Here is a 72,089-nt window from a genome sequence, read left to right as displayed (position 1 = left end):
ATCCGAATGGGGGACTATTTTACCTCCGGAATATTTTAACCAGCACAGCAAGGCTGTTTTGGTTAGTGTTACAAGGCCAGATCAGTCAATCATCCAGACTGTTGCCCCTGCAACTACTGAAAAGGCTGCTGCCCCTCTTCAGGAACCACACGTTTGTCTGGCCTCTCAACAGATACCCCTCCGTTGTGGTTGCACCTACGGTATGGCTATCCATATCGCTGAGGCACACAAGCCTCCCCACCAACGGCAAGGTCCATGGTTCTTGGGGGAGAACTAAGTACTTAGGGATTACAATTACAAATAACCTAAATTGGAACGATCACATAGATAATGTTGTGGGTTGAGCCAACCAACATCGCTGTTTGATTCCAGCAAGGTTAGTTGATAATTGACAGATTTCTTTCCTCCATTTCAATGTTTCTCAAAATCTCAATCAACTTTTCGTGTTTTACACTGTCAGAAGCCTTCTGATAATCTGTTAGGCAAGCAAATATATTTCTACACTCATGCTCATAAATTAAGGATAATTGCAGAATGTGGTACCACACAACTTAGCACTACACAAAAGTGGTGCTAATAGCAAAGGCACATAGGGAACACACACGACACAGATCTGCAAGTCCACGGTATTGGTGATAAGTTGAGAAAACCGTCCCGAAACACATGTGCTACAAAACGCCACTGTTTCCTGCGCACGTACCTCGATATCAATATGGGATATGATCACCATGCACACATACACAGGTCTCTCAACGGGTTGGCATACGCTAGATCAGGTGGTCTAGTAGCTGCTGGGATATAGCCTCCCATTTTTGCACCAGTGCCTGTCGGAGCTTCTTAAGTGTCGTAAGGGTTTGAAGACGTGCAGCGATACGTCGACCGAGAGCATCCCATACGTGCTCGATGGGGTTTAGGTCTGGAGAACAGGCGGGCCACTCCATTCGCCTGATATCTTCTGTTTTAAGATACTCCTCCACTACGGCACCTCGGTGGGTCCGTGCATTATCATCCATCAGGTGTAAGGAGGGACCTACCGCACCCCTGAAAAGGCGGACATACTGGTGCAAAATGACGTCCCAATACACCTGACCAGTTACAGTTCCTCTGTCAAAGACATGCAGTAGTGTACGTGCACCAATCATAATCCCACCCCACAGCATCAAACCATGACCTCCATACATGTCCCTTTCAAGGACATTAAGGGGTTCGTATCTGGTTCCTGGTACACGACAGATGAAAACCCGGAAAGAATCACTGTTCAGAATATACCTGGACTCGGCCGTGATCATAACCTGGGACCACTGTTCCAATGGCCATGTACTGTGTTCTTGGCACCACGCTTTACGGGATCTCCTGTGACCAGGGTCAGTGGAATGAACATTGCAAGTCTCCGGGCGAATAAACCATGTCTGTTCAGTCGTATGTAGACTGTGTGTCTGGAGACAACTGTTCCAGTGGCTGCGCTAAGGTCCCAAGAAAGACTACCTGCAGTACTCCGTGGCCGTCTGCGGGCACTGGTGGCGAGATATCGGTCTTCTTGTGGTGTTGTACATTGTGGACGTCCCGTACTTTAGCACCTGGACACGTTTCCTGTCTGCTGGAATCGTTGCCACAATCTTGAGATAATACTTTGTGATACACGGAGGGCCCGTAATACAACCTGATGTGTTCGACCAGCCTCCAGTCGCCCTAGTATTCTACCATTTATAACGCCATCAACATGTGTTCTTTGAGCCATTTTCAACACACAGTCACCATTAGCACTTCTGAAAACGTTTGCACACTTACTCGCTGCACCGTACTCTGACATGCACCAACACACCTCTGCGTATGTGGACCGCAGCCAGCGCCACCGCGCGGCGACCGCAGGTCAGATGCACCGGATGGTCATACCCCGAGGTGATTTAAACCCGTAAACCGCCCACCAGAGTATTGTTTTACTATGTATCAGTATTATCCTTAATTTGCGTCTCTACTTCTCTGAAACAATATTTGTACACTGATTGAATCTTCTCTCGTACCCCCGGTATTAACAAACCCAAAATTATTAGGGGGTATCTGTTCCTCACATAGAATATATATTGTTCTGTGTATCACCCCCAAAAACAGATTTAAGATATGGCTCATTAAGCTTATCATACTATAATCTCCGGATTGTTTTACCTTTGACCTTTTGGGCAGAGTAATTAACTCTGATTTCAGCCACTCCAGTAGATATTTTCCAGATACATAAATTTTACTGGACATTTGGGTTAACCATGTTACATGATTTTCAACCGTCAGTTTTCAGAAATCTGCTTCTACTTTGTTTGGTCCCACAGCCTTTCAGTCCTTCATCTGACTGATGGCTGTTTGAACCTCTACTCATAGTATATCTGCGCCACGTACTTCATTTGTACTTGAATTAAAAGCATATCTTATGTCATGGAATAAATTTTCTGTATATTTTTTCACTGTATTTTCCTTGTCTTCTAATTCCAACACCAGATTACCTGCTGCATCCACTAGTTTTCCAGTGATTTTCTTCCTGTATTTCCCTGTTATTTCTTTAACTTTCTTGTGTGCATTGAAGCTATCATATTTACTTTGACAAAACTCGATTTCCTCACATTGCTCCATTTCTTTCATTGTCTTTTGCCTTCCTTATTTTTCTAGTGACGTCCTTATTTATCTTCCTGTATTCCGTTGGGTTTCCCTTAAATAATCTCCTTTTCTCCAGTAGATTCAGCATCTCATCCGTCATCCATAGCTTCCTCTTCTTTCTCTCTGGTTTTATGTACTTTTCTTTTACTTGCTGTACAACATTCTGTAATTTCTTCCATTCTAAATTGACATTATTACGTTTGTCATAGAGTGAACAAACCATTAAGTGAGTGTCGTCACGTTTGAAAACCACAAGACTGCTTCACTGCAAATCTAGACAAACAAATCTTAGAAAGTTCTCACTTTTTCCTCCCCAAACGATAGCACTGTGCTGGTTTGGAAGTTTCATTTCTGTTCTACCCATTTTACGGTACGTAAATAGCAAGACCGGCCTACAAATATCACTGTTCTGTTAACTCCAGTATCATGTAATTTAATCCAACTGCTCTTACTCACCTATATCGTTTTTTCATTATTCTGTTCCCATAACACTGCATTTTCCGTTGAGTTCGTTTCTAATTCTTTACCCTTGAATTCTAATTCCTGTCCCAAATTTGTTCTTTGTTTCCTTTACTCATTGTTATGTGTACGGGCAATAACAGTGGAAATAGGCTGTAAAACTGTGTCATTACTGTTCCTTCTAAATTTTTGCTTCTGTTTCACGTCCTTCGAATCTTATAACTGTAGCTTGGTTTCTGTACAGGTTGTACATAACCTTTGATCCTAATATTTTACTTCAGAATATCGATGAGTCTGTTTCAGTTGTCATGGTCGCAACACTTGAGAGAAGGCATTTTCCTGGGCAGAATGTTTTCATTTTCGAAATGTACACTTTACTTCGTCCTTTTCCTGTTAGCTACTAGTAATTTCGCCACCTTTGGGATTTCCCAGATACCTCTACCACAGTGAAAAACTTTCGTCACATAAAATTTCACATATGTTTGTGGAGGAAGCTTTATCTAGTGGTTTTCTTAAAAACGTTTCCTATGTTCACGGTGGTAATGGGCACAAAAATTCCGTGTGCAATATGAGAAAAAGAAAATCCTTAAGGGGGTTTTGTCACACGATCAGCGTACATCGCGCTAAAATACCTTACTTACACATTTCAAATAAAACTACACTTGACGCGGTCAGCATCTTAAACATTGATTTGTATGCAAAAGACTACGGTCTGAACATTTCTCTGGAATTACAAACTATTCAAACAAATGTTTCCCTCTGCAATTTCTTTTTTTAAATACGTCTCTATGTCTGATCTTCACCCAGGTTGGATTCTGTCAGTCGTTCCATTCCTCAGTAAAAGAACTGTACTAGTATTTTGGAATCAAGACTTACTAAATGATGAATGATGTTAACCAGTTGTGATTAGGGAGGCTGTTTTGTGTGAATTGATCGGATTCCAGTAGTACCGCTTTTAAAACTTCCTGGCGGATTGAAACTGTGTGCCCGACAGAGACTCGAACTCGGGACCTTTCTCTTCCGCGGGCAAGTGCTCTACCATCTGAGCTACCGAAGCACGACTCACTCCCGGTCCTCACAGCTTTACTTCTGGCAGTATCTCGTCTCCTACCTTCTCCTCTCATTCTAGTACCGCTTTTAACACGTAAATGATATCTGTTACTGCACTAGTGCACTTAGTCTTCATTAGTTCATTACGCACCATGAACGAGATTCAGACTTTTTAAATTACCTTTATACCAAGTGTTGAGGTATTAATGAGTGGGTGAAGCCCTCTTTCATTTGAAATATGTGCCGTAGGCCGTATTGTTTGCCTCTGTAGACTGACCTGTCCTTCATCGACAGCCAAGGTCCTCAGTATATAGGACTGTTGGAGAGTTACGATTTTAGTACACACCTCGTTTGCCTCGATAAACAGTTTCCGCGAGTTCCTTCGACTAAGTGTGAGATATGTGTTAACAACGTTGTGTGGCAGCCATTTCTATTTCGGCATTATAAAGTACCCCAGCTTGGTCTCTTAGACTGCCACTGCTGTTCCACGATGTACCGGGGGGGGGGGGGGGGGGGGTGTTACGTAATGGTTCACTCAGAAATATTGCAAGAGGCTTGGAAACTATGGATATTGTTTGAGTAATACAGTGGATTCAGTCTGTGCACATAGACTTTTTCACAGTTTATTGCGCTTGCTTAATTGGGAGTTAAAGGTAAAATAATAATAATGTCGTGTGACTAGGGCCTCCCGTCGGGTAGACCGTTCGCCTGGTGCAAGTCTTTCGATTTGACGCCACTTCGGCGACTTGAACGTCGATGGGGATGAAATGATGATGATTAGGACAACACAACACTCAGTCCCTGAGCGGAGAAAATCTCCGACCCAGCCGGGAATCGAACCCGGGCCCTTAGGATTGACATGCTGTCATGCTGACCATTCAGCCACCGGGGGCGGGGAGATAAACGTAACAATATTTTTCATAGAACTACAAGAGTCCCAAAGCCTCTGAGTCCTTTGTAGTGATAAGGCAGTCCAATAAATAATATAATTAATGACCGTTTTGAAAGAGAACAAAGCACAGACATCCCTCAACTCTGACACGGTTCCGGCTCGTAGCTGGGCACTCTTCTTTGAAAGAGACGCGAAGTTAAGAGCAACAAAGGGCTTATGTGCGGCAAGACACTGAGCGAGGTTCTTGTTTTCAAAAATCTGTCCACATGGACGCCAAGTGCAAGTGGAAGTGCAGCAAGCCACTAAGCCGCGGGACCTAGTCTCCAAAATATGGGCCTACGGGGATCAAATGCTGGAAGCCTCGGAGTCACAGGACTGTTCTCAGGATCTGTTCACACAGGGATCGAGAGTAGTAAGAGTAAGGCGCGAGACCTGGAATCAAAAGTCTGTCTGCGTCAGGTGTGGCAAGACAGTAAGTTACGAAACTAGCCACAGAGGGTTTTCCAAAGGGAAATCGATTTCTTACAGATTAAACATGCTAAGAGACACAAATGTTTTATGATAAATACCTAAAACTTTTTCAGTCACCGAGATATAAAATAAACTCGTCCGCACTAGTGGGAGGTCGGCGGGACGAGGTGTAAATAGGCTGTCGAGGTTTTTATGTTGGTAACGCCACGTAGCGCTCTGTGTGAAAATCACTAAGTGTGCTGTGTGTGGCTGGTTGGACTCGTTGTTGGAATATTCGCTTGTGTAGCGTTGGGCACTTAGATGTGAACAAAGCGTAGCGTTGGACAGTTGGAGGTGAGCCGCAAGCAGTCGTGGATGTGGAGAGAGAGATGCCAGAGTTTTGAGAGGTTGCTATAAGCGGACGATCTGGACGTGTGTCCGCCAGGAAAAGGAAATTTCTGAAGATGGACGTCATGAATTATATATATATATATATATATATATATATATATATATATATATATATATAATGACTTTTGAACACTATTAACGTAAATACATTGTTTGTTCTCTATCAAAATCTTTCATTTGCTAACTAAGCCTATCAGTAGTTAGTGCCTTCAGTAGCTAGAATCTTTTATTTATCTGGTAGTATTGGCGCTCGCTGTATTGCAGTAGTTCGAGTAACGAAGATTTTTGTGAGGTAGGTGATTCATGAAAGGTGTAGGTTATTGTTAGTCAGGGCCATTCTTTTATGGGGATTATTGAAAGTCAGATTGCGTTGCGCTAAAAATATTGTGTGTCAGTTTAGTGATGATCAGAATAAGTAAAGAGAAAACTGTCTGAGCACGTTCAGTTTTACTCAGCTGTCTTTCTATCAAATAACGCAAGAGTTTTTCCAGCACTGTCATTCATAATTTTTCTAAAGGGACGTTACAACTGTGTTAAACGCATAAGCAGTGTGCAAACCCGGTTTTGATTCGTAAAATCTAACAGTGAATAGTACAAATTGAAGAAATTTCTGCACGATGTAATAAATACACACAAAATGAAACTCGCAAACCTGTGAGACGAAAATCATCCGAAAGATTGAGTGTACAGGGTGAACAAAAATTCCCGTTACCCCTCCATTTAATAACCAGTATAAACCCATAAACTTGAATAAGTAAGATGAACGGCAGTGCTTCAGAGGAGTATTTTTGAGATATGGAACATGTAGAGCTGCTTGTGCGAGCCGGTGCATCGTTACCAATTGTGATCTATGAGACTGCGTCCTCCGAATCGCAACTGAGACCAACATTGCTGATTTCAAGTCTTCTCCGAGCTTGGTTAAGCAAATTCAGGAAATCTAACGGTGTAGGAAATCGCAAAACTACGAAGTTTACTTGAAGTGAAACAGTAGAGAATATGCAGTTAATTCATAGCTGACGTGGAGACGAAGCTTGCTATGAACTCTACGTCTGCTGCATGTAACGCCGAACAGTGAGGTTCTGTGAAAGAACTGCGCGCAAACAGCACTTTATCGTTTGGAGACGAAAAAGACAGAATATGTTGTGCAGTCGGTTAATGCTATGGAACATTCACATACGACAATGAAAGTGATAAGTATGAGTGGATTACTGTTTCCGCAGCTTTATATCTGTCTTCAGGGCGGTCAAGATATATTAGGATCACCAATAGAAAAGGGAATGTTTAGTCGCAAAAAATTTCTCAATCGATCTATCAAAATCTGGAAAAACAGGAAACAACTATTTTTAACATTTCATTCGAAACTGTTTCTAACCAATTGCAGAAATTAATTCATTACTTTTGTTGGACTCTTGATTTGGACATAACGATACCTCTGTCTTTCAGGATGACGACGAAAAGACTGTTGATATAACTCGGATTTCACCCGGAACCACCAATGTAACTCTCGATATAGAGGTTTTTCGACTGTGGAAAGTATTTTTAAGCAGACTGTTGGACAATATAATTTCCGATAGCTTCGTATCATTTGAGGCTGTTCAAGTCATTTGTGCATTATCAGCTTGCATTGGCACATTTCTGAATTCCTTTTAAGTACGCGCGGTATGCAACACAATAAGCAGAGAAAATGCCGGGACCATTTCTTAATCCACCACAATACCGTCTAAATATAGCTAGTAATTACTGTGACACACGTGAAAGTATTAATATTTCTTACGTCAATTGTGCCTGGTGTAAGAAACATGTTTGTTTTCGTTATTCAAATAACACTTCGCTTTTTTGTGCCGACTGTAGGGAATAAACAAGGAACTGTTTCATAGCTATTAAAATATACATTATTCAGGAAATATCAAAATAACTATGTGACAAGAACTGCTATAAAATGATGTATGTGTAACAAATACTTCATTTTAATTCATTTACGTCACAACTGATGGAAGTCGTCTGTAACATCGCACACTGCCTTCAGTTATTTTCGTCTGCTAGGCATCTTTGTAAGAATTACGCATGCAAAACTTTAGCAGTCGATACGAACTGCATCTAAGTCAAAACATTAATGACGCGTGACACTTGTTGTATGGTTTAAATGCTTCGCATTCGCCTGTGACACACCGGATTTTAGCAGAACACGATACTGCGCCCTGTTGTAACGGCCGATCGCGCGTTGGGCAGAGAGGGGTGTACAAACCGCTTTCATAAGAGCTTCATTGTGCGACAACAATGAGAAACTTCATCAGTTGTTAACAAATACTTGCAGTGTGTGTTAGCAGCTAAAATTTGCATAGATCAGTTATCACGTTGTATTTTGCACACAAAAAAGAATTGGGGTTGGTTTCGACATGTCGGATTGGATCATCCCCTTGTAAATAACGAGACTGACATAAACAGCAAAATAGCAAAGCAGGAATGGCTGTCTGATAAATGCTAAGCTATAGAACCATCGATTACTATGAGTAAAACAGATGACACTTATAGGAAAATTAGAGAAACCTTCGGAGAAAAGGGAGATACCTGTAAGAATTTTAATAGCTCAGACGCAATCCATTCCTAATAAACAGTGCTAGAGTGAAAGGCGAATTGAATATGAAGAATTGCTATGTAAGGGAAATAAAGTAGAAGACACTCTTACTGCAAGGGAAGTGGAACTGGATGAAAATGAGATGCTTGATGCGATAGTGTGAGAAGAATTTGATGAAACTCCTTAATACTTAATTCGAAACAAGGCATCAGGAGTAGGCGATCGTCAGTGATAGTGAGATCGTTGGAAGAGCCAACGATGACGAAACTTTTTCACCTGATGTACAAGATATACGAAACAGGCGAAATACCCCCAGAGGTCAAGAAGAATATCATTTCACCTTTTACAAATAAGGTAGTTGTGGTGTCACCGCCAGACACCACACTTGCTAGGTGGTAGCCTTTAAATCGGCCGCGGTCCGTTAGTATACGTCGGACCGCGTGTCGCCACTGTCAGTGATTGCAGACCGAGCGCCGCCACACTGCAGGTCTAGAGAGACGTTCTAGCACTCGCCCCAGTTGTACATCCGACGTTAATATCAATGGTTCACTGACCAATACGCTCTCATTTGCCGAGACGATAGTTAGCATAGCCTTCAGCTACGTCATTTGCTACGACCTAGCAAGGCGCCATTACCAGTTTATATTCAGTGTAATAATGTCTAAACAAGAGCGATGTTCTCCAGTTGTGGATTAAAGTTAAGTATTCCCAGAACTACGTTCTTTTCTTTATAGGATAATTACTTTACCTTGTTCCAGACCTCACGCCAATCTGCGTGAGCTTAACGCGTGCCTTTCGGCTACCTCCGAGTGGCTTGGCTGTCTTGCCACGCCACTACAGTAGTTTTGGATCCAGAGAAATGTAGGGCAATATTGATCATACGACTTATCTTAGAAGGTAAGTTAGACAGAGGCATTCCGACGTTTTAGAGAAACCATTTGGCAGTGTTGATTGGATAACTCTATTTGAAATTATGAAAGCAGCAGGCATAAAATACTGGAGTGAAAAGTTATCTGCACCTCGCAGAGAAGCCGGACTGCAGTTATAGGAGTCGAGAGATAAGGAAGGGAAGCAGTTGTTGAGAAGGGACTAGGACAAAGTTGCGATCTATCATCGAGTTTATACTGTCCTTACATTGAGCAAGCAGTAAAGCTAATCGGAGTGAAATTTTGAAAGTGAATTCATGTTCAGGGAGAAGTTATTAAAATGTGATGAAACTGTAATTACATTAGTAACGGCTATGTATTTGGAACATCCATTGAGCGACATTTACAGCGTATTTTTAAAGTGGCCGTTAACTGAGGGAATGAAGCTGAATTAAATCGGGCGATGCAAAGAGAATCGCGGCGTGAAACACTAAAAGTAGCAAGTCAGCTTTTCTATATGGACAGAAAAATAAATGATGCTGGTCAAAGTAGAGGGATAGGAAATGCAGGGTGGCAATATCAACGAAATCAATTCTGAGAAAGAGAGATTTGCTAACATCTAATATAAATTTAAGTGTTACGAAGTGTTTTTAAGGAATTTATCTGTAGTTTCAGTTTTAAATGTAAGTGAAACGTGAACAATAAACAGTTCTTAAAATTATAGGAAAGTAGCTTTTGAAAAGTGCGGGTAAATATAACTTTCTACACAAGAGTGTTGAAATTGGATAACAAAGGGGGAAATACTTAATCAGATTTGAGAAAAAAAAATTGTGGCACAACTTTAGTAAAGAAGAAATCGATGGGTAAGACACATCCTGAAGCATCAAAGAACAATAAATTCGGTAATGGAGGGAGGAATGGGGGTAAAACCGTAGAGACTTGGGTTTGACCATAGTAAGCAGATTCAAATAGTTGAAGGCTGCAGTAGTTATACAGAGATGAAGTGTCTTGTACAGGATCGACTAGCAAAGAGAGCTCCAACTATACAGTTGTCGGACTGTAGACCAGAGAATAAACGAGAAATGGTAATCCTGAACGTTATATAATGTAACACGTAATATTATTAGAAAGGGATCACGCCACAGCCTTGCCCCTTTGTCGATACAGTTTTTCTGTGAGGAAAACGGGGTGGGGGAGTTTTAATCAACATAAGCCATTTGCCAACTAGTGTGACGCTCAACATTCGTGAATATATGTTCAATTTATTTTTGTCGTATTTGCGGGTTCGTGGATAGGGCTGGTTGATCAGCAGCAACGTCAGATTTCTTCATCAATACATATCCTTAAAAATCAGTGTGGTTGGAACTGAACGCTGAGTGTTTTCAGATGCAGATAATATATTCAAAAGAAATGACCTCGATGTGTTAATGACTATTTCCAGTCGGAACATTGTGGCTATGAGATTAGCCTAGTTGATAGTTTTGGTACTTCGGTGGGTCCATTGGAGGACGGTGATCGCAGGCTTGTCGAGCACCCACAGGTAAACACGTGAATGGAACTGTATCGTGAGGAGGAAGGTGGGAAAGTGATATAGGTGGAGAAATGATGTGAATTTGAGAAGACAAACACTGTGACAAGTATTCCGAGGTTTGGGGTAATGGCAGAGGACCCGGACGTGGAATGAAAGGTGGGATCAACTGCGAACCGTAGCCAATAAATACTTCGACTTTCTGACTGTTGTCTTCCGTTTCGGCGCCAGACTGATCGACGAGAGACTGGACAGCTGCAGGACACAGGACACGCTACTCGAGCAGAGTGCCTGAAACTACCAGCCAGCGCTTCTTGCCCGTATATCGATGGTGGCGGAGAGGAACATCTGCCATCGATTGTGGCGGCGCGCTCTTAGTCGATTGGGGTCGGCGGTAGTGGCAGAGGCCGGGCCGGCCGTTTGTTTGGCTGCAGCGTGTAGTGAGTAGCGAGTAGCGATAGCGCGCTCAGTGCCAGCCGCTATTGATCGCACGCAAGGAGCGCGGCGCGGCGCGGCGCCACGCCGTCACCTGTTGGTCTGCCCGGGCCGCAGCCACAGCCGCCCCCGCACCTGCACCGGCCGGGCCGCGCCGCGCCGACCGTTATTAGCCGGCCCTTTGTCCTCCCGAGCTACCGCAGCCGGAGTCTTGGAACGCAACCGCTGCTCACTTCGGCTATTGCCTGCCTAATTGCAACCCCACGCAGCCGAGATTCTCTTCGCTGATTTCGGATACACTCTGCTATCGAGCTGCGCTACTCATCCACTTAAGTCACAGCGTTCCTACATCGCGAGGATTTTCTAATAAAAACTAAAAGAAATGCACCGAATAAAGTTTTCCGAAGCACGATGGATGTTCAACACTGTGCCACATGGTGGACTGATAGCAAAGCCACGATCATACATAGTGTCTTCTTAAATGCAATGTAAGACAAATAAAATCGACGCACCACAAAGGAATTATCCAAATAGGACGAAAATCGGTGGTGATGCACATGTACAAACAATCAAATGATTACAGTTTCAGAAAAAATGGATGATTTATTAAAGAGAAAGAGCTTCAGAAATTGAGCAAGCCAATAACATGATGGTCAACCTCCGGACCTCATGCAGGCAATTATTCGAATAGCACTGACTGACAGAGTTGTTGGATGTCCTCCTGAGGGACATAGGACCAAATTCTGTGCAAATGGCGTGATAGATCGTCAATATGCCGAGACGGTTGAGGGCCCTCCCCATAAAGCTCCAAACGATGTCAGTTGGAGAGGGAGCTGTCGACCTTGCTGGCTAAGGTAGGGCTTGACTAGAATGAAAAGAAAGAACAGGAACTCTCATCTGCCACGAAGGACAACCAAACTGGGCGCAGGGTATCGTCGACTTACCGCTGTGCTGTAAGAGTGCCGCGGATGAAGACAAGAGAGGTCCTGCTATGAAAATAGATGGCAACCCCTACCATCGTTGTCGCGCTGAATGGTGGATGAATCCAGGTTGGTACGCCACAGCTGTCTAGGATGTCTCCAGACACGTGTTCCACCTGGAATCTCAATGACTGGAGTAGAATTGTCTCCAATGATGAGTCCCGCTTCTAACTGAGTCCTCATGTCTGCAGACGCCTCGGACAGCAGTGGGATACCAAGCTGACTGTCGCCCGATATACGGCTTGATAACCAGGAATGATGGTCTGCGGTGCCGTTTCCTTTTATAGCAGAACCCCTTTGGATGTCTTCCGCGACACCGAGAGAGGGGTGGCGCAGTGGTTAGCAAACTGGACTCACATTCGGGAGGGTGACAGTTCAAACCCATGTCCAGCCATCCTGATTTAGGTGTTCTGTCATTTCCCTAAATCACTTCAGGCAAATACCGCGATGGTTCCTTCGAAAGGGTGCGGCTGACTTCCTTCCCCATCCTTCCCTAATCCGATGGGACCGATGACTTCGCTGTTTTGTCCCCTCTCCCCAAATCCACCAACCAACCAACCATCCGCGACATCCTTATGCCACAGCAGTACGTCGACAGTATTCGCTTTTTGCCCTTTCTTCGCAAGCCATACTGGGCTTATGTTTCTGCAGCATAATGCCCGCCAGCATACGGCGAGAGTTTCTTCTGCTTGTCTTCGCGTTTTCCAAAGTCTGCCTTGGCGAGCAAGGTCGATGGCTCCTTCACAAATTTCGATCGTTTAGAGTATAACGGGGGGGGCCCTCCAACCATCTAGGGATACTGACGATCTAACGTGCCAATTGGGCAGAACTTAGTCCCATATCCCTGAGGAGGACATCCAACAACTCTACGAATCTATACCAAACCAAATAACTGCTCGCATAAGAGCCAGAGGTGGACCAACGCATTATTAGTTTGCTCATTTTGCGGTTTTTTCTTGAATAGATCAGCAAGTTTTTGTAAATTCTAGTCTATTGATTGCCTGTACATGTACATCACATCTACCATTTTCCTTAAAATTCGGTAATCTCCTACGTGGTGCATCTTTTTTCGTCCTAGAGTGTATAGGACTAGTTCACAGAACCTAGTACACTCATGTTCAGAAAAACAGACCATATTGAACGATAGGATGTGTTGACATTCGCAGGACATGTACATTACTATGTTCTGAAGAAATGATTAGCATTTCAGTCACCTCAGTTCAGCATGTGTCCTGTAGCCTAGTAGGCACAGGGTCCGACATGGGCCCTAATAACTAGTTCCACACGTCATGGCATCGACGCGTATGAGAGGCGAAAGGCATTCTGTGGTATGGTTAACAATTTTGTATTTATTTGGTTTCAAAGTTCATCAGTGGTGGTTGGAATTGGGTCACATCACTTCACCTGTCGTTTAACTATACCCCATACATTTTCGATTGGCGACACGTCTGGTGAACTGGTGGGCCAGGGCAAAAGGTTGACATCGTGTGGCACCAAGAAGGCTCGTGTTCGTGCAGCAACACGACGTCCCCCATTGTCCAGCTAAAAATAGCGTCTGTGGTATTGTGCTGGTATGGTCACTGGTCGCAGGATATCATTCACGTAGGTCACATTGGTCATTTTGTAATGAATAAGTCATGAGCAAAAATAATGATTGTTGTTAACTTGTACGTAACAGCATGTGGTCCTGAGAATAGATTTTTTCATTATGACTTGCTGTACACCACCCAAGCCACTGTACACTGTGCACGTCAGAGGGGCTACCTAATAGCATTAACGATTTTTTGTCCCATTCCATTTGGATATGAGGGAAGAGAAGAACAATAGTCTCTCTGCCTCTTCATGTGCCTTAATCTCTCTTATATTACTACTCCTACGCGTGATACACGATGGTGGAAATGCCACGAAGAGTTCCCGCGTGGTTTGAGGCGCCATGTCACGGATTGCGCGGCCCCTCTCGCCGGAGGTTCGAGTTCTCCCTCGGGCAGGTGAGTGTGTGTTGTTCTTAGCATAAGTTAGTTCAAGTAGTGTGTAAGTCTAGGGACCGATGACCTCAGCAGTTTGGTCCCTTAGGTATTCACACATTTGAACATTTTGATAGTGGAAATGGTAGTGTTGTACACTTATGTATACCGTCGTGTAGCTATCAAAGCGCATTAACAAATATTCCGAGGTCTGGCCACTGCACAGTGAAATGCACGCCAATAACAGTTAATATATCGCCTCCAGCCGGCTCCTAGCAACCTCCACAAAAACGAAACGGGAATAACGTTCAAAGTCAATAGGAAATACGTTACACAAAAGCAATACACAACAAATGCCGTTAATCGGCTTCAATTAAATCTCGCCAATTCGTCCTCGATCCGTGAACAACATCTCGATCCAGGTAACGGCTCTTCGCTCTGCCAGTGAGGCGTCCGCCTATCGAGCAGGTGCAAGCACAACACAACAACTGCAACTCGATGATCCACACCGTTAATTCTAATGATAAAAAGCTCATTTAAGTATAGAAAAATTTATAAAACAATATGTATACTAGTAGTATGGGACCATAATTACTAATAGCTATCTATAGTTGTATAATTCACTTTAGGTTTGAATATAAAGGTGAAGAATGCAAATTTTGGCAAGTTCATCACAGTGAGATGCGAATAACTAACAAACTAGTTACCCTAGCAAAAAAGGTCACAGCATGACATCTGGTGGTATTCTAGTCCTCTTTTACATAAAACAGCTGTTCAAGCCATAAATTTACTGTAGTTTTTACTTGTTGAAATGTCCACAAATGACTTACGAGAGACATAATACAAAACTTTGCTACTAAAAGCAATCTGAAAAACATAGATGAACATGTCAAAAGCATTAGTGTGAAAGCACAAGGTGTGTTACATGCTTATGCGAATAAATTTATAGGTTACTTCCTACTATGTTTATGTTTTCAATAAATGGCACATTTGTGTACAGACTGGTGACATCTCATGAGATGAACTTGCCATTTACAATATTCCTGTGTCTGAAACCCAATTACATAGGTCCATAATTGGTTATGAAAAGCTGCTTTGCCGGAATCCTGGCAAATATTTTCTTAGATCACTTAGGAAACAGATTTTTCAGAAAACGACCGAAAGAGCAGAAAACGTCAGTTATTACTTATATTATGTTGCTGACACTCTTATTATCTTTAATGGAAGTAATCACGAAATCAATTAATTTCACTAACAGTCGAATAAAATTCATAACAGCATTAAATTTACAATACAATGTGAAACAGACAAGATCATTAACGTTTTAAATAGAGAAATAGTTAATGATGATGGTATCCTTAAATTTGATTTAAGTCAACCACAGTGATTATATGTTACATAACTCATCGTTTCACCCACTAGCACATAAAACAGTTTATTTTAAGGCTATGATGGATCGCGTCATTAGAGTTCCTTCTATAGTCGATAAAATATACAGAAAGCAATTTAGTACCAAATTTGGAAACGTTAGAAAAGTTAACTTTTGCACGGAGATTAAACTAGGAAGGAAGATTATACACAGAAGAGACAACACTCAAATATACCATCCACACTGAATGTGTAAAGTTAAAGGCTGTGAATGTGACATATTCTACAATGGAAAAACTGGACGTAAGTATGCTACAAGATAAAACTAACATGATAAAAACCTTCCGCATTTAGTATACCTCTTTGAAGAAATGGACACTTTACAGTAAACAAAAGCACTAAACCCTAAAATTATTCCTAGAACCGAAAATGGAATCTACGTTAACATCATTGTGGAAATAGAAATCTACATATTTGACAAAAAATCTGGATAACGTTTTACAGATATAAACAGAACTTAGCAATAAAGAATATTTTCAGACTTGGAAAAAACTCTTGTCGGTTATAGATAATTCAGAATGAATGATAATTCTAAAATTTACACACCATATAAATCGTCTTTCATCAGAGTTACAAACTTAGTAACAAACCAAATCTCTGACACAAATCGATCTGGTAGCAGCCCTGCACAAATACAGCGAATGAATAGTAGATCATATTTGCAAAATAACGTTTAATATTTTGTTGCAGAAGTAAAAATTACAGTACAACCCAAAATTTTACATTTTTATGCATACGAATACCCGAACGAAATATTCTCCTAGCATAGTAGGCGAATATGTCCCGGCAAGATTCAGGGATGTAAAAGAAGTGACCGAGCTTTTCGACTTATCTGGAAGCATAAAAGACATTTAAATCAAAGCAGCTTGATATATTCCCGCTTTTTTACTTGTTACAATGAATACCCATGTTATGTAATATAATGCGTTGTGTCAAGTATATCACAATACGTGATGTCATGTCGTATATCATGACACATGCCTTAATGTCATTCAACTTGGCATTTCTCATGTCGTCCTACAGGACACAACATTTCGTTAAAGTTTAGAGCGCATTCATCCTCATTCGGGGGCACTGGATAGTATAGATCCATCACCAGTCGGAAATACTTACTGTTGTAGAGGCTTCCCACTCTCTAGAAGAATATAAATTTGTATCTGTTTGTTCTTACAACATTCATCATGCACGTAACAGAGGGTGAGTGAATGGAGAAACGGTTCCCTCGAGAAAAATCTCACCCCACCCCCCACAGAATAGTCCAAAGATTGTTTTAACGCCCTCACAGGGAGAAATTCACCCCCAGAAATTTTACTGCCCGCAGAAAGCCTTTTTTAGTTATCATGTACGCTCTTTAGCATTACCATATTGCGAGTATATACTGTTCACAATGGCTGGCGATTCTTATAGATTTTGGGCACAGGATCAAGGACTTCAGCCTATAAATTGCAAGATCGAGGTGTGCCCACACCTTGCAGCTAATAGAGCTCACTGCTCTGGAGAAGTAGGTTTAACTCATACAAAAGCACGAATATGTCAAAATGTTTTAGTTTAAATGTCTTTGAAGGTGCCAATTAAGTCGATAACGTAATTCCCTTATTTGACATCCCTGACTCTGTCCACGACACATGTGCCATTTTGTGCTATGACAGGGTCATTTTAATACTGGTTACCAAGTTTTACTCGATCATAATTTTGACATTAGGCAGCCATAGCTTGACAACGGATGTAGATTTTTATTGATTCGGGCGACAACTGATCCCTTTATAGGTTTTCTACTGGCCTTCGAACCATGTTGCTTGACTTGGGTATCGTTAGTCGGGTCCCTCTACTGTTAACTGCCTGATATGATTGAACCTGTCCAGTATAGACTACTGCGTCCTCAGAGCACACAAGCTTCACCACGACGTCAAGCTCACATGCTTGCGTGATGTTTTTTGTCTTATTTTTACTTTTAATGTTCTTATTTTGCATTATTTTCATAATTTGGTTTTATTTTTAATTTTTTTTTAAAATTTGGTTTGATTTTTGATCCTTTTCTCAATATTTTGTAGTTACACACATTTTATCCATACGAAAAATGAACCATAATTACTCAATACAGTGGACAAAATAACAGCAAACGTAAATATGGTATCTAATGAAATATTAAATACTGTGGGAAGCTTATGATACTGTTGTTGTTGTTGTTGTTGTTATGGTCTTCAGTCCAGAGGCTGGTCTGATGTAGCTCTCCATGCTACTCTATCCTATACAAGCTTCTTCATCTCCCAGTACCCACTGCCGGCTGGAGTGGTCGAGCGGTTCCAGGCGTTACAGTCTGGATCCGCGCGACCGCTACGGTTGCAGGTTCGAATCCTGCCTCGGGCATGGACGTGTGTGATGTCCTTAGGTTAGTTAGGTTTAAGTAGTTCTAAGTTCTAGGGGACTGATGACCTCAGAAGTTAAGTCCCATAGTTCTCAGAGCCATGTGAACCAGTACCTACTGCAACTTACATCCTTCTGAATCTGCTTAGTGTATTCATTTCTTGGTCTCCCTCTACGATTTTCACTCTCCACAATTCCCTCCAATACTAAACTCGTGATCCCTTGATGCCTCAGAACATGTACTACCAATCGATCCCTTCTTCTAGTCAAGTTGTGCCACAGATTTCTCTTCTTCTCAGTTCTATTCAATATCTCGTTATTAGTTATGTGATATGCCCATCTAATCTTCAGCATTCCTATGTAGCACCACATTTCGAAAGTTTCTATTCTCTTCTTGTCCCAACTATTTATCGTCCATGTTTCAAAAAATGTTCAAATGTGTGTGAAATCTTAAGGGACATAACTGCTAAGGTCATCAGTCCCTAAGCTTACACACTACTTAACCTAAATTATCCTAAGGACAAACACACACACCCATGCCCGAGGGAGGACTCGAAACTCCGCCAGGACCAGCCACACAGTCCGTGACTGCAGCGCCTTAGGTTCATGTTTCACTTCCATACATGGCTACACATCATACAAATACTTTTTAGACAAGACATCCTGACACTTAAATCTATACTCGATGTTAAAAAATTTCTCTTCTTCAGAAAAGCATTCCTTGGCATTGCCAATCTACATCTTATATCCTCTTAACTTCAACCATCATCAGTTATTTTGCTCCTCAAATAGCAAAACTCATTTACTACTTTAAGTGTCTCATTTCCTAAACTAATTCTCTCATCACCTCATTTAATTCGACTACATTCCATTGTCCTCGTTTTGCTTTTTTTGATGTTCATCTTATATCCTCCTTTCAAGTCGCTGTCCATTCCGTTCAACTGCTCTTCCAAGTCCTTTGCTGTCTCTGACAGAATTACAATGTCATCGGCGAACCTCAAAGTTCTTATTTCTTCTCCACGGATTTTAATACCTACTCCGAATTTTTCTTTTGTTTCCTTTACTGCTTGCTTAATATACAGATTGAGTAAGAGTGGGGAGAGGCAACAAACCTGTCTCACTCCCTTCCCAACCACTGCTTTTCTTTCATGCCCCTCGACTCTTATAACTATCAGCTGGTTTCTGTACAAATAGTAAAAAGCCCTTCGGTCCCTGTATCTTACTCCTGCCACCTTCAGAATATGAAAGAGAGTATTCCAGTCAACATTGTCAAAAGCTTTCTCTAAGTATACAAATGCTAGAAACGTAGGTTTGCCTTTCCGTAATCCACCTTCTAACATAAGTCGTAGAGTCAGTATTGACTCACGTGTTCCAGTATTTCTACAGAATCCAAACTGATCTTCCCAGAGATCAGTTTCTAACAGTTTTTCCATTCGTCTGTAAAGAATTCGCGTTAATATTTTGTAGCCGTGACTTCTTAAACTGATAGTTCGGTAATTTTCACATCTCTCTTCTTGAAGTCTGAGGGTATTTCGCCTGTCTCATACATCTTGCTCACCAGATGGTAGAGTTTTGTCAGGGCTGGCTCTCCCAAAGCTGTCAGTAGTTCTAATGGAATGTTGTCAAGTCCCGGGGCCTTGTTTCGACTTAGGTCTTTCAGTGCTCTGTCAAACTCTTCACGCAGTATCATATCTCCCATTTCAACTTCATCTAGATCCTCTTCCATTTCCATCATATTTTCCTCAAGTATATTGCCCTTGTATATATCCTCTATATTTCTTGCTTAGAACTGGGTTTCAATCTGAGGTCTTGATAATCATACAAGTGGTTCTCTTTTCCCCAAACGTCTCTTTAATTTTCTTGTAGGCAGTATCTATGTTACCCCTTGTGAGATATGCCTCTATATCATTACATTTGTCCTATAGCCATCCCTGCTTAGCCATTTTCCACTTCTCGTCTATCTCATTTTTGAGACGTTTATATTCCTCTTTGCCTGCTTCATTTACTGCATTTCCATATTTTCCCCTTTCATCAATTAAATTCAATATCTCTTCAGTTACCCAAGGATTTCTACTAGCCCTCGTCTTTTTACCTACTTGATCCTCTGCTGCTTTCACTATTTCATCCCTCAGAGCTACCCATTCTTCTTCCACTGTACTGCCTTCCCCCATACCTGTCAATCGTTCCCTAATGCTTTCCCTGAAAATCTCTACAACCTCTGGTTCTGTCAGTTTGTCTAGGTCCCATCTCCTTAAAATCCCACCTTTTTGCAGTTTCTTCAGTTTTAATCTAAGTTTATGACCAATAGATTGTGGTCAGAGTCCACATCAGCTCCTGGAAATGTCTTACAATTTAAAACCTGCTTCCTAAATCTTTGTCTTACCATTATATAATCTATCTGAAACCTTTCAGTATCTCCAGGCCTCTTTCACGTATACAACCTTTTTTCTTGTTTCTTGAACCAAAAGTTAGCTATGATTAAGTTACGCTCTGTGGAAAATTCTACCAGGCGGCTTCCTCTTTCATTTCATACCCGCATTCCATATTCACCTACTACGTTTCCTTATCTCCCTTTTCCTACTTTCGAATTCCAGTCACGCATGACTATTAAATTTTCGTCTCCATTCACTATCTGAATAATTTCTTTTGCCTCATCATACATTTCATCAATCTCTTCGTCATCTGCGGAGCTTATTGGCATATAAACTTGTAATACTGTGGTAGGCGTGAGTTTCGTGTCTGTCTTGGCCACAATAATGCGTTCACTATGCTGTTTGTAGTGGCTTACCCGCACTCCTATTTTTTTATTGACAATTAGACCTACTCCTGCATAACCCTTTCTGAATTTGAATTTATAGCCCCGTATGCACCTGACAAGAAGTATTGTTCCTCCTGCCACAGAACTTCACTAATTCCCAGTGTGTCTAACTTAAACGTATCCATTTCCCTTTTTAAATTTTCTAAACTACATGCCCGGTTAAAGGATCTGACATTCCACGCTCCTATCCGCAAAACGCCAGGTTTCTTTCTCTTGATAACAACGTCCTCCTGAGTAGTCCCCGCCCGGAGATCCAAATGAGGGACTATTTTACCTCCGGAATACTTTTCCTAAGAGGACGCCATCATCATGTAACCATACAGTACAGCTGCGTGCCCTCGGGAAAAATTACGGCTTTAGTTTCCCCTTGCTTTCAGCCGTTCGCAGTACCAGCATAGCAAGGCCGTTTTGGTTAGTGTTGTAAGGCCAAATCAGTCCATCTTCCAGACTGTTGCCTCTGCAACTAGTGAAAAAGCTGCTGCTCCTCTTCAGGAACCACACGTTTGTCTGGCCTCTCAACAGATACCCGTCCGTTGTAGTTGCACCTAAGGTACGGCTATCTGTATCGCTGAGGTAGGCAAGCCTCCCCACCAGCGGCCATATCCGTGTTTCTTGGGTTGACTTATGATACTAGCGTATGAGAATAATTTATATTACGTTCATAAACCTACGATATGACCATATTACACAGATAAATTTACTTAAAGGCTCATTACATACAAAGCTGAACCATTCATGCAACAAACAATAAACTATTGAAAGAACCGGCCACCAGATTAAAAACACGTGAATAATTTTGCCGCGAATTGTTGTAACAACTATTCGGAATTAATAATGAGTGTAATTGGCTGAAATAAGCTGAAGTACTGCAAAACAGTTTGTACACGGCAAAATATTGTCAACTTCTCAAACCTGTACGAAAGTTGACGAACTTAAGACCGTTTTGTGTGAAAATAAATTTTGAACAAGGTAGCATATCAGTTTTTGAAGAAAACGCTGTATAACATTTTCTTTCGGTTATAAATAAGGTGACCTTGTTTCGGACAACTACTGTTACAGTAATTTTCGGGTTACTTAAGTTCCTGCGTGATCATCGCTAAAGCTTTAAACGCTCGATCAAACAGTATATAATTTTTTACAGGGCTGGGCATAATTCTGGTTAGGTACATGTATTTTTTAACACGTCCAATAGGTTTCCGATGATGTTAAGCTGCTGGTGAATAAATTCCTTAACGTATAAACAACGAAACGACAATAAGCTAGAATAACAATTTTTTTAAGATATCCAAATGCAGCACTTAAAATGTGACGCATTTCTCCGAAGCACAGTTTCGTGTGCAAACTCGTGATTTCTTGCACGGTAAACAGAAATATGAAACTCTTTTGCAAACTCTTCTGATAATTACCGTAAGAATACATTTCTATTATCATCTGTACCACTTTAAACCTTCTCAGCAGGTGCGATTCGCGTAAAATCGGATTTTGTGGGCATTTAATGTGCAATTTTAAACCGCTGTATGATGACAACGGGTGAAGCTTTCTCAAAGTAACAAGACGACCATTGATTACATATATCTATCCACCTTCTTATAAAATTCGAGTTTTGAAACACAGAAATGGCGTGCGTTAAAAAGCTCATAAAAATCGGGTTTTTTGCACGTAATGTCCGAGAACAGGTAGAGTTTTGAGAGCGAGTGTTCGATTTCATCGTTAGAATGCATTTGTTTTATTTATCCGATACATTTTAAAGCGTTTCCACGCATTCAGTTCAAGTAAGAATGAATTTTACGTGCTACATTTCCTTCGGCTATAAACCATAATGTCTTGGCAAAAGATAAAGGTAATGGGATAAAGAAATTATGTTTTGAATTTATCTACCTTTGAGCAAAGTTTGAACCTATTCGTACAAGTTGAGATTATAGAAGTTTAAACATATCTTAGACAAAGCTCCGATACAGCGGTGGACTGAATTTGAACCATCCTTCTCTCTCCAGCCCATATTTATTTAAGAGTGACTTTTTGCACCTAAAATCCGAACGAATGTGACTGTTTTGTACGTAAGATCCGAAGGGTGCACATACATAAGGTGCCTTTAGCTGAACAATAATTTCAGCACAATTAAAATTTATTGTAAAAGGAATTAACCGATCTGGACAATTTGCCTGGATGCTGGCTCCGGTTCGCCATTCAAATCTTCCTTAACATGCTGTAACGCAACTACAGTAAGACAGATGTTCAAACGGATATACAAATGGCCGCTGGTGCCGGACTGCACCGAAAGGTTTTAACTTCAAGTTCCTAGCTCAAATAGCAACCGAGCACCAAATGCTCCACCATCCTCTCCGACCCCTACCCCAAATCACTAATCTGTGCGCGCTCTTTTCATACATGCATACTTCCGCACTGCAACGATGGATGTACACACACACACACACACATACCGACCTCACAACGGTGTTTTCTTTCAGATTTTGTTTTCTTGACTAAGACAACTGTAAACCTGGAAATGACGTTTTCCGTATTAACCTAGCCTACGAAGATGATTCTATTATAATAAATTTTTACGAGAGTACCTGCACGCTATTTTCTGCTCGTTTCTCTTATGACTCATTTATATGAAAACTTTTGTGTGTATCCATCTTTTCTTGTGGTATTTTTTCTACTATGGAGGTTAACTTGAAAACGGTGCTTTCTACTGAAAGCATCTTATGGTGGTCAAAAGAAGTTCTTCCGTTTTACAAAAAACGGTTAGAAAAAAATGCAAACAACGTTATGCTTAATACTGATACGAAGCACTACAACCATAGACTGTACAATGGATTTCAGAGTATATACTTGTCTTCAGATGTCTGAAATTAGCGTCTTGTAGACGAATAGGTGAACAAGAGGAAAGAAGTGAGGAAGGAAGACTGGGGTAAAGAAAGAACTATCCCTGCCTCTGCTTCAGCTGATACAAAATAATCAAGGTTAACTTCAATCAGGACGGTCTAATGGGAATTTGAACCTCGTTTGCCGTATTTTATCAACACTGTCATCTCGCTCAGTGAGAACTTAAATACAGAAGAATACATTAGCTTGGTTGTGCAAATGTGGGGAATGATTTTGGTTTTGGTGAAGTGGCCATTCCAGGTTTTGCATGACGTTATTTATGAAATCCTCAGCTAATATGAGCTGAGGCGCTGCGAAACGGATTTAAAACATGTTCCTTCCCGTTGCGAGCCCTGTGAATTACCTGTTGTGCTATGTGCTTCGGTTCAAGGGAATAATGTGTTCCAGCGTGACAGGGCATTGTGGTGCACTAGTTAAGAGGCTGTGGAATCGAAGTCTGTGAAAACATCCTAGTGCCAGTTCTTGGAGACTTTCCCTATCCTGTGCAATTGTTGAACAGCGCTACTGCCAATTTCTTTCTTCTCTAACGGCATAGCTATGGAGAATGTATCAAAATAAAGAGATTGAAACAATGCGGGAAGAATGTTCGCCGCGGATGGGTATTTAATTCACAAAATGCTTCAAATTTAATTTCAATATCTGTTTGGTAAAAGCCTCGGCACATTATGTCACAAAATTTTCAAAGATTTTGTCATATGAAGAAAACTTTTTTCCTCAAAATGAGTAAAATATAGAACTATTTGTTCCCTGCTGTGAACATGGACTTAAATCTACATTGAAACAGTGCATAGCTATGTTTAATCATTTTCGTGTAATTCTACATTAATAATGGATTATGCTTTATTTTCAGCTGCAGTCATCTGATTTACCCAAATTTCTACGTGTATTTCATAACTAAAACACTCGTATAATTTATCGTTGATTTAAAATTAATCGCTATAAGTTACCAATGGCAACGATACAATTTACTACAGGTGAAATAAACAATAAATTGTCACGTAAGGCTATATAATACTTATCAGTCAAATCTTAGATATTTATTACTTTCCAGTATGTTGCGTTTTACTTTCTTTAATTCTCCTAAAAGACTCCGAGCGCGGAAGAATTTCAGTATCGTTTTAGGTACCGAATATGAATCTAGTCATTACAGGCCTAAGTGTATATAACGTAGCTTGTTTGTCTGTGGAAAGCTACAGTCAGAACTATGTAGTCTCGTCTTGTCGATAGACTGCAAACAGTATTTTACGACCATACGAGTAGCGTCTGTCGAAAACAGTCATAATTAATAAAAATGACATAAAGATACGTCTACATTTTGGTGGAAACGAAGATTTTGCATGTGAACTGGCAACGCAATACAGGCGAGATCCTCAACTACGTGCAAATGAATAATAAATACCATGAGAATGAAAAGTTGGTACAAGTAAATAAAGTCTTATAATCTTGTCAATACAGTCTCAAGCCAATCTGTAAAATGAAAGACGACATTTCACATAAAAGACGTTAATTACATACGTACAGTGAACAGTGGTCGTTTTGATGCGAGTCTAGCGTCTTCATCGGGTCAATACCTTTCTTCTCTTTGATTTGAGGACAGAAATCCTCGTGTCGATAGAAATACTCGGCGCCATGCTTACCAGTGAACATGTGTAGAAGCCCAGAATGGACGCCTTCATATATTATTTCACCCCCGTCTAACATAAATGTCGTTTACAGCTTGCAACCTTCTTAAACTTATCATTTTGCTAAGAAATGAGTTAATCAAAGTTATTTCGCCACAGCCATGTCTCAAAATTGGTAAACGTCCCAATTTCAGCGACTGAATTCTTGATTGGAGGGTAAAACTAATACATGCTTGTAACCTGTTTATAAATCCGCACATACCTTATACAAGTTACAAGAAATATTATCTTCCGTTACAATGATGTTGTGAGGAAGACATAACTCAGAGAGTGACAAAGAAGGCAGCAGGTTTTTGCTGTTTTTTCACCGTTTGGTGCACTGGAAGTTAATATTCAAAGGCGATGTGTTGAAAGCATAGTAAGTGTAAAATACACTCCTGGAAATGGAAAAAAGAACACATTGACACCGGTGTGTCACACCCACCATACTTGCTCCGGACACTGCGAGAGGGCTGTACAAGCAATGATCACACGCACGGCACAACGGACACACCAGGAACCGCGGTGTTGGCCGTCGAATGGCGCTAGCTGCGCAGCATTTGTGCACCGCCGCCGTCAGTGTCAGCCAGTTTGCCGTGGCATACGGAGCTCCATCGCAGTCTTTAACACTGGTAGCATGCCGCGACAGCGTGGACGTGAACCGTATGTGCAGTTGACGGACTTTGAACGAGGGCGTATAGTGGGCATGCGGGAGGCCGGGTGGACGTACCGCCGAATTGCTCAACACGTGGGGCGTGAGTTCTCCACAGTACATCGATGTTGTCGCCAGTGGTCGGCGGAAGGTGCACGTGCCCGTCGACCTGGGACCGGACCGCAGCGACGCACGGATGCACGCCAAGACCGTACGATCCTACGCAGTGCCGTAGGGGACTGCACCGCCACTTCCCAGCAAATTAGGGACACTGTTGCTCCTGGGGTATCGGCGAGGACCATTCGCAACCGTCTCCATGAAGCTGGGCTACGGTCCCGCACACCGTTAGGCCGTCTTCCGCTCACGCCCCAACATCGTGCAGCCCGCCTCCAGTGGTGTCGCGACAGGCGTGAATGGAGGGACGAATGGAGACGTGTCGTCTTCAGCGATGAGAGTCGCTTCTGCCTTGGTGCCAATGATGTACGTATGCGTGTTTGGCGCCGTGCAGGTGAGCGCCACAATCAGGACTGCATACGACCGAGGCACACAGGGCCAACACCCGGCATCATGGTGTGGGGAGCGATCTCCTACACTGGCCGTACACCACTGGTGATCGTCGAGGGGACACTGAATAGTGCACGGTACATCCAAACCGTCATCGAACCCATCGTTCTACCATTCCTAGACCGGCAAGGGAACTTGCTGTTCCAACAGGACAATGCACGTCCGCATGTATCCCGTGCCACCCAACGTGCTCTAGAAGGTATAAGTCAACTACCCTGGCCAGCAAGATCTCCGGATCTGTCCCCCATTGAGCATGTTTGGGACTGGATGAAGCGTCGTCTCACGCGGTCTGCACGTCCAGCACGAACGCTGGTCCAACTGAGGCGCCAGGTGGAAATGGCATGGCAAGCCGTTCCATAGGACTACATCCAGCATCTCTACGATCGTCTCCATGGGAGAATAGCAGCCTGCATTGCTGCGAAAGGTGGATATACACTGTACTAGTGCCGCCATTGTGCATGCTCTGTTGCCTGTGTCTATGTGCCTGTGGTTCTGTCAGTGTGATCATGTGATGTATCTGACCCCAGGAATGTGTCAATAAAGTTTCCCCTTCCTGGGACAATGAATTCACGGTGTTCTTATTTCAATTTCCAGGAGTGTATAACGATAGTCTGAACAATTCTTTAGCATATCTTTCGTAACCTCAGCAGTGCACAGTGCAATAACGAAGAGAAGCAGTATTTATACGGTGCTATTGATTCTAAAGTGTATGTGTTCTACAATTTTATTCACTCTGTGATACACATGTATAAAACATACCATACAATGCTGTTCCTGTAGAAGATTATTAAGCACAGTGGTGCACGTACGTATTTCACTCAATTTCAGTTGCAAAAAAGGCAGAAGGTAGATTCTATAGTAGTCGTAGTCTTCTGTCGAAGGGCTAGATTGATGCAATTCTTCACACTAGTCAAAATATAGAAGCAAATAAAATTATGCGGAGAACTAGTCCTGGCCTTACTTTCAAAATGCCAAACTCAGATTCCTTGCACCGCTCATCTATGTTGCCGTACACTCTCCAAAGCGTCACTCCCACCAGGCCGTAAACATCGGTCATATCAGCTACCTCTCCGTCCACCACTTATTCAAAAATGTGCACGCTGACCTTACAGACTTCACTGAGCCATCATCCGTTCCATAACAATTCAATAATGGTACAAGGGGCATGGAGAGGAACATATCTACTGCTAGTTCTCTGTGCCAGACTGTTCACATTTATCTGCTACAGCCAATCTTAAAAAAGATCTTAAAAACCATTAAAGAAGGAATTACTACTCTCACTAGTTTGTATATTAAGTACATTATCAAACTTACCCCTTTCGCGGTTGCTAGGGCCGAGCTTACTGCTCGCCCAACCAGCTACAATGGGAGAAGTATTGTGCACGTCATCGGAGTGCGACTGACTCAGCCCAACGACCTTTGCAGACTACGGCCACTATAGCCTAATTGCACAATCCAAATCGAATGGGACCAACCACGAAAGAGAACTTGATAAATAACACACGGTTTCTGTTAGAAGTTTATTCTGCGCTGAGTAGTTAATTTAGAAAACCCATAAGAACTTTTTTATTTGTTTCTGGAAAATTCTGAAACATGAGATTTACACTGCAAATACATGTGCATGTAACTTACTAAAATCTCATTAATATCGAGCAAATACGTTTGAAGATACATAGTTTTAAAGTGAACAGTTCCTAGTGTATTCGCCCTAGCGTCAGACTGTCTTGTGCGCCGCATAGCTGCATGTGTCGCTGAGAAACAGCTAGTATTTTGCTGCGCGGCTCGCCTTTTGAGACATCTCATACATCGGTTGTATAGGGAAATTGTGCCGTTTCACATTATGTGTATCATGTGTACTTTGCGGATTGGGAAATCAATTTACAGTCACTTGGCCGTGTACGCCATTTTCTCTTCTTTGGACCGTGAGTGTTGCTGAGAAACTGCAAGTTTGGAAAAAATTTGGAAATATGTGGTAAGGGCTATGGGACCAATCCGCTGAGGTCATCGGTCCCTAGGATTACACGCTAATTAAACTAACTTACGCTAAGGACAACACACACACCCATGCCCGAGGGAGGACTCGAACCTCGGACAGGAGGAGCCGCACGAACCTCGACAAGACGCCATCGACCGCACTGCTACCCCGCGCGGCTAACTGCAAGTTCCTTGCTACACTGTTCGCCTTTTTAACCACATCATACGTCAGTTACGTAACATAAATCATGGCTTTGAGATTTAGATATGTACATATCATGTGCACTTTGTAGATTAGGAGATAAAATTACTGTTACTTGCCTCTGTGTGTCGTTTTCTGTTCCGCATGGCCACGAGTGTTGCTGAGAAACTCTACCAACATTATATTACAGCACCCTTAGCCTTTTGAAACATCTGAGGCACCAGTTCATTAAGATAATCTACACCCTTTAGATTAAATATGTTTGTGATATTTGTCTTGCGTGCGTTACAAATCAAAATGTATCTGTTAGATCGACTTGTAAGCAGAAAGGAACGAGGAGCAGGTAAAAACTGTAGCACTATCTGACGTTACAAACAACAGCTGATAACATCGGTGCTGGGGGGAATGTTGAAACACGGACAACATTCTATTGTTTACGCTTGCTTGCTTCGCGTATATAAACACCTTCTGCGTCAGGCGTTCCTGTCTGCCAGGCATACACTGATGCCCTTAGCCGGCTGGCCGTTCCGCCTGCTGGGCGTGCATGTACGCCCGTAGTAGCACGACGCTCTGCCTGCTAGGCACACATGAATGCCTGTAGCCAGAAAAGAGCTCGTGGATTGCTATTGCAAGTTCGTCAGAAAAGAAAGTTTCTTTCCTATTCTTAGTCTTTCTATGCCTTTCATGGGAAGACTAGTCTCATAGATACGTTTTTCAACTATCGATTTCCGGTAGTTGCCGAGTCTAAAAGTGTCTGCATGCTCCCTATACGTTGTCGAATATTTCCCACCTGTTCGGCCTATACATTTCACTTCACACGATGTACATGGTATTTTGTAAAAGCCTACCTCTTCAAATTTACTTAACCTGCTGTCTACTTTATGTTTTAAACTATACCTCATTACGTTTTCAGCAGTGGAAGAGAAAATGTCCCCCATTTTCTGAGAAATTTTCACAAATTAAGGCAAACTGATGCTCTTCTTATTCATGGTTAATTCCTCTTTCCAGTTCTTCTTTCTCCTATGTATAAGACGATACACCGTATATACAGGGTGTTACAAAAAGGTACGGCCAAACTTTCATGAAACATTCCTCACATACAAAGAAAGAAAATATGTTATGTGGACATACGTCCGGAAACGCTTCCTTTCCATGTTAGATCTCATTTTATTACTTCTCTTCAAATCACATAAATCATGGAATGGAAACACACAGCAACTGAACGTACCAGCGTGACTTCAAACACTTTGTTACAGGAAATGTTCAAAATGTCCTCCGTTAGCGAGGATACATGCATCCACCCTCCGTCGCATGGAATCCCTGATGCGCTGATGCAGCCCTGGAGAATGGCGTATTGTATCACAGCCGTCCACAATACAAGCACGAAGAGTCTCTACATTTGGGACCTGGGTTGCGTAGACAAGAGCTTTCAAATGCCCCCATAAATGAAAGTCAAGAGGGTTGAGGTCAGGAGAGCGTGGAGGCCATGGAATTGGTCCGCCTCTACCAATCCATCCGTCACCTAATCTGTTGTTGAGAAGCGTACGAACAATTCGACTGAAATGTGCAGGAGCTTCATCGTGCATGAACCACATGTTGTGTCGTACTTGTAAAGGCACACGTTCTACCAGCACAGGTGGAATATCCCGTATGAAATCATGATAACGTGCTCCATTGAGCAGTACATACTGACGAAACTAAAATGAGCTCTAACATGGAAATTAAGCGTTTCCGGCCACATATCCACATAACATCTTTTCTTTATTTGTGTGTGAGGAATGTTTCCTGAAGGTTTGGCCGTACCTTTTTGTAACATCTTGTATATCACACCCCTTATTTACTGCTGTCTGTTTAACGATGTTTAATACATTTAACGTATCTGCTGCACTCACTGGAACATTACTGGCTCTAATCATTCAGCTTCTGAACGCCACTTCTTTAAAGAATTCGGGTGGAAAGACTGGTTCATTTACATCTACATCTACAAGGTTAATCTGCAATTCACACTTAAGTGCATGGCAGAGGGTTCATCGAACCATTTTCATACTACTTTCTGTGCCATTACACTCTCGAATGGCGCGTGGGAAAAAGGAGCACCTAAATCTATCCGTTCGAGCTCTGATTTCTCTTATTTTATTATGATGATCATTTCTCCCTACGTAGGTGGGTGTCAACAAAACACTTACGCATTCGGAAGAGAAAGTTGGTGATTGAAATTTCGTAAATAGATCTCACCGCAAAGAAAACCGCGTTTGTTTCAGTGACTGCCACCCCAACTCGCGTATCAGTGACACTCTCAACCCAATTGAGCGATAACACGAAAAGAGCTGCCCTTCTTTGCACTTTTTCGATGTCCTCCGCCAATCATACCTAGTAAGGATCCCATACCGCGCAGCAATATTCCAGCAGAGGACGGAGAAGTGTAATGTAGTCTGTCTCTTTAGTGGGTTTGTCCCATCTTCTAAGTGTTCAGCCAGCAAAGCGTAGTCTTTATTTCGCCTTCCCCACTATTTTATCTATGTGCTCTTTCCAATTTAAGTTGCTCGTAATTGTAATTCCTAGGTATTTGGTAGAACCGACAGCCCTTAGATTTGTGGGATTTATCGTATACCCAAAATTTATTGGATTTCTTTTAGTAGAGGTAGGGGTGTAGATGTGGAAGCGTGTGGGTAATGTGGAAACGTCTAGTATACGGCCTGCAGTGTGCTGCACTCTAGTGGGGCAGCCAGAAATTGTGGGAATAGTTTCTATTTGTCATGGAAGAGGGTTAGCAGTCAGTTGAGCAACAGACGCCGTGACAGTGATGCAATTTACGTTCTCGCATTTTATAAACCTTTTTCGAACTAAGTTGCGGTATTATATCTATCTACATACTTTGTATTTATCTTTCTTTACGTCTGATAGCTTATAAATGGAGGTGCATAGAAGGTTTTAGCAGTCTTTTGTCAACCTCAAATGCATAGTTGCTTAATGTAATCTACCGAAATTTAAAATGGCCATTGTGTAGGTAATGTGGAAGCATGCACACGTTTACACAATACCATCATCAAATACATTGCTTCTAATACGTTTTGCCTCTGTTTTTAGATGCCACGAAAGCTAACTGATTGGAAATCAAGAGCTATTGTGAAGAAGTGGGATGCTGAAAACTTGATTAAGACTATAATAGCCTTTAGGGAAAGGCAGGTAGGGTTAAGAAGAGCAGTAAAAGCTTTCAGTGTACCTCAGACGACACTTCAAAGGTTTGTGCATAGTGATATGTCACCTGAAGAATATGTTTCTTTGAGACTTGGACGTAAGCCTGTACTACCTGATGCTATTGAGAAACAGTTTGTACAGAGTCTCACTGAAATGGATAATCGCTTCTATGGCCTTGCCAGATTAGATGTCAAGATAATGGCATATCAGCTACGGAAAGAAATAATATTAATTATCCTTTTACTTCAAATGCTGCAGGTAGGGCTTGGTTTGACCCTTTTCTTAGACGACACAGAAATAAACTCACAATCCACAAACCTATGGGGACCTCATTCTCGAGAGCAAACGGGTTCAACAAAGAAAATGTAGACACTTTTTTTGTCATTTTGGAAGCTGAGTACAGTAAACACTCCTATATAGCTGATCGTGAGTACAATTTGGACGAGACTGGGCTCTCTGTCGTCCGGAGCAGAATACCACATGTAATTTGACTGAAAGGAAAACGTCAAATACGTGCCCTCACATCAGCAGAGCGAGGATCCCTGGTGACTGTCATATGCTGTGTGAGTGCTGGCGGTACTTTCATACCACCAATGATCATTTTTCCCAGGAAGAGCTGGACCGATACTCTACTGAAAGAAGGACCACCTGGAACAATTGGTAAATGCCATCCTTCAGGCTGGATTCAAACTGAGCTCTACTCCGAGTGGTTTGATCACCTCATTTCTACGGCACATCCCCCAAAAGAATCTCCTATGTTGTTAATTCTTGATGGGCGTAACATTCATGCCAGAAACCTTAAAGTTATAGAACGTGCAAGGAATAACCATGTTACAATCGTGAGCATCACGCCTCACACCTCTCATAAAACTCTGCCACTTGATAAGACCTTTATTGGCACTCTAAAAGCCTGTTACGCTGATTATGTTCACCAATGGTTGCGGCGCAGCAGCCGACCCTTACGACCATATGAAATACCTGAGTTGACTGGGAAAGCGTACCTGAAGTGTCAGACTGGCTCTATTGTTGCAAAAGGATTTTTGGAGACTGCAATTTTCCCATGTGACAGGACAGTTTTTGCATAAATCGACTTCATAACTGCCACGTCGGCTTTAGATGAGGCCAGAAGTCTGAGAGGAACTTATGAGAATCCAGCGTCTTCAGGTGGAAGTAATGACCTCAGGCAAGAAGACAGAACGCATTCAGACCTGTGACAACTGACGGCCCAAGTGAAGACGGCCAAAGAGAAAGTAGAAGGTCAACATCGTTGTCAAATACCTCATCAAACACGTGTGTGTCTCCACAAGGTATCATTCCAGTCCCTCCTCTAAGCCGGGCGGAGTGGTCGAGCGGTTAAAGGCGCTACAGTCTGGAACTGCACCACCGCTACGGTCGCAGGTTTGAATCCTGCCTCGGGCATGGATGTGTGTGATGTCCTTAGGTTAGTTAGGTTTAAGTAGTTCTAAGTTCTAGGGGACTTATGACCTCAGCAGTTGAGTCCCATAGTGCTGAGAGCCATTTGAACCATTTGAACCCTCCTCTAAAGAGGAAGGTTTCCAACACAGGTCGTAAGCCAGGTTCATCAACTGTTTTGACATCTTCGCCTTATAAAAGACGCCTTAAAGATTCCTTACTGAAGGGTAAACAGAAGCTTCATAAGGCACCTGTCAGAAGCAATAAAAAACGTTAAGCTCCTCCTAGAAAACCATGCAAAAAACGGCTTAAGTCATCTGAGGATTTAGGTGAAGAGCCCAATGCACCAACTGCCTCTTCAGGCAAGTCAGATTTGGATCGCCCAGTTGGGGAAGAAAAACCTACTGAGGAAGATGCCATTTGTATTTTTTGTGGAGGCGCATTTTCCAAAGACGTTCGGGGATAATTAATCGCATAGTGTGTGAGGATTGGAGTCACTCTATGTGTGCCGGAAACGAAGGAGACATTTACATATGCGATTTTTGCAAGTGAACTTCGCATATGAAGCATTTTTCTATTACAGTTGCGTTTAAAAATATTTTTGTGTAGTTTATATTTGATACAAAATAAAATAATTTCTAACATTTTTAATAGTTTTCGTTTGAAGTAATCAGTTTCCCATAATTTTAAGGCGTTTCCATATGACCTGTACATCTTGGAAAATTAATGAGTTGTAGTGCAAGCAGAAAATGTTTTTTAATTTTTAACATATTTAGTTTTTGTTTTTCATAATATTAAATTCATTGATAAAACATTGTGTATTAGCTTTGGCTAATTTTTGAAGCCGAAAGAGAAGTAAACATTTCCTTTACAGAGCAAAAACAAACCGAGTTTGTCACATTTACATCACTACCTCTACCCATGTGGATGACCTCGCACTTCTCTTTGTTTAGTGCTAATTGCCACTTTTCGCACCATACAGAAATTCTCTCTAGATCATTTTGTAATTGTAATTGATCGTCTGATGATTTTACTAGGCGGTAAATTACAATGTCATCTGCAAACAATCTAAGGCGGCTGCTCAGATTATCATCAAAATCATTTATATAAATCAGGAACAGCAGAGGGCCTATAACACTACCTTGCGGAACGTCAGATATCACTTCTGTTCTACTCGATGATTTACCGTCTATCACTACGAACTGTGACCTCTCTGAGGGGAAATCACGAATCCAGTCACACTACTGAGATGATACTCCATATGTACGCAATTTGATTAATAATCGCTTGTGAGGAACGGTATAAAAAGCCTTCTGGAAATCTAGGAATATGGAATCGATCTGAGATCCCTTGCCGACAACACTCATTACTTCATGGGAATAAAGAGCTAGCTGTGTTGCACAAGAACGATATTTTCTGATTTCGTGTTGGTTATGTATCAATAGGAATCACATCTATTGTAGTTCACTTTCTGAGTATCTTGAGTGTGTGCAATTACTCTTATTTCATTCCTTCAAGGTCCAAGAATGAAATACGACCATTAGTTTCTCGCTCTACAGTGAAATCGATTTTTGTGAAACATATTAGATTTAGGAACTGTTTTATAAGTGTCTTCATCAGTTCCATTTATGTTTGTAGTATGTTACATTTTCTACTAAATGGTCATCAGATTTTAAAAATTTCTCTTCCAGATTCTTAATACACATATCCGCCATTGTGCCCGTGGCAGGCTGATTTTTCTGAACGCAAAATTTGTTGTTAAATGAAAAATAGTTACAATCAGTGGCAAGTTTCAGCAGCACTATGAACTCAAATATTTTCTGTATCACTGTTTTCATACGCTTGAGAAGGTTATTTGTAATAGTCTCCATCATCTCATCCAGGGGCTATGGGGTACAAGTTCGTGATGTTCAGGGAGACTACACTGGAGGATTCTTTGATCACTTATCCTTAATTTCGTTAATTACGGTCATACAGCTGCTTACACAGTTAATACTACCAAACACATAACTGTCTCAAGGAAGCAGTTCAGTAGATTCTTCAGTCTGTAAGCAGGACTGCCTCTTGTAATAACAGTCGGCCTCACTAGATGGTTTTCATTGTAAATATTTAATTGTGATCGAAATCTTGCTGCTGTGGTTCTCGTATTATGACGTTTACTCTTATCAGCATCCATAAATGGGAAATACATAAGCTTACGAGCCATATTGAGATCCTTTAGAAACTCACCAGGAAAAGGTTTAGGGTTTGTTTATAAATAAAGTTTCTGCTACCATTCACGATTTTATTTTTTTCATATTTTACACGACGCTTTTCATAAAATTATGAAATTTGTAAGTGCATATTTCTTTGTACCATATCATTTTTACACAATGTTTTAGACGTGTGAGGTTCTACTTTGTTTTGTTGATTTAAGTTTTCTTGTGGTCCATTTGTGCAGTGTCTCGCACATGTTAAACATCACTCACGCCTTTCTGTGCACAAAGTACTGTGCAGCAAAAGGTGTAAGCGATGTTTACCATGTATCGTGGGGAAATTTAGTTTTGTGGATTCTCTCCATCGAATCCAGAAATTCGTAAGGCCAGATGTGCATATCATAGACCCTTTTTTTTTCATCACAAACTGATTCTTAGTGTCATCGGGATTGGCAGCTCTGGTGTTGTGCATATAAATCTTACTTATCTTGTGGCCAACATAATGGTTTAAATTATGTATCTCATTATATGTTTTGCATTTACCGACAGCTGAAAGTTGTATTGACGAAAATTGTTCGACGTTTCCTGTGAAATTATCCCCAAAGTGTCGAAAGTGACGTTTTATACATCCCTTGTTACTTCCTCAGTTCGTTTCTTCTTGTCCCTATTGGTGTGAGAGGATTTACGGCCTTAACATCATACACATTATTTACTGCTGTGTGTTTAATGATATTTAATTCATTTAACTTATCTGTTGCACTCATTGGATATTTATTGGTTCCATTCACTAAGCTTATAAACATCGCTTCTTTAAAAGTTTTTGAGTGACAAGTCTTATTGGGAATCACAATATAAATTGCAGTTCACTTTCTGAAACTATTAAAAACATACGATTTTACTTGTGTCATTACTTCAAGGCCCAAAAACAAAATACGACTATTATTTCCTAGCTCTACAGTGAAACATATTTCCTTGGAACCTTAAATTTACCGACAGTTTTTTCGATGTCTTGTTGAGTTCCATGTAGTTTGTATTATGTTGTCTTTTGAGTCAAGGGGTATTCGGATTTTAAAACATTCGCTTCCACATTGTTGTTATGAATATCTGCCATTGTGCCTGTAGTACTTGTACTACTAGCATGCCTATTTTTTTGAACTGACAATTTGTTGTTAAATGAAAAATAGATGAAATCAGTGACAAGTGGCCACAACTCAATGAACCCAAAAGTTTTCTCTGTCGGAACCAATTTAGGCCTTAGAAGGTTGTATTTAAAAGTCGAAATCAGCTCATTCACCATAATGATTTTGTACTAGTTTTTAATGTCCAGGGTGACAAGTCGGAAGCACTCAGTGATCTTCATTTTTGTTAACTATGTCCACACTGCTGCTTAAAGTGTAGCTATCGCCAAACGTACAATTTTCTCTAAGGAAGCAGTTGATCATATTCGTCAATTTGTAAGCAGGAGACCCTCTTGTATGAACAACTGGTCTTTGTGGATTATTTAGTTGTAATCTTAATCTAAGTAGAGTGGTTCACATATCATGACATTTACTCTTCTTGCCATCTGTAAACAGAAAACACATACATTAGTGAGTTCCTTTTGAAACTCACTAGTAAAATCCTCAGGTATTACAGTGATGTCATTTTCACCAAGATGTTCAAGTGGTTTACTCATGTATTCTTCTTCTTTATTGGTTTCTAAAGCATACGCTGTATCTGATTTCATAGCAATCGTTTCAACATCAATTAATCTCTTTCTAATCGATTTTATTGTCCTTTGATACTTACTAGATTCATGATACTCCCTACCATTCCCTCGTCCACGTAATGCAGCTTCTTTGTCCTTAAGGGGCTCCGGAAAGGCTCAAAATCATGAAAACTTCAATTTTTACTTTTTTGCGTTTTCTGAATCTGCAGACTATTACCTTTTAATAGATATATACTTTATTCAATTCCGAAGACTACAACTATTTTTAAATTTTTTTTGAAATGTGTTCTACATGGGCGTGACCCACTGTGGCGCTGTTAAACTGCTGTCAAATGGTGTTATTATTGACGTCCGTGTTCATCAGGTACATTTTAGTGATGTGAGATAAAGTATGTGTTGTGGCTAACCTGTGATGGTTCAGTATATATCGCTGGTGTGATTGTTGATTGTTTCATGTTTATTTACTCTGTCGTTATCTCGAAAATATTCGTAATTAATTCTGTTTCTTGAGTCTCTGTTTTGTTGAAGTATAATAATGAGTAAAAGTAAAGTTATTAGAAATCCTCTGAAGGCTTTTAAGAAAAGGAGAAATGTTGGAAAGCCAAAGGTATGTGTTATTACTGTAAACAATAAAGACGAGAACCAAGTGAGTGAACCTAACCTCTCAAGTACACCTGCCCATAGCAGTCAAAGTGGGAAAGAAAATACTTCACAGAAGAAGCGTGGTTCAATGAGTGAAAACTATGAATGTTTTATGGGCGAATCGTATGTGAATGAAATATTTGATATGTCGGTTCTCAAAGGAATTTTTTCAAACTGTGTAAGATGTATTCATTGTAGTGAAGTTGGTCTGGAACTCTCCATAATAAAGCATGTAGGACTTGCTAGTGAAATACAACTGAAATGTGATAAGTGTTCATACATAACCACCTTTTGGAACAGTGTTGCAGTAACTGCAACTGAAGAAAATGGTAGCAAAATCTACGAACACAACAACGAGCGATGCTTGCTTTAGACAAGGAACGCCTTCGGGCTGCAGGCAGGGCTGTAAAGAGTCTAGAAATACAAGCAAGAGTAAACAGGAGGAGGAACAAGAGGAAGCTGGAGGAGGAGTTCGCAGAGGATGAGGATAATCCATCCTATGGACCTGGAATGCACTAAAAAGTTAATCCAATCTTTGTCGCTCGATTCCCAAAACTTTTATTTTCTCATACTAATTACATGTTTCCTAAGGATCTTCCAAACATATTTGTTTCAAACTTTCAGTAAATGTTACACAGTACCTTCTGCATAATTTAACACAGCCTTTTTCCAAAAAAACTGTATATTTTTGAATATATAAATAAAAAATTCCAAAAAAATGTTGTGAATTTTCATTACAATTGAAAAAAAAACATCTTTAATAACTGAACTAAAATTTTGTAAAATCCCTGTGTTAAGTTGTAGCCCATATTCCAATAAATAATCTGTAAAAAGTTCAACTTCCTACCTCAAATACTTTGTGAGGAAAGATGTAATTTAAAAGCGTTATTTTAACATTGCAAGTATAGGGCGTTCCGGAGCCCCTCAACAAAGTATACATTTAAAAAGGACTGTTCTCAGATTTGCGAGTTATTTTCTTAAAAAGTGAAATTCCAAATGTGCACATAAGAATGGTCAATTTTCTTGTTATACAGTAGAAATGAACTAAAATAACTAATGATGATGCTGTAACGTCTGTGAAACATATGGGGGTGTGGAGTTGAAACAAGAAAACACTGTATTTGTTCAAGGCGGAGCCTGCACAAAAACGTTTTAAAATGCCTTTAATTGTAAAAAAAGTGACTGGGTAAATATATAAAGAAACCACAGATTTCGCAGTATCTATGGGGTGATGCTGTGGTGATGTTACTGTGCTGGCATTAACTGTCACCATCAGATTGGTCGGCAAAGATGTAGCTCGAAAGTCGATTGTAGGTGCTGGATCAAGTGCACCTATCATAGGAGAGGCCAGAGACACGCCTACAACCAAAACCCTCTCGACAGCATGTACTTGGCCACCGCCGCTGGCCAGAGGGCCTCACTCAATTACACTGACTCACTCTTCAAGTTGGCATCAACATAAACACAGAGCGTAGCAAGATTATCGATGGTGTCTGCCAGAGGACAATTACTGATAATCTCTTCGTGTTCATGTAAGTAAAGAACCATATTAATCCATGCACGCATTTGTGTTGTAGAAAGAGGATACCGGTGACCCATAACAACATTCTCTCCCTTGCTTCTTTGCGGTACAAGACTCTACAGTTACAAATTTTCGGAAATGATGGAGAAGGGTACATTTATTAGTTTGAGGCAAGAGACCCTAGTTCAGACACACCCCAGTCTCAAAGTTAAAAGCTTAAATCGCTCTGATGTCTCAGAGCCAGAGACTTCTGTTACTGCAATTGTATACTTTCCATATTTTGGGAGAATGTCTAGTATACATGAGCTCTGAAATAGGCACATTTCGAGTTACGAACACTTGGTAAGCACAAGAGATGTATTTCACAGTAGGAAAGATGAACAAGTACTCATAGCTGTTAAGGTATGCACTTCAGAGCTCATGTTTAATAGACATTTATTACTTGCTTTGGCCCCCACTACATCCTCCCAAAATATGTAAAACAAAGAGTTTGGTGTAGATGATGTCTACTAACAAAGGTACAGTAACAATAATGTCTTATAACTTTCAACTCGTGGATCAGTGTACTTTACCTCCGAGTAATGCAGTTACCATTCTACATCGTCCCTGAAAGTTTGTAATATTATCACGGAATCACAATACACAGCGTGGTCCAGTTGAAGTTTAGGATGAGATTATTTCGAAAACTATACATCGCTTAAAAAGAATGGGTAACACATGTTCGTAAGATCAAAGGGTGACATCAAAAGATATCACGCATGACCCCCATCCCCGGCCCCCTTGGGTGGGGCGGGGAGCAACTTTTAAATCTTAAATGAAAACACCCATTTTTATTGCATATTCGGATTCTCCATAAAAGTAATCAAGTTTTGTCTGAAACATGTTTTAAAATCATTGACAGATGGCGCTGAAATCGGGAAAAATGAGAAATTGGGGAAGAACTCTGATTTATTTAGAATTATCGGAGAAAGATGCATCAAATCGATAAAAAATGTGCACTAATTCTTTCGTTACGCCAAATTCAGCTATTTTTGTACAAAATGTTCTGTATCCTACTCTTAGCCATGAGCAACGTCATGGACGTTGTAGGGAAGCAGCCTACTCACGCCATAGTGAATTCTCTCGCCCAAAATATTTAACTTAGTCACATCAAACTTTTATTATGATTACTTACCTGTGTGTTGAATGCACATTTCAATTGAGAGCTTCATCGGCCATCAGCAAAAGAAGCTATGATTTATTCAATAACTTAATGTGGTGCATTACTAGCCCAGCGGCTAGTCGGGAGAGCCGATCTGATCAGGCGTTCCCTTAGCCGACCGCACCGCTGCTTTATATATAAGAACGCTGCACGAGGAAGCAAGGCCCCAGTTCTCTCCAGACGCTGAATAGCACACCATCTGTGTCGGGAGTCGCGTCGCGTCGGTATCATTGCTATAAACAGCCTCGGATGCCGTATTAAGTTACTCGGCATACGCGTAACCATGAAATCATTTTCGAGTGAAGTGTTAATTCTGGGATGACTTTATCGATCTTCAGTTTGCGTATGTCGTATTTTCACGTGCCGCCGCGGGACAGACATTCTACCATTATTTAGCGTGGCGTTTGATGAAACATTATCATCAAATTATGGCGAGCATTCATTTAGACATTTAATTTGAACAGTTATAGTTGCATCAGCGCATTAGACTCTGAACTGCCCTGTTAGTCAGGTTGTGTGGATTCTTTTTTTTTCATCTGTGACTTTCAGAATACAGAGAACGTTTTTTTTCACGATCGTTTTTGATTATGAATCCCAGACAATCTCCTAATTCCTCAGAGCAATAAGCTGTAGCTATAAGTGTATTTCTCAGGTGAAGTGGGCACTAGGAATTCTAATTACAGGCTTCACGTTTTGCTAATCACTTTCTGGTTGCCAAAATTGTATTTAGAGACCCAGTGTTGAGAACGGCAAAACAACAGCATAAATAATAGGAACATTTTAAACAACATAATTTCACCAGCAGCCCACATATGGTTAAACGGCAGGGAATTGCATCTTTTTTGCAGTTACATTACGATTCTATATTTATATAACAAAAATTATTCTACCTGCCGCCCCACAACGTAGTAGAATGATGTTCCCATGCGGTGCTTCATTAGTGGAAGTCCCCTTGTCTCTCACATGTCTGGGTGCTTCATTAGTGTGAGTCCCCTAGCCTCTCACAATTTGGGGTGCTTAATTAATGAAATTAGCCACGAAGAAATTGTTCAAAATTTTCCCCATTTTCTTCAATGCATAAAGTCAATCGTCCACAGTTTTGAGCAGCACATCCGGTGGAATGGCTGCACACGCTCTTTGAATGCGTTTCTCCATATCGTTTCTGGTTGTGGACTTGTAACGCCGGAAATCCATATCCTCCTATTTCCATCTACTGCACTGCAAATTTTTTTCCTTATCTTGTTACCTGAAGATATAACATTTCTGTGTCTTTGTATATTGTAATTGTTTTACTATTTGTATGTATATGCATTTATGTCGATTTATAATTTGTTTGTTTTGTGAATATTATTTGTATTTATACGCTGGGTCTGGCCTAGGGAAAACTATGCTATCGAACGAATACATCGATAGGTCGTGTGGAGAACCAAAGTGTTTAGGATCTTTGGTAGTGCTAACTCTGTCGCGTGGAGCGCGGGCAGAGGGGGAGTCTGGCTGGGGTGGTGCAGTGGAGCAGGTGTGTTGTGTGACGCTCCCGCGAGTTGCCGCGCTTTCGCGGTTGGGCAGCATGTAATTGCGCTCGACTTGCTATGATAGTTTCTGACACGGTGTCGCGGACGGGAAGCATTAGCTGGCGCACATCAAGAGCCCGTTTCGCCTGGTGACCGTGTCGAGAAGAAGGCGCGCCAACATCCAGCTTCTGCAACAACGACGGCCGACAATGAGTGACTGTCGCCACCTCCTCGATCGACGGCTTCAAACCTTCAATCAACCAACAAGGAAGACTGGAAGCACGTAAAGTTTTAGAACTGTATGGCAGACCTCAGCTTTTCAAACTGTTCAAATCACAAAATTACAGCAACGTAGCATGAACCTTTGTTGCTCATTGTCCCAATTGCATTACCAAGCAGAGTCCCTTGCTTTTCCAGAATGAACCCGAGTGTCGTTGAAATTCAAACGCCAGCATCATTCGATTTACTGCTTTAATTTCAAAGTTCAGTTAAGGTATTCATAGCTGGCTACAATATTTAGATTACACAAGCACAAATTAAGAGTGCGAGTTTTGTTAACGTATTTTAGCTTACCTGTGACTGCAGCTCAGCTTGGTACGTACTAAATTTTACTGTTGTTAATTGTTCAGAATCATTTAATTCAAGTTCAAAGTTAAATCTATTGTTCCTAAATTGCGTAGATTCAAGTAGCTTATGAAATCATTGTTGAGGTAGTCCAAGACTAACCGTATTTTACTGAATTTCGATGTGCTTCAGAAAGAAAGCTCACTATTAACCCCTAAATCTCAAATATCTAATTACCGCTAGTTAATCGTTAACGTAACGGCCGCACATTTACTTTCTTTATTAACTTTACCCCCTTTCAAAATTAATTTCCACCAGTTTCTTTTTCATTTTTCCTTTCATTTAGATGTAACCCTTTCCTCCCTCTTTACCGACAAATTACCTTCGGTGACGATCGCTTTTCCAAAATTTCCATTAGGTACACGCGGTTTAATTTTTCACTGTCATTAAGGTCGATAAGTGAGGGGGAGGTTACACGTGGCGACCTGGTGACAGGACAATCTTCGGATTTGAGGTTGTTCTGGACACGAATTTAGCATTGTGCAATTCTCGTAACAAAGTACTGGTTACGAAATGTTCGATACGTCAGCGAGAATATTAGTGTGAGGAATCCTAATTAGATTTGGGATTTGGCATTTATATTGAAAACTATTAGAATGAGTGAAGGCAACAATTACCAAAATTTGGTAGACTTGGATACGGAACAATCGGTCGAACAGTGGGAAACGCGCACCGCGGAACCCATTGTTCAGGGGCAGGCGGCTAGCATAAAAGACGCGACCGCCGAAACGCAACAAAGAGCAGAAATGGGATTCCAAACTTTAGAAAATGTTTCAGAATCGGAAGTGAAAATCAAATCTGAATCCCTTGATGACGAATATGGGGGGACATTTAAAGAGGAAGCCCCTACGGAAGTAAAACCGGTAGTTTCCGGGAATTTAACTGCTTTAATGAATGTTTTGATTAACGAAATCAAGAGTCAATCGGCAGAAATTAAAGCTCAGGCTGCCAAGCAAGAAGCTCAGGCTGCCAAGCAAGAAGCTCAGGCTGCCAAGCAAGAAGCTCAGTCTGAAAAAATTGAACGGAAGCTAAACAATCAGAACAAAGCTATTAATGTTGTTAACAACAGTGTTGGAATTGTTAACACAAAAGTTGATAAAATCAAAGAAGATATTGTTGTGATTAATACCGAAATCGGTAATCTTAAACAGGAAATGATAGGCGTTCAGGCGGAAATTGCGAGCATAAATACTCGTTTTTATTCCGAAATTAGCAGAATCGAGAAAACCGTAGGAGAAGCAGTTGCTCCGATCATCGAGAATAAGGTGCCGGAACAAATTCAATTAGTGAAAAAAGAGGATCAAAAGAAGGTGGGAACTTTAAAGGCTTTAGTATCCGAAGTAGATACCAAAGTGACGAAGCAGGCTAATACCTGCGAAGTGAAAAAAAGGGAAGTAGAAACGCTTGCGACAACCACTTGCCAAGTAATTACGCGAGTGTCGGAATTAGAAAACAAACTTGACGAAAAACAGTACTATGTGCCAATCTGTGCACATAGTTCGGAATTGTTGACAAAAGAGGAGCGGTTCGACCCCTTGAAAAAAGGTGGTATACACCCGACGGGGAAGAGTTTTACCCAGATCATGGACTAATGAGAGAAAAATTAATGCGGTTATTGATGTGTTGACTGGTGATGCCAAGCGTTCGGACTTAAACCTCAACATTACGAACCTGACTTTTGACGAGTTTAAAAATTTGTTTCTGGCTGAATACTGGTCAGAGCAAAAACAGCAAAGTGTCTGGCGCGAATTTGTCGTATCGAGGCCTTTCGATGCGAATTCGCGCGGCTCGATGAAGGAGTTTTGTGAGGGCTGGATCTGCAAGTTGGAATATTTGCGTGATCGCCGCACGGAATCCGAAATATTCTGGGAACTCTACAAGAAGCTTCCAGATGATACAAAACGCTACATAGGAAGCAATTACAGGACAATCAATGATTTCCTGGAAAGAGTTGAGGACGAGGACAATTGACGCAATAATCGCGATAGTGGTAGAGGCCGCGGTAACAACAACGGGTACCACAGCAACCACAACAATGATAACTATGGGAATAATGCATACTGCAATCTTGGCAGCAATAACAGTAGTGGTTCGGGCAGTAATGACAATCGGTACAATGCAAATAATAACAGGAATGACGGAAACAAGTATCATACTAGCGTGATACGGGCTTCGCAAAATAATAATAACGCCAGAGGGTGTGATCAGCCGCCTCAGCAGCATCCGGGGAGCGTATCTGCTGGGACGAGACAGGGAAGCCATTAGCCGCGCCGGTGAGGGGCCGACCGGGCGTGGAGAAATTTTGGAGACCCAATAACAGGAGAAAACCCAGGTGTCGTCGTTACGAAAATTCCGTATGGAATATTGAACGGTGGGAGAGTGTGCCAGTGTTAAGAGAAAGGAGTGCGCCCACAAGTAGTAGATCAGCTGTAGACACGGCAGTAGAAAATACATTCACTGTCAGTGAGAACAATTTAAGTAGTGTTCCGGAAAACGATTATAAAGTGGCAGCTGTAACACCCACAGCGGAAATGGAGATTGAGTTTAAGAATGATTCGCAACTGTTGAGAGAAGATCAGATGTCGGATAACACGTTCGTCATTGAGCGAGGGGATGCAGAGAGAGATGAGGTCTGGTTACGGCAGTTCGGCCGCTTATACGGCGAACTAAGAGATTAAAGGGGCCTGTACGGGAGAAGTGTTTATGGGGAGCGCGGTCAGGATTTGCCGCGTCTCGTCCCACAGGAAGATAGTATTTGTGAAGTGATAGAAAGTTCTGGCCCTAACCGGCAGACTTTACTAGAAATAGTTGATGTTAATGGGGAGCACGAGCAAGATTCGTAGTGTTTCGTCCCGCAGGAGTTGGATGTTGAAGTAGTAACGGAATGTTCTCGCCCTGGCCGGCAGACTTTACCGAAAGTTATAGTGGTAGAAGTGGCCGACCCATCCGACGCAAAACTCCAGTTTAAACATTGCGAAAGTGTTGAAGATAAATATTACGAGAATTTTAATGATAGCCAGACACGATTGGTAGAAAAAGCACGTAGATTAAAGCGAGTATGAGGTTGGAGATGATGTTATACGGTCAGACGGTAGCAATGTGGGTTGTGCAGATCCAGAGGAAGTAATTGCAGATACTACTGGGCACATTCCTCCAGGTAGATTGGCAGATGAGATCAATCTGGCCAAAGAGGAATCAACGAAGGTGACAATTAGTGAATTGATAGCAAAGCAACACTCACTAGTTGACGAGTTACAGGAAAAGGTTTCGGTATTGGAGGCAAAGCTACAGACTAAGCCTCAGGACAAACGGGTTGAAATTAAAACTGTATGTGAACAGAGGCTGAAAAAGCCGGCAGATAAACCGGATTTAGGATCAAAGCCGGATGGTTTTTCCTGGAATGACCTGGATATAGACGAGGATTTACTGTGGGAAGATAAAGAAACAGTCGAGGACAAGTGTAGACAGATAGTAGTGTCTGTTAATATGCACGACCTACAACTAAGCGTGTTGATTGACATCGGCGCAGAATTGAGTGCTGTATCTGGGAAAATGTTTGAGTTACTGAATGACAGACCTGGCATCGCAGTTATGCCAGTAACAGGAGTGAAAATTATCGGTGCTACTGGGAAGGCCAGTAAACCGGTCACAAAACAGATTTTTGTCAACTTCGAGATATGTGGGGCACGATTTGAACAAGAGTTTGTCGTCGTGCCAGACTTAACTACGGAAGTAATTATCGGGTTAGATTGGCTATTAAAGTACCGTGCAGTGATTAATTGCGAAAACAAAACTTTGACATGTATGTCACAAGATAAAACAATAGTAGTTACTTTTGACGAGACAGGAGACGGTGTGCATAGGCAATACCAGCCTATACACATTGTTAACTGGCCAGATGCCATTGACGTAGGTATGAATTTGGACTACTGTAACGTGAGAAATCTCGGCATTGATAATATCGTAGATAGTGCATTGGAAAGTACTGTAGACGGTGTGTCAAACGTAACACACACACAAAGACGAGGCCTGTATGAAGTAATAATGAGGAATAAGAGTGTGTTTTCAGACAAACCAGGACTTGTGGAAGAGATAATCAAATTCCCTCCATGGATTGACATTATTATTGGTGTGAAAAAAGATCGTTTGCGAGAAATAATGCAGCTAAAAGCCGATGCTCACATACGTCGTGATGAGGCTAAAGCTCGTTTTGCTAAGTTTGCAATCGGAGACTTAATACTTGTAAAAGCTCATGAGAAATCGAGCGAGATAGACAATGAAATCTCTAAATTTTAGTTTGTTTATAATGGACCATATAAAGTCATTGGTATACCTCACAAATGCTTATTCCTTAGAGTATCCGAGCTCTGGAAAACTATTAGGTATATATATTTTAACTGTTTTTGTGATAATATTTACTATATAAGTGACTTATTAGTGGTTTCTTCATTCACCTCTGCATTTCGTGTGTTGTGGCCTGATATTTGTGAGTGTTTCGTATCGAGCAACTTAACCTCTTACCCGTGTTTACATTCCGCGCTGACCAGTTGCAGCTGTAGCGGCGCATCGAAAGCTAAGTACTAATTAATTGTTTGTGTATAGTATTTTATTTAGGAACTTTAGTGGTCTTCAACCGGTGTTCTTGGTGTTTTCCGGTGAAATAACTTCAGAAGAAATTTTTGCGAACTGCTTTCAGTTTCGTTACTGTCATTAGACGTTTGATTTTCTTTCTGTGTTAGTATTTTGTTATATTCTCATTTGTTGTTGATTAATACTTTCAATAATAGTAGTTACTTCCCTTGTAGAGCAAGTTTGTGATAATTGTAGTCAGTTTTTAACATCTTCTTATTGTAGTAGCGGAACTTAGATAAAGTTGTTTTCTTGTTTGAATAATTGTAAAATTTTACCATGAGTGAGAAGTGTGGGCTTTGCCGTAGGTTTGTGAGTAGTGGATTGCGGTGTGAGACTTGTTCGAAGTATTTTCACTGGGGGGAATGCAGTGGGGAAGCCAGTGGGCATTCTGGTGAGATCCTCTCCTGGAACTGCAGGTTATGTAGCAAGAGTAAGTTGATAGAGGAGCAGGAGCGTAAGATCTGTGCCCTTCAGGTGCAGTTGAAAAACGCACAGGAGGAGCTAGATAGGATGAGGAGGGAGAAGGGGGTTGGGGAATGGGAGCTGGCTGTTGGCAAGAGATCTGCTAGGAGAAGGAGATTTTCAGATAGTTTTACTATTGGTGTTTGTAATAGATATGACCAACTGTCAGAGTCTAGTGGAGAGGAATCTCTAGTAGCTGTAGATGTAGGAAGTATGCAGCAGACCTCAGCAGTTACGGTGGCTAGGACAGTTGCAAAGTCTAAGAGAAAGAAGAAGGTTCTGCTGTTAGGTAGTTCTCATGGTAGAGGTGTAGGCCAGCAGTTGCAGGAAGTTTTGGGGAGTGAGTACCAGGTCACCAGCATTGTGAAGCCTAATGCAGGATTGGCTCAGGTGACTTTTAACATAGGGGGGTTATGTAGGGATTTTACTAAAGAGGATCAGGTAGTGATTGTGGGTGGGGCTGGTAATAGTATTGATAGGGATGGGAAGTATGACATAGATGGTGACCTGGAAAAGATAGCCACTCAGACTGGCAACACGAATGTGCATTTCGTGGAACTGTTTCAGCGTCACGATCGGCCTCATCTTAATATAGCCGTCAGGCGTAATAACATGAGACTTGGGGGTGCGCTGATGACAGAAGGCATGAGTCACATTTCAGTGGTGTCGGTGGAGTCTATCAGTAGGACGGGTTTCACTAGACATGGCCTGCACCTCAACAGGTATGGGAAGGGGAGGTTGGCAAAACTTATAGGTGACAGCATAGGTGGGGGTGGTGGGATCACTCATGGGAAAATTCCGGTAGTTGTGGGTGTTAGAGCTGTACCTTTTTTAGATTGAAGTCAGCTGATAGGTATTCCTGCTTAAGGGAAGTCTCTCTAACAAAGAAACCACTTTCTACAAAGCTTGGGTATCCGATTAATGAGGGAATTAGTATATTTCATCAAAATATACAAGGTATTCGAGATAAAGTTAGTGAACTGCTTATAGATGTTGACTCTGAAATTATTGGTATATCTGAACACTTCTTAAATAAGGAGATAATTCAGAGGCTTCCTTTACCAGGATACAGGTTGGCTGGCAGCTTTTCCAGGAGCTCTTTGCGGTGTGGGGGAGTAGCCATGTATGTGAGAAACGGTATCCCATTTGAGTCAATTGATGTTTCAAAGTACTGCACTGAAAAGGTGTTTGAATGTTGTGCAGGTGTGGTTAAATTTAGTGGAGCTAAACTTCTTACTGTTGTTATTTATAGATCCCCAGACTCCGATTTCACAACATTTTTGCTAAAGCTAGAGGAGGTTCTTGGTTCACTTTATAGGAAATACAAAAAGTTAGTTATATGTGGTGACTTCAATATTAATTGTATAAGTGATTGTGCAAGGAAAAGGATGCTGGTAGACCTCCTTAATTCATATAATCTTATGCAAACCGTATTCTTTCCAACGAGAGTGCAAGGGAACAGTAGAACAACCATAGACAATATTTTTGTTCATTCGTCATTATTAGAAGGGCATTCTGTTAGCAAAAAGGTGAATGGCCTTTCAGATCATGATGCACAAATTTTAAGTCTAAAAGATTTTTGTGCTTCAACACATGTTAAATATAGTTACCAACTTTTTAGGAAAGCTGATCCAGTTGCTGTACAGACTTTTGTAAACCTTATCAAGGAACAAGATTGGCAAGATGTTTATAGTGCTGATACAGTAGACGATAAATATAATGCTTTCCTCAAGACTTTTCTCGTGCTCTTTGAAAGTTGCTTTCCGTTAGAACGTTTAAAACAGGGTACTAGCACAAACAGGCAGCCTGGGTGGCTGACTAAAGGGATAAGAATATCTTGTAGAACAAAGTGGCAATTATATCAAAACGTTAGAAACAGCCAAAATCTAAATGCAGCAGCCCATTACAAACAGTATTGTAAGGTGCTTAAAAAAGTTATTAGGAAGGCAAAAAGTATGTGGTACGCAGATAGAATAGCTAAGTCTCAGGATAAAATTAAAACCATATGGTCAGTCGTAAAGGAAGTGGCTGGTCTGCAGAGACAGGTCGAGGATATAGAATCAGTGCGTAGTGGGGATGTCCGTGTTGCTGATAAGTCGCATATATGTACAGTACTTAATAATCACTTTCTGAATATAGCAGGTGAACTAAATAGAAACCTAGTCCCAACAGGGAATCATATAGCGCTCTTAGAAAAAAGTGTTCCGAGACTGTTACCTGAAATGCTCCTCCATGATACTGACAAGAGGGAGATTGAGTTAATAATTAAATCACTAAAGACCAAGAACTCTCATGGATATGACGGGGTATCTAGCAGAATACTGAAGTATTGTTCCACGTATATTAGCTCAGTACTTAGCCATATCTGTAACTTTTCCTTTAGCAGTGGTCGGTTTCCTGACCGATTAAAGTACTCGGTAGTGAAGCCACTTTATAAAAAGGGAGACAGGGATAATGTTGACAATTATAGACCTATTTCTATGCCATCGGTGTTTGCTAAAGTTATCGAGAGGCTTGTATATACAAGGTTACTGCAGCATTTAAATTCACATAATTTGCTGTCAAATGTACAGTTTGGTTTTAGAAATGGCTTAACAACTGAAAATGCTATATTCTCTTTTCTCTGTGAGGTTTTGGACGGATTAAATAAAAGGTTGAGAACGTTAGGTGTTTTCTTTGATTTAACGAAGGCTTTTGACTGTGTTGACCACAAAATATTACTGCAGAAGTTGGAACATTATGGAGTAAGGGGAGTAGCTTACAATTGGTTCGCCTCCTACTTTAAGAACAGAAAGCAGAAGGTAATCCTCCGCAATATTGAGAGTGGTAATGATGTTCAGTCCCAATGGGGCACTGTTAAATGGGGCGTTCCCCAAGGGTCGGTGCTGGGGCCGCTGCTGTTCCTTATTTATGTAAATGATATGCCTTCTAGTATTACAGGTGATTCAAAAATATTTCTGTTTGCTGATGACACCACCTTGGTAGTGAAGGATCTTGTGTGTAATATTGAAACATTATCAAATAATGTAGTTCATGAAGTAAGTTCGTGGCTTGTGGAAAATAATTTGATGCTAAATCACAGTAAGACTCAGTTTTTACAGTTTCTAACCCACAATTCAACAAGAACTGACATTTTAATCAGACAGAATGGGCATGTTATAAGCGAGACGGAACAGTTCAAGTTCCTAGGCGTACGGATAGATAGTAAGCTGTTGTGGAAAGCCCATGTTCAGGATCTTGTTCAGAAACTAAATGCCGCTTTATTTACCATTAGAACAGTATCTGAAATAAGTGACATTTCAACACGAAAAGTAGTATACTTCGCATATTTTCATACGCTTATGTCATATGGTATTATTTTTTGGGGTAATTCTTCTGATTCAAAAAGGGTATTTTTGGCTCAAAAACGGGCTGTTCGAGCTATGTATGGTGTAAGTTCGAAAACCTCTTGTCGACCCCTATTCAATAGTCTGGGAATTTTGACATTGCCCTCACAGTATGTATTTTCTTTAATGTCGTTTGTTGTTAGCAATATTAGCTTATTCCCAAGAGTTAGCAGCTTTCACTCAGTTAATACTAGGCAGAAATCAAATCTGCATGTGGAATGCACTTCCTTGACTCTTGTGCAGAAAGGAGTGCAGTATTCTGCTGCATCCATTTTCAATAAGCTACCACAAGAACTCAAAAATCTTAGCAGTAGCCCAAACACTTTTAAGTCTAAACTGAAGAGTTTCCTCATGGCTCACTCCTTCTATTCTGTCGAGGAGCTCCTGGAAGAGATAAAAAATTAAGCAAATTCCAGTGTTACATTCTTGATTTTCTTTATTTAAACTAACGACTTGTTTCATTTTATGTGTTTCTACAATCGTGTTATAATTTCATGTATTGACTCGTTCCATGACCATGGAGACTTCTCCTAAATGTGGTCCCACGGAACAATAAATAAATAAATAAATAAATAAATACAGAACATTGTAGACTTGAAATTGTACCAACCTAGGATTGATTAATACCACAGAGTGGGTAATTTCTACAGTATGTAAATCTAGAGTGTGAGATTTAAACGATTTGCTAGATTGCCATGCTTTTGCCTGACCAAGAGGACATTAAAGAGGTTGTAATTAATAAGTAATTAATTTTTACTAAATGTTTTAAGAGAGAGTGATTATTTATCAATTGAAAAATCCAAGCTGCTAGTTTAAGTTTTCAGCTGAGCCACAGTAGATTAAGGAATGTAAATATGATTTTGTAACTAGCTGTAATATTTCATAAATATGTGATTTACTAGTCATTGCCGATGTACTTAGAAGCTGTTTTAAGTTTCAGGCTAGTACATGCGTATTATGATGGACAGTGTTCAGTTATCCACTGTGATAGTGTTAATAGACTCCTTGAGATTACTCGGGAGTGAATTTTTCCGAAAGAATTCAGTGAAACGGACGTTCTGAAAGTGCCGTTACAAGGGCGAGTGAGATCAAGCGTGCCGCACGGGCGGGCGCAACAATACTGGCGAGGCGGAGTCGCTGTCGGCTCTTGTGCCGCTGTCGGCTCCTGTGCCGCTGTCGGCATTCCTTGTACTTTCGAGTACGGAAGGCGGAGTTGTTTTTCTTCCCGGACAGCTTGTAACGCCGAAAATGCATATACTCCTATTTCCATCTATTGTACTATTACTTTTTTTCCTTGTTTTGTTACCTCAAGATATGACATTTCTGTCTCTTTATACATTGTAATTGTTTTACTGTTGGTATATATATATTTATGCACTCATGTCGATGTATAATTGGTTTGTTTCGTAAATATTATTTGTATTTTTACGCTGGGTCTTGCCTAGGGAAAACTGCTATCGAACGATTACATCGATGGGTCGTGTGAAGAATCAAAGTGTGTAGGATCTTTGGCAGTGTTAACTCTGCCGCGTGGAGCGCGGGCAGAACAGTGAGAGTCTGGCGGGAGTAGCGAGTGGAGCAGGTGTCGTGTGACGCTCCCGCGAGTTGCCGCGCTTTCGGGGTTTGGCAGCAAGTAATTGCGCTCGACTCGCGATGATAGTTTCTGACATGGTGTCGCGGACGGGAAGCATTAGCTGGCGCACATCAAGAGCCCGTTTCGCCTGGTGACCGTGTCGAGAAGAAGGCGCGCCAACATCCAGCTTCTGCAACAGCGACGGCCGACAATGAGTGACTGTCGCCACCTCCTCGATCGACGGCTTCAAACCTTCAATCAACCAACAAGGAAGACTAAAAGCACGTAAAGTTTCAGAACTGTATGGCAGACCTCAGCTTTTCAAATTGTTCCATTTGCCTCGCAAAATTACAGCAACGTAGCATGAACCTTTGTTGCTCATTGTCCCAATTGCATTGCCAAGCAGGGTCCCTTCCTTTTCCGAAATGAACCCGAGTGTCGTTGAAATTCAAACGCCAGCATTAAAATAATATGATTAGATTTCACTGCTTTAATTTCAAAGTTCAGTAGCTGGCTACAATATTTAGGTTACACGAGCACAAATTTAGAGTGCGAGTTTTGTTAGCATATTTTAGCTTACCTGTGACTGCAGCTCAGCTTGGTACGTACTAAATTTTACTATTGTTAATAGTTCAGAATCATTTAATTCAAGTTCAAAGTTAAATCTCTTGTTTCTAAATTGCGTAGAGTCAAGTTGCTTTTGAAATGATTGTTGAGGTAGTCCAAGACTAACCGTATTTTACTGGATTTCGATGTGCTTCAGAAAGAAAGCTCACTATTAACTTCAGTCACTAAATTAATTTTCGATTTTCCGGTTTTATTAATTCTTTTGCTAAATTAAGTCAGAGTGTAGCGAAATTTATTACTTCTGACAAACTTTCAGTTTTCACACTACACGTGTCAACCTTCAGTTGCCACGCTTCTAGTGCTAATTATATGTGTAATAACCTTTCTTTTTCAGTTACTATAGTAATTGTCCTTAGGACTGGCGACCGTGATTTCCCCCAAATCTCAAATATCTAATTACCGCTAGTTAATTGTTAACGTAACGGCCGCACATTTACTTTCTTTATTAACTTTACCCCTTTTCAAAATTGATTTCCACCAGTTTCATTTGCATTTTTCCTTTCATTTAGATGTAACCCTTTCCTCCCTCTTTACCGACAGGTTAACTTCGGTGACGATTGCTTTTCCAAAACTCCCATTAGGTACACGCGGTTTCATTTTTCACTGTCATTAAGGTCGGTAAGTGAGGGGGAGGTTACAAGCTGATGTGAAAGAATTCTGCTGTCGATATTAATGTTTTTTTCGATCTGCTGTATTTTTCTTCCCGGACAGCTGATGTGAAAGAATTCTGGTGTCGATATTTATGTTTTTGTCGATCAGCTGTATATTATTTTCTTGTTTAGCGTTAAGTGGACTCTCATGGCGAGAGTATTAATTATGGAAAGGTTATATAAAATGTGTATTCTATGTGATTAGTTATTAATTTACGTATTTTGATATACCTGTTTTTTTTATGACCATGTACTCTGGTTAATTTTGTAAACAGAACTCCATTTCTTGATACTGTTAGGAGTTTTGATGATTTTAGAATAGCTAAACCATTTTCTATGTTTTCTATGAATTTTAATATGTTGTCAACCTATTTTTCTTTTGTGTAAGATAACAGAGTGGAATAAGGTTAGGAGTGTCTCCACTCCATTATTATGGTCTAAAAATTGGTTCATGGTTAATTAGCCTAATGCTAAATTTCTTGATGTTTTGAGCATATGCATTTCCGTTGTTTTTTTTCCTTTTTGGGACATTTTCTGAGTCTGTTTAGGTTACACAAACATCCTCAGACAATGTGGGGCACATGTAACGCCGGAAATGCATAACCACAGGTTTCCATCTATTGCACTGCAATTTTTTTTTCCTTATTTTGTTACCTGAAGATATAACATCTTTGTATATTGTAATTGTTTTACTATTTGTATATATATGCATTTATGTCGATTTATAGTTGGTTTGTTTTGTGAATATTATTTGTATTTATACGCTGGGTCTGGCCTAGGGAAAACTATGCAATCGAACGAATACATCGATAGGTCGTGTGGAGACCCAAAGTGTTTAGGATCTTTGGTAGTGTTAACTCTGTCGCGTGGAGCGCGGGCAGAGGGGGAGTCTGGCTGAGGTGGTGCAGTGGAGCAGGTGTGTTGTGTGACGCTCCCGCGAGTTGCCGCGCTTTCGCGGTTGGGCAGCATGTAATTGCGCTCGACTTGCTATGATAGTTTCTGACACGGTGTCGCGGACGGGAAGCATTAGCTGGCGCACATCAAGAGCCCGTTTCGCCTGGTGACCGTGTCGAGAAGAAGGCGCGCCAGCATCCAGCTTCTGCAACAACGGCGGCCGACAATGAGTGACTGTCGTCACCTCCTCGATCGACGGCTTCAAACCTTCAATCAACCAACAAGGAAGACTGGAAGCACGTAAAGTTTTAGAACTGTATGGCAGACCTCAGATTTTCAAACTGTTCAAATCACAAAATTACAGCAACGTAGCATGAACGTTTGTTGCTCATTGTCCCAATTGCATTACCAAGCAGGGTCCCTTCCTTTTCCAGAATGAACCCAAGTGTCGTTGAAATTCAAACGCCAGCATCATTCGATTTCACTGCTTTAATTTCAAAGATCAGTTAAGGTATTCATAGCTGGCTACAATATTTAGATTACACAAGCACAAATTAAGAGTGCGAGTTTTGTTACCCTATTTTAGCTTACCTGTGACTGCAGCTCAGCTTGGTACGTACTAAATTTTACTGTTGTTAATTGTTCAGAAGCATTTAATTCAAGTTCAAAGTTAAATCTCTTGTTCCTAAATTGCGTAGATTCAAGTAGCTTTTGAAATGATTGTTGAGGTAGTCCAAGACTAACCGTATTTTACTGAATTTCGATGTGCTTCAGAAAGAAAGCTCACTATTAACTTCAGTCACTAAATTAACTTTCGACTTTCCGCTTTTATTAATTCTTTTGCTAAATTAAGTCAAAGTGTAGCGAAATTTATTACTTCTGACAAACTTTCAGTTTTCACACTACTTGTGTCAACCTTCAGTTGCCACACTTCTAGTGCTAATTATGTGTGTAATAACCTTTCTTTTTCAGTTACTATAGTAATTGTCCTTAGGACTAGCAACCGTAATTTCCCCCAAATGTCAAATATCTAATTACCGCTAGTTAATTGTTAACGTAACGGCCGCACATTTACTTTCTTTATTAACTTTACCCCTTTTCAAAATTGATTTCCACCAGTTTCATTTGCATTTTCCTTTCATTTAGATGTAACCCTTTCCTCCCGCTTTACCGACAAATTAACTTCGGTGACGATTGCTTTTCCCAAATTTCCATTAGGTACACGCGGTTTAATTTTTCACTGTCATTAAGGTCGATAAGTGAGGGGGAGGTTACAGACTGTCTTTCATAAACAATATTTTTTAAATAACCCCACAAGAAAAAATCAGGAGATGTAAGGTCTGGTGAACGTGGAGGCCACTGGTCCACCGCGTGCTATCCACCGAGGAGGGTACCGTAAATTTAAAACGTTCCACACATTTTTACTGTTGTAGATTGGTAGGAGACCAACCCACTATGAGAGGAAGCCGAAAGGCATGCGTTTAAGCTCACGCAGGCTGGCGTGAGGTCTGGAACAGGACAAGGAATTTAGACTTTAGAAAAAAGAATGTAGCTTGTGGAATACTTAACTTTAATCCCTTAATGTTGAACGTAGCTCTTGTCTGTACATTATTTACAATATCAATAGCAACTGAACTTGGCGCCTTGCTAGGTCGTAGCAAATGACGTAGCTTAAGGCTATGCTAACTATCGTCTCGGCAAATGAGAGCGTAATTTGTCAGTGAACCATCGCTAGCAAAGTCGGCTGTACAACTGTGGCGAGTGCTAGGAAGTCTCTCTAGTCCTGCCGTGTGGCGGCGCTCGGTCTGCAATCACTGATAGTGGCGACACGCGGGTCCGACGTATACTAACGGACCGCGGCCGATTTAGAGGCTACCACCTAGCAAGTGTGGTGTCTGGCGGTGACACCACATTTACCATAATGGGGAGCTGCTCCGTCCTGTTGGGACCACATTCATTGCAAAGTTTCTATGTCAACATCTTACATTAACTCGAACAAATCACGGCGGAGAAGTTGTAAATAAGTTTTCCCAGTTACATTTCGGTCAAAAAAATACGGTCATATAAAGTAACCGTTTAAAATTCCACACCAGACCATTAACGACCATTTGTGTTGATTATCAACGGATCTCTGGCTGTGTGGATTGACAGGGGACCAATAATGACAATCATGACCATTTAATTCGCCATTGTTTTTCAGTGTGGCTTCATCGGTGAACATACCGTATCTATAAAAATTATTGTCACCTCTTATTACTTCCAAGGCCCATTGGCAGAAATGCACTTGTATTTGCATATCATTCGGCGTTAATGTCTGCGTCAAAATGGTTGAAATGGCTCTGAGCTCCATGGGACTCAACATCTGAGGTCATCAGTCCCCTAGAACTGAGAACTACTTAAACTTCACTAGCCTAAGGACATCACACACATCCATGCTCGTGAGCAGGATTCGAACCTGCGACCGTGGCGGTCGCGCGGTTCCAGACTGAAGCGCCTAGAACCGCTCAGCCACAACGACCGGCAATGTCTGTGTCAGTGTGATTTGATACACATGATATTTATGTGCCTTCAACATCCTGAAAACAGTTGATTTCGGTATTCCAGTTTGTCTCTGAATCGCACGACTACTAATTTCGGGATCCAGTTGACACAGACAAGAACGGTAAGGGTACGAGAGTCATTTTCATAGTATTGGCGATGGCGAGGTGGACGGTGCATCTATCCATTTCGACCTCGTTGAGTGCAATTTCTAATAATGGTTTCACTTGGATGTCGTCTGTTCGGGAAACGATCCGCAGCTGCAGAGTAATTGTTATGGCATTCACCTAAATTTAACTTCATATCAAAAATCTCTGTAGGAGGATAGTGAGCCATGTTTTGCAAAATAATAATACTTTCATCAGTTGATATTTATGGTTCACAAAAAATGGCTCTGAGCACTATGGGACTTAACAGCTGTGGTCATCAGTCCCCTAGAACTTAGAACTACTTAAACCTAACTAACCTAAGGACATCACACACATCCATGCCCGAGGCAGGATTCGAACCTGCGACCGTAGCAGTCGCGCGGTTCCGGACTGCGCGCCTAGAACCGCGAGACCACCGCGGCCGACACAACTGTGAAGAGTTCCCTAAGGAGATTTTAATACCATTTCGCCTCCCTCCATCAAAAACTGTGACGGGTAGGATACATTTTGTTAAACAATAGCTTTATTTGGTGTAATGGAAGAATTGGTGCACATTTTGTATCGATTTGATGCGCCCTTCTCGGACCATTCTAAATAAATCTCAGCTATTCCCCAATTTTAATTTTTCTCGATATCACCACCATCTGTCAATGAATTAAAAAAATGTTTCAGACAAAACTTGATTAGTTTTTTATGAAGAATCCAAATCTACAATAAAAACGGGGGTTTCCGTTTAAGATTTAAATGCTGCCTGCCGCCCCACCCAAGGGGGCGGACGCTGGGGTCACGTGTAGTATCATTTGATGTCCCCCTTTGAGCTTACGAACTTGTCTTACCCATTATTTTTACCCGATGTCTAGTTTTCGGGATAATCTCATCCGAAACTACAGATGGACCACCCTGTATAATGAATTAGTTGTGCAATTCAAAGATTAGCCTAGAAATAAAGTTACCGTTGACCACTCAAAAAAAACAAAATAAAATAGGAGATAGTACTTAAATACAGGCTCAATTTTAGACCTCATATTACCTTTAAACGTAATTTACATCCCTGTTGAGGGAGACCAACTGCAGTGGGAGAGACTGCCAGAGAAGCGTTGTAGTGCGCGGAAAAGTTTACTTGTATAATTGCGAGGGCATAAATTAGAAGACGAGTAGGGTAAGATACTTCCTCCTCCCACACACACCCCGTGAAACGAACACAACGAAAAAGAGATTCGAACTCATACATACCATTCGCCCAATCAAAAGGGAAGGGGGAAATGTTAGTGGCAAAGGAATTAACCATTACCACATATAGTAATGGCTTCGCGGAATATACATTGCGAAACAAAATTGAAGTATCATTTCTTTTCAAGCCACTAATTGTCTCCTAATTCGACGCATAAGTTTGAAATTTGACTCAATGGTGAGTACAGCCTTCCTCTGTAACGGTGTTAAAGCGTGGCGCTCTGCGACTTCATCCTCTGGCTCGTCGACACGTCAAACTGCAAGGTGTCGACACGTGCGAAAAGAAGGCCACTCGACTGAAAGGTGTTGCCAGAGTGGGTCGTCTTAAAGGGACACATTGCCGTTTTATTCCCGCCATAACGCCACAGGAGGGCACGAAAAAGGGAGGGATGAAAAAGTGTGGAAACAAATGGTTCCAATGGCGCTGAGCACTGTGGGACTTAACTGCTGTGGTCATCAGTTCCCTAGAACTTAGAACTACTTAAACCTGACTAACCTAAAGGACATCACACACATCCACGCCCGAGGCAGTATTCGAACCTGCGACCGTAGCGGTCGCGCGATTCCAGACTGTAAGGCCTAGAACCGTTCGGCCACTCCGGCAGACTAGTATGGAAACACTTTACTGCTTCGGATCAGGGTCAAATTTCGACGAATGGTATTTAGAGGTCGCTAGTGATTCCACACTGTATGGCACAGCAAAAACTGCTGTCATCCTACGGGCATGGATGTGTGTGATGTCCTTAGGTTAGTTAGTGTAACGGAACTGAAATGATGGTGGGCTGACAGTAATTTGGAGCCGGCTCTTCGGAAACGGGCGCGCTGGTGTGAGACTGCCAGGGAGTGCACCCTGATGCCATCTATTAGCGAAACTGGGAATTAGCGCTGCCTGTCAGACAATGCACTAAGCTCTCGGAGTCAAATGTATTCTTTTTCTTGGTAATTATAAGTTATTACTGTATGATTTAATGCTATAAAGCGCTAGTAGTAAATTATTATGACTGGTATGAACTCCAGGGTAATAAATATAAATATTCTTAAATACTAAATGATTTCGGTGAAAAGGTGGTAGGGGAACGCCCCCACTCTTGGTGATACGAGCGTAGCTAGAGGTAGCTGGAGACACAGGGTGAACAATGAAATGGCCTGGGGAGTGTTGACGTGATCGGACGTGCATAACTGTGCTCACGCAAAAGTGATTGTGCAACAGCGAAGAGGAGAATATCGTCGCCGTTTGTGGAATAGAACGCGACAAATGGTTGTCGAAGCTGTCTCTATGCCACTGGGGCTGATTGTAAGAGTTACTGCGCCCAGATTTTGTGGCGGACGTGCAGTAGCTTATACGCCAGCTACAGCTCGTAGTTCCAGCCGCCATTAAGGGCATGAGGCGTGAAGACCTGCGTTAGCCACATGCATCTCACCACCAGCACTGACACGTCTACCCAAGGCAAGACTGCTTGCAATTGTTAAGTCGAACTTTGTATACATGTAAAAGGAGAATACCAGTTTTCTTTTATGCAAGTGCAGAGGACAGAATATAGTAATGAGTAAAATTATGACGCATGTTGTTCATTGTAAAGTATAGTAACCTCAAATATAGTGTAGTGAAATCAGACTGAGGCCACCATCGCCTCTTTCATTTACAATTCTTTTGGGTGTAGAATACTTTAGCGTATAAAAATGTTGAAAAGAGCAATGGTCACACCAGAATGAGTCGCCTATTTATGGTTACTTAAATTTTTCTGAGTAACCTTTCAAGTAAAGTCACTTAACTAATTCTATATCAATTGTCCAAAGAGTAATATCCAAAACCATTAAATAAGTTGAAGGATAGAATTTTGTTAACCTAAGTTGCATAAGTTGTCTTGGTGGTAATTACCAAGCAAACTCACAGAAATTGAGAGAGTATTTGCTTTGTAGAATCACCTAGAATGATCAAAAGTAGTAATATTCAGAATTAAGTTTAAATTCAACTCAAGCCGTTTCACTTTGAAACGAGCCAAAAAATTGATTTATTCTTTTGCTCCTTCAGAGCTGGCGACTGTAGTTATAAGTAGTTTCAGGAGGATTCGACGGTAAGTCTGCTGCTCTCGTCGTGCTGATAGGATTACCCACTGCTGCTGGCAGTGGTGATTGGATACATAAGCTCACTACCAAGTTAAGTGGGTCAGGTAGGCAGTGTTACCGTGTGAACTGTAGGGCACTGTAGGCCGTGGATCGAACCCGTTCAATCATCACAGCTCTTTGGGAAATAGTCCGGTTAGGAGTGTACTAATCATTAGGTAAATACTGGCGAGTAACGGTCAAAAATGTATACGCAAGTGAATTTAGCAAGGTCCATGTAGCACCTAGTTAATGTGGTGCAATGGCGAGGGTAGGAGTGGAGTAAAAGTGAGCTGAGCTTGTGGCAGCTGTGCTGTATTCAAAGATTAATAACGTGAATCCACTACTACCTCTTACCATTAGGGCTGAGCTATTTACGGTTAAAATACGTAGCAGTAAGCGCAAAGGCGTGACAGCTACAAGTCCGTATGGGCTTTATACATACGGAAGTAGGAAGCGGGTCATTCCGTCAGTGGAGGGGTTAAAACAACCGAGTCAGTTGAGAACATACCCCATTTACTGATGGAAAGATTCGGCGGTACGGTCGCATGTGGCGACCGTGACAGGACTTACCAAGTTTGTAGAATAATGGCTGCAATAAAAGTGTTTTATATAAACTTGAAGTTTCAAGAAAATTTTAAATTTAAAATTCTGTTGTAGACAAATATACCACAATTGGTAAGTTCAAGACGACAACCTGCAAAGCAGCAGAAGGAAGTCCAATAGTAGGAGTTAAACAAGTAATACTTGGTTTAATAAACATTTCCATTAGGCACGAAATGCAGCAGCATAAGATGGAGTCGAATAGTAGCAAGCAAGACGAAAACATTACAAGGTCAGATCCAGAATTAGGGACCATAGATACTGTTGTAGGGTTGGAAAATCCTATAGATGAATCCACACCCACAAAACAGGAGGAACGGGAAGTGAAACCAAAGGTAGTGAAAAGTGAACCCAATGTATCTGTGGATGCAAGTCACAAGGGAGAGGATATGGAATTAACAAGTTTGTTAAATAGGACGATGGCGCAAATTCGAGAAGGGAATGCTAGTTTGAAAGCAGAAATGGCTAGTCATATATCCCAATTGGAGGAAAACCTATCTGGTAAAATAAAAGCCAATTTAGATATTTTGAATACGCAAAGCCAGCGTATCACAGATGTAAACAAATCAGTAAATAGCATTAGGGCTGAAATAACAAATGTTCAGAGAAAAGTCACAGAAATAGAGAAAAGATTTGATACCGAAATTCAGAGAGTAGAGAAATCAGTGGAACCTTTGGTTAGTGAAAAATTAGAACCGATAATTGAAAGTAAATTACAGGTGATAGTACCAGTTGTGAAGAAAGAGATTGTTAAAGAAACGGCAGCTGATATTGAAACACTGCGCAATACCATGTTGAGTTTTGATGCATGTGTGCAGGAACAGGAAAATACACTGCGTAATGAGATAAAATTGTTAAGTCAGCAAGTTCAGAATCAGACGTTTCTTAACTGTAGTGGTATCCCATTGGTAATGCAAAAATCGAAAATACTGAGTAGGGAGGAAAAATACGATCCTCAAAAGAAACAAGGTGGATGGTATCCAATGGATTTTATAAAAAATTGTGAACGTGTCTTACCAACAGACATGTCGGATAAAGAAAAAATTAATTTAGTAATAGACGCTTTAGCAGGTCATGCTAAACGTTGGGGATTGAATTTGGATATCGACAATTTGAAGTTTACAGACTTCAAAGAAAAGTTCCTTGAGGAATTCTGGAGCACACAACAGAGAGATAGGTTGTGGAGAGAATTCGTCGTCGCCAGAATGCCAGAACATGGGCGTGGGCTCATGAAAGAATACTGTGAAGGATGGTTCGAGCGTTTGGAGTATCTTAAAGATCGTAGATCAGAATCGGAGATAGTGTGGGAGTTGTGGAAAAAGCTACCTGACGATTCAAAGCGTTATGTAGGAGGCACTCATCGAACATTCGATGAATTTTTAGAAAAAATCGAGAATGAAGATAGGTGGCGTGAAACTAGAGAGTTTCGAGGTTTCAGAAATCAGAATGGAATAGTAAAAGGTGGTAGGAATGAACCGCAACTTAACATGATGAGAGGAAGAGGTCGAGGAGGTAACTCTCAGCGAGGGAGAGGACACTATCAGGGAAACGGGATGCATTATCAAAATCAGGAAAACTAAATACCGCGCAGGTCAAGGGCCTAACGCGCTCGGAAAGAAAGAAATGGCCCAAATATAGGGAAGATCGGAGTAGTCAGTACTATAGTAGGATAGTGCGTCGTTCGCGTGAAGAGCAGTTACATAAACGAAACTTTGCGAAGTATAATGCAGGGATACAAACAGAGGAGAGAGAGCAGGGAGGAATTATTAAGGGAAATGCAGTAGGAAAAGAATATCGGTCGGATGTGAAGGCTCACGTGAATGAAATAAGTACAATTCGAGGTCAGAGTGATGAATTGATGATGGAAGAGTCAGAGAAGGCGTTGTTTGTCGGTAGGGATGGCAACTGTGCAGAGAGGCAGGGGCAAGGTAGGAGTGATGTGACTTATGGTAAAAGGTTCGTACGAATAGTCGACGAATCGCATCGAGAAGTAATTACAGAGGAAAGGGTGGATAAGAAAAAGGGGCATAGTGCAGAGACGCATGCCGATTCAGAAATTACCTCGTATGCAGAATATGTAGATCAGCTCAAAAGCCAGCCAGCACAATTAGAAAGATCTTCCACTCAAGTGATTAATTTGGACCCGAATATGACAGTGTTAGAGAGCCATACCGATTATGATGTGTACCTAGTGACAGCAAGAGTACATGACTGTGATGAAGATTCTTTTAGAGAAATTAGAGAAAGTGTATCTAACCAAGAGAAAGAGTGTTGTGATCCCTGTAGTACTGAAGCAAATGAGTTGAGTGAGACTGGAATTCCATTAGAAGGGGAAAATAATGAAAGTAAGAGTGGCGAATGCACTATCCAACAAAGGGAAAATAGAGAAATGGATTATAATTTGCGAGAATTATTTGAATCCGAAGAAGGTCATATTTCTAAGGAGGAGGAATTATCGTCAGAATCATCAGAAAGCATCCAGGGAGGAAAAGAAGTAGAGAAAGTTTCCGATCCCGCAACCGAGAGTTCAGGCATGACAGATTCGAATGAGAACGACATGGCATTAAAGAGCCTAGACGAAGGACTGTTGGAAAAAGTGGTGAAAGAATTTAGGATGAAAAGGAGAAAGAAACCTCCAGATGGAATTGTCAGTATAAAAACCGGAAAAATAATATGGCAAGACTTGGCGGTGGAAAAGGATTTATTATGGGAAGATAAAGAAAGTATGAAAGAGGACAATAGGATGCAAACAATCCTGCCCATTAATGTATGTGGGTACGATTTATATGTATTGTTGGATACGGGTGCTCAAATAAGTGCTATTTCGCACGCATTTTTTGAGATGATCAAAGAGCAACGAGGAGTAGTCATGATGCCAGTAACAGGTGTTAAAGTGATAGGGGCGACAGGGAAATGTAGTAAACCTGTTAAACATCAAGTGATGATGGAATTTAAGATAAAAAACAAGCTATTTTCGAATGCATTTTTAGTAGTTCCAGAGCTCAGTGCCGAGATCATTTTAGGCATTGACTGGTTAATAAAACAGAAAGTAATTATAGATTGTGACAAAGGGATAATAGTTTGTAAAGTTGATAGTGCGGTATTAGAAATACCATTTGAATCATCTAGAGTAATGGAAGAGAACCAGCTGAGATGGGTAGAATGTAGAGATGATCATGATTCAGGAATAGGTCAAAAATTCGATTGGTTTCTCGTGAGGCAGATAGTTGAAGATGGAAATAAGGAGACACTCCTTCTAAATGTAGTGGATAAAACGGAAGGATTATCTGATGCCCAAAGGGAGGATCTATGGCAAATTCTGAAAGAAAATCAGGAGGTATTTTCGGACAGACCGGGACGAGTGATAAATTATGAGTACTGCATGGAGGTAGAGGAGCATGAACTTTTCTTTAAACCACCATATAATGTACCCGTGTCTAAGAAAGAAGCAGTTCAAAAAGAAAAAGATAAAATGGTTTCATGTGGGGTCATTGAACGGAGTTCTAGCCCATATAATAACCCACTGGTGATAGTAGGTAAGAAGGATGGAAGTGTACGAATAGTGATAGATGCTCGTACTCTGAATAAAGTAGTGAAGAGGGAGTTGGATCGTCCAGAGAACATAGATAATTTATTGCAGAAGTTTAATGGTGTAAAGTACATGACTAGTTTAGACCTAACTGCAGGATACTGGCAAATCCCATTAAGTGAGGAGTCTAGGAAGTACACGGCATTTTTATTCAATGGCAAATGCTACCATTTCACAGTGGTACCATTTGGCCTAAATACTTCCATTTCAGTGTTCATTCGGGCTTTAGACAAAATTTTAGGGAGTGAACTTAGTTCGCTAATCACGGTTTATGTAGATGATCTGTTAATTGCTACAAGGACATGGGAAGAGCACATGGAGTTATGCGACAGGGTGTTCAAAGCTTTAATTAAAGGAGGAATGACCCTGAACCTGAAAAAATGCGAGTTTGTGAAGAAAGAAATAAAGTTTTTAGGTCACATAGTAACACCAGAGGGAATTGAAAAGGATCCCAATAAAGTCAAGTCAATAAGAAATTGTCCGGCTCCCAAGAATAAAAAACCACTAAAGTCGTTTATCGGACTTTGTTCCTTTTATCGTAAGTATGTGGATGATCAGGTGTTCAATAGCCCACATCTGAACAACCTACTTAAGAAGAACAGTGTGTATATATGGACTGAGGAATGTGAAACAGCATTCAACCGGCTAAAAGACAATTTGGCTAAAAACATAAAAGTATGGCACCCTGACCTGTGTGAACCATTCCACATGGCAACAGATAGTTCAGATTATGGATTGGGAGTATCCATATTTCAGGAGGGAATGATAGATGGGGAAAAAAAACTCATAGACAAATGGCATTTGCGAGTAGAACCATGTCTAAGTACGAAAGAAACTATACGGTTTCAGAGAAGGAGGCTTTAGCTATAGTATGGGGTTTTAGGAAATTTCAACTTTTCTTATGGGGACATAAGACTGTGGTCCATACAGACCACAAAGCTTTAATATTTTTGAAGGACTGCAGATTGTTACATAACAGGTTGACCAGATGGGCGCTGTTTTTACAACAATTTGATATAGAGATCAAGTATGTTAAAGGGAAAGAACATGCAGTACCGGTTGCTTTGTCGAGATTACCGGAAGGATGTGAGACACTAGAAAGTGTAAAGAATAGGGAAGATGTTTTTGAGGTGAATTACTTCAAAAAAAGCGGAAGGAAGAGAAAAAATTAGGGAAATATGTCGGAATATGCGAAGATATCAAAGTGATGATGATGCACTCAAGTCGGTAAAGGTCAAGTTTGACAATCCGGACGCAACTAACATAAGGGCTTCATATAAAATACATAAAGGTGTACTGTATCTTCAAAGATTAAATAATCCAGGGAAGTGGAGAGTATGTTGGCCGGAACAACACACTGAAGTGCTGATAGATTACGTTCACTTGGCATATGGCCATTGTGGTGCACGGAAGTGTACCGATAAGTTAGATGAATGCATTACCTTTAACAACATGGCACGAAGGGTAGCACAGAGGATAAGATCTTGTGATCTATGCCAAAAGGCGAAAGTAACAAATGCAACTAATCAAGGGCCCATGCAATCAATAAAACCTGATGAAGTATTAGAAATAGTAGCAGTAGATATCTTTGGACCATTACCGAAAACCATGGGGGGTTTTGTGTACATGTTTGTAGCAGTTGAACTTTTCTCAAAGTATATAAAGCTATATCCCTTGAGAAAAGCTACTGCCAGAGCTGTGTATGATAAAATGGTGTGTGATTATTTTGTGAAAGTAGGAAAGCCAAAGAGAATACTATCAGATAATGATGTTCAGTTTTGCTCAAAAATGTAGAAGGATGGGATAACTGAGAAACAGGTAGAAGTGGTACATATCTCAGCTTATCACCCATCAAGCAATCCGGCAGAAAGATATATGCGTGAGATAGGTCGGTTATTTAGGATGTACTGCCATAGCAATCACAAGAAGTGGGGCATGTATGTGAGTGAATTCGAAGAAATCATGAATTCATTAACAAACGAGAGCACTGGATTTACTCCAGAAGAAATCCTGAAAAAGACGAGAAGTAAAAGTCTAGTAGAAGACCTACTAGAATTTCCAGATAGAGTTGAATTAGATTATGATAGTAAAAAGAACTTAGTAAAAGACAAGATGAGAAAACAAGCAGATGCGAGAATTCGTCGTCATGACGAAAAAGTAAGGAATCCTAAATTCAAAATAGGTGATCTCGTTCTTGTAAAAACACATGAAAAGTCAAGTGAAATTAATAACGAGATCAGCAAATTTAAATATATATATAATGGACCATTTAAAATAGTGTCCATACCCAATGTGAATGCTTATTATTTAGAGTACCCATTAACAGGCAAACGCCTGGGAGTAAGAAACATAGTGGATCTCAAAAGGTATGAACCACGAATTCTACCAGATTGAAAATAAATATATAAATAAATATTAAAGTAAACCAATATGTAAATAGTTTTGTTTCTTTTGTTCTATGTGAAAGGTAAATGTTCACTAAAATATGTTGCAGTATTCTAATGAAACTTCTAGTTTAAGTAGAGACTAAACAGACTGGGAAAGACTGAGCTTCTAAGAAAGCCTTAATAGATGTGTAAATAAGTGTTGTGGAAGAGGTAGAAAACTGAGGAGGTAAAGTGAAAAGGACGGGCTATAAAGTCATAGGCGCATAACGTGTGTTTTACTTGCCTGAGATAAAAGAAGTGTATTAAAAAAAAAAAAAAAAAGATGTTTAAAGTGTACTGTGTTTAGAAGTAAGAAAATTGGAAAGAATATATGTAAATCATTTATGTAATGTTTAGCAGGAAAGATAGAAAGAATTGGTGTTTAATTTTAAATATGTAATATAAGTACCAAGGTGTATCAGTAAGAAAGGGAAAACCCTTGGTAAAAAGCTTAACGAAAATTTCAGATTCATTATAGGAGAGACTTCTTATTGAATTATCACTGTTAGATACTTCAATAAGGAGTGGGGCATGTGTAACGGAACTGAAATGATGGTGGGCTGACAGTAATTTGGAGCCCGCGCTTCGGAAACGGGCGCGCTGGTGTGAGACTGCCAGGGAGTGCACCCTGATGCCATCTATTGGCGAAACTGGGAATTAGCGCTGCCTGTCAGACAATGCACTAAGCTCTCGGAGTCAAATGTATTCTTTTTCTTGGTAATTATAAGTTATTACTGTATGATTTAATGTTATAAAGCGCTAGTAGTAAATTATTATGACTGGTATGAACTCCAGGGTAATAAATATAAATATTCTTAAATACTAAATGATTTTGGTGAAAAGGTGGTAGGGGAATGCCCCCACTCTTGGTGATACGAGCGTAGCTAGAGGTAGCTGGAGACACAGGGTGAACAATGAAATGGCCTGGGGAGTGTTGACGTGATCGGACGTGCATAACTGTGCTCACGCAAAAGTGATTGTGCAACAGCGAAGAGGAGAATATCGTCTCCGTTTGTGGAGTAGAACGCTACGAATGGTTGTCGAAGCCGTCTCTATGCCACTGGGGCTGATTGTAAGAGTTACTGCGCCCAGATTTTGTGGCGGACGTGCAGTAGCTTATACGCCAGCTACAGCTCGTAGTTCCAGCCGCCATTAAGGGCATGAGGCGTGAAGACCTGCGTTAGCCACATGCATCTCACCACCAGCACCGACACGTCTACCCAAGGCAAGACTGCTTGCAATTGTTAAGTCGAACTTTGTATACATGTAAAAGGAGAATACCAGTTTTCTTTTATGCAAGTGCAGAGGACAGAATATAGTAATGAGTAAAATTACGACGCATGTTGTTCATTGTAAAGTGTAGTAACCTCAAATATAGTGTAGTGAAATCAGACTGAGGCCACCATCGCCTCTTTCATTTACAATTCTTTTGGGTGTAGAATACTTTAGCGTATAAAAATGTTGAAAAGAGCAATGGTCACACCAGAATGAGTCGCCTATTTATGGTTACTTAAATTTTTCTGAGTAACCTTTCAAGTAAAGTCACTTAACTAATTCTATATCAATTGGCCAAATAGTAATATCCAAAACCATTAAATAAGTTGAAGGATAGAATTTTGTTAACCTAAGTTACATAAGTTGTCTTGGTGGTAATTACCAAGCCAACTCACAGAAATTGAGAGAGTATTTGCTTTGTAGAATCACCTAGAATGATCAGAAATAGTAATATTCAGAATTAAGTCTAAATTCAACTCAAGCCGTTTCACTTTGAAACGAGCCAAAAAATTGATTTATTCTTTTGCTCCTTCAGAGCTGGCGACCGTAGTTATAAGTATTTTCAGGAGGATTCGACGGTAAGTCTGCTGCTCTCGTCGTGCTGATAGGATTACCCACTGCTGCTGGCAGTGGTGATTGGATACATAAGCTCACTACCAAGTTAAGTGGGTCAGGTAGGCAGTGTTACCGTGTGAACTGTAGGGCACTGTAGGCCGTGGATCGAACCCGTTCAATCATCACAGCTCTTTTTGAAATAGTCCGGTTAGGAGTGTACTAATCATTAGGTAAATACTGGCGAGTAACGGTCAAAAATGTATACGCAAGTGAATTTAGCAAGGTCCATGTAGCACCTAGTTAATGTGGTGCAATGGCGAGGGTAGGAGTGGAGTAAAAGTGAGCTGAGCTTGTGGCAGCTGTGCTGTATTCAAAGATTAATAACGTGAATCCACTACTACCTCTTACCATTAGGGCTGAGCTATTTACGGTTAAAATACGTAGCAGTAAGCGCAAAGGCGTGACAGCTACAAGTCCGTATGGGCTTTATACATACGGAAGTAGGAAGCGGGTCATTCCGTCAGTGGAGGGGTTAAAACAACCGAGTCAGTTGAGAACATACCCCATTTACTGATGGAAAGATTCGGCGGTTCGGTCGCATTAGGTTTAAGTAGTTCTAAGTTCTAGGGGACTGATGACCTTAGAAGTTAAGTCCTATAGTGCTCAGAGCCCTTCGAACCATTTTGAACCACCATGGCAGAGGTGTAAGGAAAAGGAGTGAAATGTGGATAAGAGGGCTTGTGGCGACCTTTCCATATTGAGGCACATCCACGGTCGCATTTGGCAGAATTGTGGTGAAATTTGGCGCCAACGTAACATGATTAATCCCTCTTACAGCTAACACGAAGTTCTGAGGCGTGGCCTTTTCTTCGCATGTGTCGACACCTTGCTGTTCGAAGGGTCGCCGGACCCGAAGATGACGTCGCAGGCTGCAGTCCATTTGCGCCATCACACAGGAAGGATGTAGGCACCTTTGTGACAAAATTCAAACTTATGCATTACAGTGGGAAACAGTTACGTGATTTCGAGAAAGTTCTACTTTAATTTTGTTGCCCAATGTCGATGTAGATACAGATGTATACAAATTATTGTTTTCCCTGCGTTGAAGGAACATGCTCTTTGTAATACCAAGAAGTAACAGCCGGTTTCACGGCAACCTCAGAGTACACATTTCAAGTGCAGTCAGCTGCATATCTTTTGTCTTTTCCAACATGCGGTGCACACACAGAGGGTCTTTACTTAAAGAACCACCCCCCTCTACTCAGAGCCCCACGTAAACACCCTAATTCACCCTCAAACGAAAAGGAGATAGAAATTATCATAATCATCCTCAAAACCAGTAACACACTACCCATTCTGTGTGATCAAACCGCCGGCTGGTATGGCTGTGCGGTTCTAGGTGCTTCAGTCTGGAACCGCGTGACCGCTACGGTCGTAGGTTCGACTCCCTCCTCGGGCATGGATGTGTGTGATGTCCTTAGGTTAGTTAGGTTCAAGTAGTTCATAGTTCTAGGGGACTGATGACCTCAGATGTTAAGTCCCATAGTGCTCAGAGCCATTTGAACCATTTTTTAATCAAACCGTTTTCTAATACTATTAATTTACAAAATAAGAATAATTTACGAGGCATAACGCGAATGAACACTCGCAATACAAACGGGGGGAGGGGAGTGGTACTACATTCCCAACTTTAAAAATAATCTAGTTGGATCAGGTACGTTATATTTTAAAGTTTTGGAAAAAGTATTTATTCTTTTAAACAATGTATCAAATTTTCAAGTTACAGTTAGACGAAAAATTTTGAAGTGCTAATATTAAATGGGCCTTCTCACAATGAACGTCATATTGAATATTTTCTGTTTCAGGAACATACCTACACATAAATACCTGTTTCAAAAGTATGTTGTGAGTAAAAGTGAACGAGCATTAACGAAATTTGTATTCCCTTAACTTTTTGTGGTGGTGCTAAAGTCAGCGTTCCAAGAAAGAACATGTACTGCTTCATACTTTTTCAATAGTCGTCCACTGTACGCAGACGCCAACCCGCTATCAAGAAGACCTGTTAACGAAGTGGACGATTGTCTATCAGCTCTTTACCTGCTGAGACCACTCACTTGAATTTCGTAATTATATGTATATCCACTGTTTATAATATGCCCACGAAGGAGACTACAGTGACACCAATTGATCCTACCGACTGTTGTCTAGTCCCTTATTTATATAACGTATAGACAATAGCGCCTGATAACTGTAGAATACTTCTGTAAGTGTTCTCCAGTTATCAGGCCCTATGGTGAATTATGAACACAAGAAATCAAGGCAAATTGCTAACCTGAACACAACACAATAATCAAATACTAGGTTTAACATCTGTACCGATGAAAGTCCCGTGTGTATGTTCTCGTTATCTAATAAATCTGCCATATCGTCTGCGTGCTTATCTCGTGGGTAACGCCTCCCATGCAAGCGGGCCCGGGTTCGATTCCCGGCCGGGTTCGAGATTTTCTCCGATGGGAGACTGGGTGTTGTGTTGTGCTCATCATCATTTCATCCTCATCGCCGGCGCGCAAATTGCCCA

Source organism: Schistocerca piceifrons, chromosome X, assembly GCF_021461385.2.
Source record: "Schistocerca piceifrons isolate TAMUIC-IGC-003096 chromosome X, iqSchPice1.1, whole genome shotgun sequence".
Lineage (NCBI taxonomy): Eukaryota > Metazoa > Arthropoda > Insecta > Orthoptera > Acrididae > Schistocerca > Schistocerca piceifrons.
The sequence above is the reverse complement of the archived record's forward strand: the minus strand, read 5'-3'. Positions refer to the sequence as shown.